The 72,089-nt window shown below is 49.7% G+C and overlaps 1 protein-coding gene across 3 annotated transcripts; it reads right to left on the bottom strand.

Moving 5' to 3' along the window:
* Positions 1-16,807: 16,807 nt before the first annotated feature.
* Positions 16,808-70,512, bottom strand: LOC142297115 (uncharacterized). 3 transcript variants are annotated; one of them, XM_075341381.1, is made up of 7 exons: positions 70,436-70,512; positions 49,342-49,479; positions 39,808-39,984; positions 39,540-39,731; positions 39,266-39,427; positions 35,233-35,356; positions 16,808-19,020 (listed from the first exon to the last, which is right to left on the bottom strand). In XM_075341381.1, the coding sequence occupies exons 2-7, from the start codon at positions 49,417-49,419 to the stop codon at positions 17,126-17,128; spliced, it is 2,628 nt and encodes an 875-aa protein (XP_075197496.1). In that variant the 5' UTR covers positions 49,420-49,479; positions 70,436-70,512; the 3' UTR covers positions 16,808-17,125. The 3 variants fall into 3 exon arrangements, with proteins under 3 accessions (XP_075197496.1, XP_075197498.1, XP_075197497.1); XM_075341383.1 differs by having other exon boundaries at positions 16,808-19,017; XM_075341382.1 differs by having other exon boundaries at positions 70,431-70,496.
* Positions 70,513-72,089: the final 1,577 nt, after the last annotated feature.

Below are 72,089 nucleotides of genomic sequence, written 5' to 3'. Positions count from 1 at the left end.
GCAGTCTTGGCCTCCTAAGTCCAAATCTTCATATTTGCGCCCTTGGCGATCATTTCTGAAATCAATCCAGTCAGAGATGAAAAATGAAGTTTTGCAAATCCTAAGAACCATTGTATTGTTTCTATGCCAGAAGGCTGAGGCCCTTTCAGAATTCCAGGATCCAATATTATATAGCCTAAGAAGGGGAGAGAGGACTACTCGAATACAAACCTCTCAAACTTGACATATAGTTTATTCTCCTACAGTCTTTGCAGGACTTGGTGAACATTCCTCCTGTGGGAAGTCAGGTCCGGTGTGAAAACCAGGACAACATGTAGGTACATCACCACACAAGTGTAGAGGAGATCTCTGAAGATATCTTTACGAACACTTGAACTTGGGTATTACTGAGCCCTAAGGACATAACATGGTATTCATAGTGACCATTCCTGGTGTTGAAAGCGGTCTTCCACTAGTCTTCCTTATAAATACAGATTAAGTTGTAAGCCACTAGAAAGGCCCATTTACACACAACGATATCACTAACGAGATATCATCGTGGGTCACGGTGTTGGTGACGCACATCCGACCTCGTTAGCGATGTCATTGTGTGTGACACCTTTTTGCGATCAGTAACGATCACAAAAAGGTGTCAAATCGTTCGTGGTGTACACGTCGTTCATTTTTAAAAAATCCTTCCTCGTTTGGAACGAAGGTTGTTTGTCGTTCCTGCAGCAGCACACATCGCTATGTGTGACACCGCAGGAACGAGGAACAACATCGTACCTGCGGCCGCCGGCAATGAGGAATGAAGGAGGTGGGTGGGATGTTCCGACCGCTCATCTCCGCCCCTCCGCTTCTATTGGGCGGCCGCTTAGTGATGTCGGTGTGACGCCAAACGAACCTCCCCCTTAAAGGAGAGATTGTTTGGCGGCCACAGCGACGTCGGTGAACAAGTAATTGTGTGTGACGCTGTCGTAGCGATATTGTTCGCTACGGCAGTGATCACCCTGTGACACGACACCGACGTGGGCGGGTGCTATTGCAGCGTGTAAAGCCCGCTTAAGGTCAAGCTTGGTGTAGATATTCGCTGCTCTTACACTGTGATGAACCAGCCAGGGGAATACTGCAGACATCCCACCGCTGCCACAAATATGTGATGAAACAGCCGGGGGTGTCACGCAGACGTCCCTCCGCTGTTCATTAATGTGTGACAGAACCACACCTCGCAGCCCCAACCTGACTTGTGTAATACGTCTGAGCCACGCAATACGGCCTCATCACCCCAAGGGGTACATAAGGTCAGCTTGGCGCAGGGATACACTGACCCCTCCCATCCACATGGGCACAGGGAGGGAGACAGATTAGGTCACATGACCTCTGGCACGACACCTCACTCATTCAACCCTGGCAGGTCGACAGATCCTTTTCACTAGCCCCAGTGAACACAAGGCCAGACAGCCGGGTAGACTGCCACCAGTTCCTCCTTAGATTTATTCCTGGCCCATTAGGATTATATCGGGCCGGAAACCAGCCAAGGTAGCATGTTATACTAAACCGAGTGCACGGACATGGGATTCATAGATTGAGATAAAAGAGTAACCCAGCATTAAATTATACATTTAATCGCTTTATGGGCACACTAGATAATAAACTATACACCAGATGAGATTTACAGATACACATAAGACAAAGTTGCAAGCAGATATACTGATAAATCAGTTACCTGTTTCCTTGTTGTTAGGCCTTGGTGGAGGCATTGTGGACCCACTGGTGTCTTTGGGACCCCCCACACATTTACTGAACGTAACCTTTCTGAGAATAAACACCTTCAAAATGTATTCCCTGGTTTTTATGAACTCATGTACTTCTCACATACCTCCCACCTGGTGACCTATGACAGGGCTGGACATGGGAGGGCCTTAGGGTTCCAGAAAATTCTGAATTGTCAGTTTTCCCCATATTTCCGCCTCTGAGTGTCCAACGCAGAAAATATTACCATCATGTTTCCTGTTATGATTTTATCTATCCATAGCTAGGAAACATGAAGGATCTATTGTCTTCCTTCAGCTAGTTAATTATAGGCTGATACACACGTCCCACTATTAAGGAAAAAATGTGTGACATACTTTCCACTATCCTAAATATGCCTGCCCTATTTGTGTGAGCTACACACATCCCAATATTGAGTTTTTATATGCAGCTACCAAAGAATGTGTGCACGGTTGTATGCATTTAACAAAAAGCAGAAAACGCCCCCTGAGGAAGTGCCAGCAATTACATGAAACATGTAGGGGTGGTCCTGCTATCCCTGGTGGACGGATATGTTTTGGAGCATTATTATGGGTAAGGTCTGGTGATTTTCCACAGTGCATGTATACTTTGAGCATATCCTTCACCTATTTAACTATCGCAGTGTTTCTTGCAATTGTACTTTCATGCATGATTATGCTTAGAGGTGTTTTTTTGCTCTTGATGCACTGTGGTTTATTCCATTTCCACTCCCTTATACCCCTATCCTAGCTATTTACTTGTCCACCATTGAGTGCAGGTCCATTCCTTCCACTACCTCTTTTATCCTATTGACCTTTTCTACTATGTAACTATGTGTGCCGTTTTGTAAGGCAACCTGTTTGAAACCTTTTTCTGACTATAATAAAAATGACTATTTTGTATTATACAATAGGTCTTTTTCGGTCTTTTTCTGATTTTTGTTAAATGCATACAACCGTGCACACATTCTTTGGTAGCTGCACATAAAAACTCACTTCCTCTTGATTACAAACTATTTTTGAGTGGCAGCATGTTTTAACATGGGTTTCATGTTTTTTCTTAAAATTGTATGGTTACACATCCCAATATTGTAGCTTTTTACACAGGAGCCAGGCCGTCTCCTGGTAGCCTTTGAAGCTTCCATTAAACCAGCAATTGCCAGTCCACTTCCGTAGTTAAAATACTTCATCTGGCTCTGCTCAGGAACTTCATCCTCCTAATAATTAACTTTGTCAAATACCATTTTTTCCAGGATCTTGGTAATCGATTGCTATACTGAGTCTGGTGAACTCTTAGATGCAGGTCAGCATGTGTGTAAGTATGGATGATTGGCATGTGACTGGCATGTATGGATATGCCATATTCCGCACACCTCCCCCTTTTAGAGGGCACTAGGGAGCAGCACATTCCTGTGTTTCCCCATGCTCTCGTCCATGACCACCCCTTGCTGGAACAACCTGGCTTCACAAGGCTACTATAGTGTGGAATGAACCTCCTATAGTGCCTGGCAGTCCCCAAGAAGGACATCTAATGTTTCTTGGTCCTCAGGGTGGGCCAGGATGTGATGGGATCTACTTTCCCAGGCTTTGGCTTCAGAGCCCCACCCGCCTACCCAGTGACCCAGGTAGAAGACCTCACTCATGCTTAGCTGGCACTTTTTTGGCTTAATGGTCAAGCCTGCCTGGCTGATCCACCCCAGCACCTGCGCTAGATGCTTCAGGTGATCCTTCCAGGTGGGACTGAAGATAGAAATGTCATCCAGGGTGTTGACCACCCACTGAAAAGTAGCAGGGGCATTCTTCATTCCGAATGGCATCACAGTAGACTCATACAGCGGTGATAAAGGCAGAGTGTTCTCGTGCCTCACGGGTCAGAGACGTCTGCCAATATCCCCGACTCAGATCCATGATGGTCAGGTACTTGGTCTCAGCCAACTGATCGAGCAGATCTTTGATGCATGGCATTGGGTTCACATCAGTGACTGTGAGTGTTGAGCCCCCTGTAGTCCACGTAGAGCCAAGTTGTTTGGTCTTTCTTTGGGATGAGAACTACAGGTGAGGCCCAAGAGCTGTTAAAATCATGCATCACCCCCAACTTCAGCAACTCATTAATTACTTGATGCAAGGGCTGCTGCAACTCCAGGGAGACCGATATGCTGAACACCGGATTGAGGGGTGATCCCTGGTGTCCACAGGAAGGATGGCGGACTCTGTCCTTTCAGACTGGTTGCTGCACAACTCCTGTAAGAGGTGGATGGTGGCCCACAGCTGGGACTGTTGGTCCCCCAAGATCTGGTTGACAACCTCCACATCCTCCATGGACCCACCCACCCTAACCTGGGTGAGCATATCCAGGAGGGTCTCCACCTCTTCCTCTTCGGACAGGTTGCACACGGGGTGGAAACAGGCCTTCCCAAGCTGCCAGAAGCTTGTCCTACGGTATGGGTACCAGTACCCATACCTTTTGACCCACCTGGTAGGTTCTCTTACAGGCATTCTGGTCGTACAAACACTTCTGGTCCATATGGGCTTGTGTCATATAGTCGTGCACCAGCTGCGTTAAAGCCTACATCTTGTCCCGGAAACACATGACCTACTCAATGACTGACACTCCAAGGGTGGTTAAATCCCCTTCCCAAGCCTCTTTCACCAAAGCCCATACAGGAGCTCAAAGGGTGAGAACCCTGTTGTGGCCTGTGGGACCTCACAATAGGCAAATAACATGTGTGGGAGATACCGCTCCCAGTCACACCCATGGGAGTTGACCAATATCTTAGGCATCTGCTTCAGGGTGCCATTGAGCAGTTCCCACAGCCCATTAGTCTGCGGATGGTACAGACTGGTCACCAGATGTTGCACCTGTATTTTCTTACAGAGGGACTCCATCAGCTGCGACATGAATCAGGTCTCCCAGTCAGTGAGCATTTTGAGGAAAAAACCCACATGGGAAAAAATCTCCAGCAAGGCAGTGGCCACCCTGTCGGCCCGATAGGATGACAAGGCAATCACTTCTGGGTACCAGGTGGCATAATCTACTACCGTCAGTATGAAGCGTTTCTCGAAGCTGCTGGGAATGGACAGTGGTCTGACAGATCCACAGCCACCCTCCTAAAAGGTTCTTCAATGATGGCAGAGTTACCAGTGGGACTTTGGGGCGAGGCCTGCCTTCCCACTCTGACAGGTGTCACATGAATGGCATGTAAAAAAATAGTGCATATATAAGACATTTTTTTTTTTTTTTTACTGCACTATTCTATGTCCTGTTGTGTATAAATATGTGACCCTTCAGATTTTGTGTTATACCGGCCTGATGAAGAGACCTGAGGAGTCTGGAGCTGCTATTATTACCATCTTTTCAGTTACCATTAAAAGGTATCAACCGCTGAGGACTTCAGGTCTTTTAAACAATTTTTTTATCAAATATATACAAACATATACAGCTGATAAGAAGACTAAACAAAAGCAGATCAATGTGTAAACATCACGAATATGACATTTAGGTCATTTGTCAATTGTGAGAGAACAATATCAAGCACATTAAAGAATAAGTAATATATGTAAACAGTATACTATAAGCCTAGTACCGAAAAAAAACCCAAAAAACATATTGCAATAAAAACAAAAGGGGCACAATGGAAAATGAATGTCCATATAAGACAAGCAAGATATGTTAATTGCAATTATTAACAACAAAGAATAGAAAAGACAGGTAAGTAAAAAAAATATGGTGCAATTGGCAGTCTTCTTGGCCTCAGGTGCCTGATTGTGTACTCAATCCGCCATGGCTGTCGTAGCAGAGGCCACCTTTGGTTTCTGGTCACAGATGAACTGTTGGAGGTCCTAAGGGCAGTTCCACGGGAATTGTTTTGAGACGAAAAACCTACGAATCTCCAAGCCATTGGGTCTGTGCTCAGCAGCTATTGCAGATGCCTGCATGTGATTGGTTCAGGTGTCGTTTGGTCCCCACTGTAGGCTCCAGAGCTTCTGGCGGTAAGACTCTGAGGTGAGGTTGAACTGCTAGATCAGGGCTCGTTTGATGACCTCATAGCCCTGATTCTCCCCGGCAGGTCCCCAAGGATATCGAGGGCCTTACCCCTCAAATAGGGGTTTAGGCACTTTGCCCACTGATCCTCGTCCAGATGGTGCTGCAGGCAGGTCTGCTCAAAGGCCAGCAAAAATAAGTCCAAGTCTCCATTTTTCTCCAGCACCCGGAATTCTTCATTACATACCTTTGGAGGCTGGTGCTCTCAACTGTCCAGGGTAGACGGCAGGGTCTTGAGCTGAGCTAGCTGCAGTTGGTGTTCATGCTCTGCCTGATGTTCTGCAGCCGCACACCCGGTCTGGTGCTCTGCAGCCTCATGTTCCACAAAATGCTCTGCCAGTCGCTCTGTGGTCATATGCTCCGCCAGACTCTCTGCCAGACGCTCCCTCTCTGCTATGAGGATCTGGTTGGCATCCCGGTGTCCAGCATTGAGACAGGCTAAAGCAGCTTGAAGAAGGGCATGTAAGCCTGTCAGGCTGGGGGGACGGGCAGGTGGGGAGCTGCCCACTGCAGGTCTGACAGTTGGCAAGTAAAAAATAAGGCCCATTTAGCCTACCTAGGATTCAGTCTCTTGGCTGATTCAAGATAAATCAGATTTTTATGATCGGTGAGCACCAAAATTTGATGTCTCGCCCCCTCCAACCAATGTCTTCATTCTTCAAAAGACCACTTCATAGCCAATAATTCCCGATTACCCACATCATAGTTTCGTTCAGATGGAGAAAATTTCCGAGAAAAGAAGGCACAAGGTTTCATTTTAGAAGTTACAGGATCTCTTTGAGAGAAAACAGCTCCTGCCCCAATCTCTGAGGCATCAACCTCCACTTGAAAAGGAAGAGAAGTATCAGGTTGCCTCAGGACTGGAGCAAAAGTAAACCTCTCCTTAAGCTCTTCAAAGGCCATAATAACCTCCGGAGTCCAATTCTCAACATCCGCCCCCTTCTTAGTCAAATCAGTCAAAGGCGTAACAATACTAGAAAAAATTTCTATATAACTGTGATAAAAATTAATAAAGCCCAAAAATTTTGAAGGGACTTCAAAGATGTGGGCTGAACCCAGTCATAAATGGCCTGAACCTTGACCGGATCCATCCCAATAGAAGACGGGGACAAAATAAACCCCAAAAACGAGATATTTTGTACGCCAAAGAGACATTTAGACCTTTTAACAAACAATGCATTTTCCCTGAGTACCTGAAAGACAGTACGAACCTGTTTAACATGAGACTCCCAATCATCTGAGAAAATCAAAATATCATCCAAATATACAACCAGAAATTTACCAATAAACTCCAGCAAAATATCATTCAGAAATGACTGGAAGACGGAGGGGGCATTAGTGAGCCCAAAAGGCATCACAAGGAACTCAAAAGGCCCCTCAGGAGTGTTAAAAGCCGTCTTCCATTCATCACCCTCCTTGATTCGAATAAGATTATGCGCCTCCTAAGGCCAAGTTTGGTAAACCATTTAGCACCCTTTACTCTAGAGAACAAGTTTGACATCAAAGGCAATGGATACTGATATTTCACAGTGATTTTATTAAGCAGGCGATAATCAATACAGGGTCTCAAGATCCATCCTTGGCCACAAAAAAGAACCCTGCACCAAGGGGTGAAGATGACGGTCTAATATGACTTTTCTCCACTGACTCCTTAATATAATTCCTCATAGCATCATATTCAGGCACAGACAAATTGAAAATCCTTCCTTTAGGAAATTTGGATCCTGGCAATAGCACAATCACATTCCCTATGGGGAGGTAAAAAAATCTGATTTAGTCTCATTGAACACATCAGAGAAATCAGACAAAAATTCAGGTACTCCATCTACTTTAGAAGAAATAGAGAGGTCATTATGCACACATTGACAGCCCCAAATAACAACAAAGATCTCCAATCTAGGCCCGGACTATAGGTCTGCAACCAAGGGAATCCCAACACCAAATCATCGTGTAAGTTATCTAATACCAAAAACTCGCATTCCTCCTGATGACCTGAATCCTAAACTGGGGCTTATTCTTAGCAAGAGGAGTAGCATCAATCCCCCTTAAAGGAATAGGAGTTTGAAGAGGTGCCAAAGAAAAGCCACACCTTTTAGCAAATCCAAAATCCATCAAGTTCAAAGCGGTTCTTGAATCAAGAAAGGCCATTGCAGAAAGCGAGGGTAAAGAAAAAAGTAAAGAAACAGACAAGAATTTAGCTTGCATGATACCCACCTTACATGAACGAGCAGATCTCCTCTCTCTCTTCAGGCAAACAGCGATAGTAGGAGAAGCATCCCCACAATAGAAACAAAGCTTATTTCTTCTTCTAAAAACCTGTCGCTCTGTATTAGATAGAACCCTATCACACTGCATAGGTTCACAAAACGTTTCCTCAACCAATACATCAGGTTGTAAAGTTTTACGCTTGCGCAAACGTCTATCAATCTGGATAGCCAACGTCATAGACTCATTGAGACCAGTAGGAATAGGAAATCCCACCAATACATATTTCACTGTATCCGCCAGACCCTTCCGAAAGAGTGCCGCAAGAGCATCATCATTCCACAAAGTGAGGACAGCCCACTTTCTAAATTTCTGACAAAATAATTCAGTGGGATCCTGACCTTGGGACAAGGCCAACAAGGCCTTCTCAGCTTGATCAACAACATTGGGTTCATCATACAACAATCCCAAGGCCTGAAAAAAAGAATGCACATTAGCAAGAACAGGATCTCCAGGAAACAAAGAAAAGGCCCAGTCCTGAGGGTCACCGCACAACAAGGAGATGACAATATTGACCTGTTGCATGGAATTCCCCGAGGACTTAGGTCTTAAAGCACAAAATAATTTACAATAAATAATTTTTTTAGGGACCACATCACATTTGAAGTGACTTTGAGAGACCGAGGTGACAGAAAATACCCAAAAGTGACCCCATTCTAAAATCTGCACCCCTCACACTGCTCAAAACCACATCCAAGAAGTTTATTAACCCTTCAGGTGTTTCACAGCAACCAAAGCAATGTGGAAGGAAAAAGTGAAAATTTTACTTTTTAACACAAAAATGTTACTTTAGCCATAACATTTTCATTTTCACAAGGGAGAAAAGAGAAAGTGCACCCTACAATTTATTGTGCATTTTCTCCTGAGTACGCTAATACCCCATATGTGGTAAAAATCAATTGTTTGGGCGCACGGCAGAGCTCGGAAGGCAAGGAGCGCCATTTGAATTTTTGAACACAAAATTAATTGGACTCATTAGCGGACGCCATGTCGGGTTTGAAGACCCCCTGAGGTGCCTAAACAATGGAGCTCCCCCACAAGTGACCCCATTTTGGAAACTAGAGACCTCAAATAATTTTTCTAGATGTTTGGTGAGCACTTTGAACCCCTGGGGGCTTCACAGAAGTTTATAACGTTGAGCTGTGAAAAGAAAAAAATTTTTTTTACCACAAAACTGTTGCTTCAACTAGGTAGGTTTTTTTCACAAGGGTATCTGGAAAAAAAATGCATCATAAAATGTATTGTGCATTTTCTCCTGAGTACGCAGATACCTCATATGTGGTGGAAATCAAATGTTTGGGCATACGGCAGAGCTCGGAAGGCAAGGAGCGCCATTTGAATTTTTGAGTGCAAAATTAGCTGCACTCATTAGCGGACGCCATGTCGGGTTTGAAGACCCCCTGAGGTGCCTAAACAATGGAACTCCCCCACAAGTGACCCTATTTTGGAAACTAGAGCCCTCAAATAATTTTTCTAGATGTTTGGTGAGCACTTTGAACATTTGGGGGCTTCACAGAAGTTTCTAATGTTGAGCCGTAAAAAGAAAAAAAATGTTTTTTTACCACAAAACTGTTGCTTGAACCAGTTAGCTTTTTTTTTCACAAGCGTATCAGGAAAAAATGCACCATGAAATTTATAGTACATTTTTTCCTGAGTACGACAATACCTCATATGTGGTGGAAAGTAATTGTTTGGGTGCATGGCGGGGCTCAGAAGAGAAGGAGCACCATTTGACAGCAAAATTGGTTGTAATCATTAGCTGACATAATGTTGCATTTGGAGACCCCCTGAGGTGCCTAAACAATGGAGCTCCCCCACAAGTGACCCCATTTTGGAAACGAGACCCCTCAAGGAGTTTATTTAGATGTTTAGTGAGCCCCAAGGGGCTCCACAGAAGTTCATAATGTTGAGCCATGAATACAATTTTATTTTTTTCACCACAAAACTGTTACTTGAACCAGGTAGCTTTTTTTCTCACAAGGGTATCAGGAAAAAATGCAGTATGAAATTTATAGTGCATTTTCTCCTGAGTACGACGATACCTCATATGTGGTGGAAAGTAATTGTTTGGGCGCATGGCGGGGCTCAGAAGAGAAGGAGCACCATTTGACAGGAAAATTGGTTGAAATCATTAGCGGACGCCATGTCATGCTTGGAGACCCCCTATGGTGCCTAAACAGTGGAGCTCCCCCACAAATAACCCCATTTTGGAATTAGACCCCTCAAGGAATTTATCTAGATGTTTGGTGAGCCCCTTCTACCACCAGGGGCTCTGCAGAAGTTGATAACGTTGAACCGTGAAAATTATTAAGTTTTTTTTACCACAAAATTTTTGCATCAATCAGGTAGCTTTTTTTTTTTACAACGGTATCAGGAAAAACTGCACCATAAAACGTATTGTCCAATTTTTCCTGAGTACGTAGATACCTCATATGTGGTGGAAAGTAATTGTTTGGGCGCATGGCGGGGCTCAGAAGTCAAGGAACGCCATTTGACTTTTCAAACGCACAGACGTGGTGCACTGATCGGCCGCTGCAGGACGCACGGTCGGATGCAATACAAAAAGCGTCGGGGATAAGGAAAAAAAGTCCCGCCGAAAACTGACCATGGATGCCGATCCGTTATGTGCATCCCTGATCAGCGCTTGGCGGGACGCACGGACGGATGCGATACAAAAAGCGTCGGGGATACGTAAAAAAAAAAGTCACCAAAAATTGAGCAGGGATGCAGATACGTTATGTGCATCCCTGATCAGCGCTCGGCGGGACGCACGGACGGATGCGATACAAAAAGTGTCGGGGATACGAGAAAAAAAAATCCCGCCGAAAACGGATCACGGATGCAGATACGTTATCTGCATCCTTGATCAGTGCTCGGCGGGACGCACGGATGGATGAGGTGTAAAAATGGACAGGGGATACAGAAAGAAAAAAAAAAAAAGTTATACTCACAGTACCCAAAGGATTATCAGGAGGATCACTGACCAGAAGAACTGCAGGAGGAACAGAAGGCAAGCGAGATGGACGGCTTTACAGGAGCAGTAGGCAGGACGTTGGACAGCTCTGCAGAATACCCAGGAAGGACCCAGCGATGGAGGCAGATGTGATTGGGCCAGTGAAGACCTCGGACGACCCGGTGAAGACAGGTAAAAGGACGTCGGGGGAGAGCAGAGGGGGAGGGGGGGTGAGAGGCGGGGGGAGAGCGGGGGGGAGCAGAGGGGGGAGAGCAGAGGGAGAGGGGGATACCGGAGAAGGAGCTGCAGAATAGAGATAATGGGGGAGGCAGTCAGATCACGGGGAGAGCAGATCGGGATGTCGGGGGGGGCAGATCAGGGCATGGGGGGGCAGATCGCAGGGGGGCACGGGCAGGGGCCATCACGGGAGCGCGCAGGGGCACCACGGGAGTGCGCAGGGGCATCGCGGGAGCGCGCACGGGCTGCAAGGTGAGCACAGTACTCACGTGCAGCAGGAGCGGTGAACTCAGCGACGGCAGCAGCAGCGATGGCGTGGTACCACAAGTACCAGCCAGTGCACGCTGCAGACATGTTGGGGGAGGGCTCACAGACCAGCACAGGCCTGGGGAGGCCGGCCACCTGCAGATCAGACCGCCCCACTGCACACTGATTGGAGCGATTGCGCGTCATAGCACGATCACTCCAATCAGTGCTGCAGGGGCTGGGGGCGACATGTTGGAGCTCCGGCTATGATGTGGTGAAGCTGATTCAGCCCCTCATAGCCGGATCTCACACTATCGCACTAATTCAGGCATTATTTTTGCCGAATTTAGTGCGAACGATGTGGTTGGCGGTTCAGATTTGAACAGCCAATAACATCGATCGTCGATGGGGGGTGGCAATGCCACCCCCCCTGGGGTCAAGCAAAGGTCCTCTGCTGTAAGAAACAGCAGGGGACATCATTTGAAAGCCGTTGCTATGGCCATGGCAATCAAATGAACTTTAGGCCGTAAAATTACGTCCCTAAGTCACGTTAAAATAGGACGTAATTTTACTGCCCGCGGTCGTGAAGGGGTTAAAACCTATGGTTGAAACACTCTCCTCTTATGTAAAAGAAACAACAGACGTCCTTTATAGGGTTGATGGCATCTTTGTGGAAGATGACGTTCTTTGTGTAAATCAGATTTTATTCGAATAAAGAACATGTTTACAAGTTATAGGATAGGCAAGATATGATATAGAGTAGAATAACTCAAATATTGGATGTAATAAGCAATACAACACTTTCTACTTGCATAATAATTCCTTTGATTACACACTTCAGGTCAGACCATCATCACCCATGTAATAGCTTTGCTTTGGAGATGATGCCCACTGGGTGACCAACAATCCGACCCCCATACAAAAATTTATGCAGCCTCGTTTATAAACAGGAGGCAACGTAGATGCACAAAGTCCCTGAGATGACAATCCTTTCTAACAATGTAAACATAACATAAAATGTACAAAGAGGAAAGAAAGATGAGAAAAGAGGAAATGTAGGGGGAGAGGGAAAGAAAAGAAGGACGAAGAAGATGTCTCGTCTGGGTCGTGTGCAGCCCCCGGTACTTTATGTGGAATGGACAATCACAGAGGTCTCACGCCCCCAACTGAAGCTTGAAGCCATAGTACCAGGTCTGGTGTCTCTCTATACATAATCCACGGCGCCCACAGCCTGAACACTCGCTCCCCCGAGTCAGACGCCTGGCCGACCAGCAACTCCATCCTATAGATCTGGTTCATCTCTGCCACCAGTTCAGCCCGCGAGGGCACTTTGGTCTGCCTCCAGTACCTTGGGATTAATCTCCTTGCCCCCGTCAAAAACTTCTCTTGAAGTTGGCGATCGAGATATTGCTTAAGGATAGAAGAGCCAGTACCGGCGTCGGCTCAAACCTAGTGGATGACACTTTATTCAGAAGGGCAAACATGTCTAGCCAAAAATATTGTATGAGCCTCTATCGTTTGAGCATCTCCAGCATTCTTCAGAGACAGATGGGAACATGGAATGAATTCTGGAGGGGCAGTGATACCACCTAGAAACTATTTTGTAGCCCCGTTCCTGTGATGCTACATCCAGCGACGACTTGTGGGTAAAGAGTAATATTTTTGAGCATTCCTCACGCGTGAGGGGTCTCCCCAAATCCACCTCCCATTTCAAGAAGAAAGGGGCATCATCCTCCCGTCCAGATTTTCTGTCTCTCGTCGCTGTGCACAGGATCAGGATTTTCTGCCTCTCCTCGCTGTGCACAGGGTCAGGATTTTCTGCCTCTCCTCGCTGTGCACAGGGTCAGGATTTTCTGCATCTCCTCGCTGTGCACAGGATCAGGATTTTCTGCCTCTCCTCGCTGTGCACAGGATCAGGATTTTCTGCCTCTCCTCGCTGTGCACAGGGTCAGGATTTTCTGCCTCTCCTCGCTGTGCACAGGATCAGGGTTTTCTGCCTCTCCTCGCTGTGCACAGGATCAGGATTTTCTGCCTCTCCTCGCTGTGCACAGGATCAGGGTTTTCTGCATCTCCTCGCTGTGCACAGGTTCAGGATTTTCTGCCTCTCCTCGCTGTGCACAGGGTCAGGATTTTCTGCCTCTCCTCGCTGTGCACAGGATCAGGATTTTCTGCATCTCCTCGCTGTGCACAGGGTCAGGATTTTCTGCCTCTCCTCGCTGTGCACAGGGTCAGGATTTTCTGCCTCTCCTCGCTGTGCACAGGATCAGGATTTTCTGCCTCTCCTCGCTGTGCACAGGTTCAGGATTTTCTGCCTCTCCTCGCTGTGCACAGGGTCAGGATTTTCTGCCTCTCCTCGCTGTGCACAGGGTCAGGATTTTCTGCCTCTCCTCGCTGTGCACAGGAACAGGATTTTCTGCACCTCCTCGCTGTGCACAGGATCAGGATTTTCTGCACCTCTTCGCTGTGCACAGGATCAGGATTTTCTGCCTCTCCTCGCTGTACACAGGATCAGGATTTTCTGCCTCTCCTCGCTGTGCACAGGATCAGGATTTTCTGCCTCTCCTCGCTGTGCACAGGATCAGGATTTTCTGCCTCTCCTCGCTGTGCACAGGATCAGGATTTTCTGCATCTCCTCGCTGTGCACAGGGTCAGGATTTTCTGCATCTCCTCGCTGTGCACAGGGTCAGGATTTTCTGCCTCTCCTCGCTGTGCACAGGGTCACGATTTTCTGCATCTCCTCACTGTGCACAGGGTCAGGATTTTCTGCATCTCCTCGCTGTGCACAGGGTCAGGATTTTCTGCATCTCCTCGCTGTGCACAGGATCAGGATGTTCTGCATCTCCTCGCTGTGCACAGGGTCAGGATTTTCTGCCTCTCCTCGCTGTGCACAGGATCAGGATTTTGTTTTCAGGATCAGCATCTTTTACCCACTTCAGGTTTCTAAAACCACAAAGTGATTAAAAGAAGTGACTGCTCCATTCTTCTGGTGTTTTCCACTCGGAAATCGCTCTGTATTTTAGAATGCAGATCAATGGGAAGGCTCGAAAGATGCCGGAATCTACAACTCCCAGCTTGTCCTTAACAATGGTAAGGAGATGCTGGGAGTTATCAGACTGCGGACCACACAGGAACCACAATACTGATAAGACGCAGGCAATATCACAAATAATTATTTACATCCAGGTACGTTTATAGGTGACATCTTCTGAGTCGTTCCCATCCCTTTTGTCTCCATGCAATACAGAGGCCATGATGAGGTTTCGTGCCCACCGCTCGTCTCTGCAGACCTCCCTCTTTATTCTTCACCAGCAGCTCCCCACACAGCACCTTTACAAATAAAAGTATCATTATACTGCCCCATAAATATAAATATCTCCCATACTGTGCCCCTTATTAAATAACTGCTGTGCTTCCTTCAAAAATATCCCCCCACACTGCCCTTATCCAAAATACCTCCCACACTGCCTTTCTCCCTAATATACCCCCACGCTGCCTCTTTCTATAATGTCCCCATATACAGCTTCTCTGCACTGCTCTTTATAATATACCCCCACACTGCCTCTCTCCATAATAGCCCCCCATATTGCCCCTTTATTTATTCCCCAAACTGCTCTTTTGTAATCCCCCCCACACACACCTAGACACAATACAATGCACCCTTCAGTACCCCTCCCCCCACACACACTACAATGCATCTCCATTACCCCTATACACACACAATGCACCTCCATTACCCCTCCCCCACACACAATACAATGCACCCCATTACCCCTACACACACACAAATACAATGCACCCTCCATTACCCCTCCCCCACAAACACAATACAATGCACCCTCCATTACCCCCTCCCCCACAAACACAATACAATGCACCCACCACCACCCCCTACACACACAAATTACACTACCCAATCACTACACACTCCTGCCCCACCCCCTCGGAATACAATACTTCCCCTGTGCCTGTGCTCCTTCACAAATGTTCCCCGCTATGTGTCATCAGTCCATCCGCACTCATCGCCATTAATTAAACCTGTCTCTTTGGCTCCTCCATGGAGCGCTTACCGCTGCCTGATGTATCCTGCGTGGCACCCACAGCACTGTGATGACATCAGCAAGGTGCTGATCTCATCACATTGCTGCACGTCAGGGGCGGGGCCCAGTCCCGGCGCACTGTTCAAATGTATTTACGTCTGAAAAACATTACATTTGAATAGGAAGGTGGAAGCTGCGTAACCAGCATCACCACCGCCGCGCTCCTCAGCAGTGTGTGCAGGCTGGGTACACAGCGGGCCGTCGCAGCAGAGCGCGCTGCCTCCTGGTCCTGCTGCAGCTAATGTGCCCGGCATGCACACACTGCTGAGGAGCGCGGCGGTGACTGCAGATACAGCAGCCCACTACAAGCACCGGCCCACTACAGGGATCCGGCCCATCTGGCATTTGCCAGAATTGCCCTATGGTCAGTTCAGGCCTGGTCAAGCCTCTCTTCTCACCAAATCAGACCACCTGCTTTGCACTAAAGAGGCAAATGCCCTGAAACACATGTCTGAAAATGAAGTTTATTTTTTGCCATCTTATCCTAAGTCATATGGCAAGGCTTGAGAAAGGGTTGATATTGACTTTCAAGATTGCTAAATCCAATAAGTGTTGCTAAAGTACAAGTCCTCTTTTTTTCTGAAGAGGGTTATTTGCAAATGTTGATATGTGGCATCACCAAATCTAGATCCGGGATGCTCTGAGGAATTCAGAATAGGGAATTTTGGATACCAAGGAGTATAAGTGGAAGTGGAGTGGAAAAGGAAGATGGCCAAAAAAATTACACCAATCATTGAACGAGACAGAAAACTATAAATAAGTGGAAATTTCAGACAAAATATATATGCACTAGTCTGGACCGACCAATATAATGTATGCTACAAATATTTTAACTTAGACCATTAGTCGATATGGAAAATCTGCCTTGTGTACTGTACCGGCACACTGGCTGCAGTGGTTACATGTGCTCTTCGTGGGGCATAGGAACAGGACAAATACATATAATGCGCTCATCTGAATGAGCCCTTAGGAATCTAATCATAGACCCCTTCAGCAGGATTGACACTCAGATTACTCTAACCCTGCACTATGACAATGACCCTAAACATACCAGTAAACCCACTAATCAATGGCTGGGGAAAGATGAAATGAAAGACCTTTGCTAGACTAGATCAAAGTTTTATTCTCAATCCCATAAAGCTGTATTGGCTCGATGTAAGATTTCCTGTGCATGATATCGATGGGAAAGAAAGAAACAAAATCCCCCATAGATCAGCAGAGAGGACAAATCTGCACTTATTTATTCACATATTTTTATTTTAATACATTTTAAATTAGTATTGGGAAACCAACAGTAGAAAAAACATAAGTGATGTATAATAAAACATTTGCACGTCCTTCATGTTTTGGACAATTATTTTCCCCAGAAGATCCCTGTCACAGATGACACCAGGTAAATGTAATTTAGGTGTTTGGCAGCTTCAGTGTATGCAATAAAAAAGTTTACTCTCTACAAATAACATTACCGACTTGTAAAAAATGTAATTTTTTTTAAGCTTTAGTTTCTTTGTAAAACATTTTTTCATATTAAATATCAAAACAGCTTCCCCTGTGTGTGACTTCTCTGATGAGTATGAAGTTTTTCTTTGCTAATAAAGCATTTTCCACATTCGGAGCATGAATACGGCTTCTCTACTGTGTAACTTCTTGGATGTTTAACCTCAAATGATTTGTTTAAAGAAACATTTTCCACACTCTGATCATGAACTTTCTTATGTCTGAGTAGACTTGATTCATATATAAAACAAATCCCACATTCACTACATGTAAATGGCTTCTCTCCAGTGTGATCTCTTTGATGATCACTTAGCAGGGCTTCAGTATTAAACTGTTTCCCACATTCTGAACATGAATACGCCTTCTCTACTGTGTAACTTCTCGGATGTTTAACCTCAAATGATTGGTGTAAAGAAACATTTTCCACACTCTGATCATGAACTTTCTTATGTCTGAGTAGACTTGATTCATATATAAAACAAATCCCACATTCACTACATGTAAATGGCTTCTCTCCAGTGTGATCTCTTTGATGATCACTTAGCAGGGCTTCCGTATTAAACTGTTTCCCACATTCTGAACATGAATATGGCCTTTCCCCTATGTGCTTTTTTGCATGAGAAAGAAGATTTGCTTTTCTCATAAAAAAATGTCCACATTCGGAACAGGAATATGGCTTCACTCCTGTATGAACTCGCTCATGTCGCACAAGATGACATTTTTCAATAAAGCATTTTCCACATTTTGAACATGAATATGGCCTCACTCCTGTGTGAATTCTTTTATGCTGAATAAGATTTGATTTTTCTTTAAAACATTTTCCACATTCTGAACATAAATACGGCTTCTCTCTTGTGTGACATTTTTTATGCTGAATAAGATATGATTTATCTTTAAAACATTTCCCACATTCTGAACATGAATACGGCTTTTCACCTGTGTGACGTCTTTTATGCGTAATAAGATTTGATTTATCTTTAAAACATTTTTTACATTCTGAACATGAATACGGCTTCTCTCCTGTGTGAATTCTTTGATGCTGAATAAGATATGATTTATCTTTAAAACATTTCCCACATTCTGAACATGAATACGGCTTCTCTCCTGTGTGAATTCTTTGATGCTTAATAAGATTTGATTTATCTTTAAAACATTTCTCACATTCAGAACATGAATACGGCTTTTCTACTGTGTGGACGTTCTCATGTCTCATAAGGCCTGATTTACCTGTAAAACTTTTCTGACATATTGAACACGAATACGGCTTCTCTCCTGTGTGAATTCTCTTATGTGTAACAAGAGAAGATTTTAAAATAAAACATTTCCCACATTCTGAACATGGATACGGCTTCTCTCCTGTATGGATTCTCACATGTCTAATAAGATCTGATTTTCTTAGAAAACATTTCCCACATTCTGAACATGGAAACAGCTTCTTTCCTGTGTGAATTCTCCGATGTTTAACAAGGTTAAATTTTTTTGAAAAACATTTACCATATTCTGAACATGAAGACAGCTTCTCTCCTGTGTGAATTATTTGATGTCTAACAAGATGATATTTGTTTGAAAAATGTTTCCCACATTCTGAACATAAAAAAGACCTCTCTCCTGTGTGAATTTTTTGATGTCTAATTAAATGTTTTTTGATTGAAAAACATTTGCCACATTCTGAACATAAATACGGCTTCTTCCCTGTGTGAATTCTTTGATGTCTAACAAGATGTGATTTTACTTTAAAACATTTTCCACATTCTGAACATGAGTACAGCTTCTCTCTTGTGTGATTTCTCTTGCATTGAAAAGGATCATTTTGATGTACATTAATAGTAGTGAGGGTTTCTCCTGAGGACTGACACAGGTTATCTTCATCTTTGACATTACATTCTAGCGATAAGATCACATTTCCACCAGAACGATCACGTGCATTTTCTGCTGGAGATAAAAATATATTTTATTACTTTTTTTAAATCACAGTTTAGACAAATTTACAAACATTTCTATTAATACATCAAGATACCTACAGTATGAAAGAGTAACGGTATTTAAACTTAAAAGTAAAAGTGACACAGAGAAGAATACGAGTAAGTTAAAACATTTTTTTAATGGAATATTTTATTATTTCAAATCTCATGGTTGATTCAATAGAATATCACTACATACAATATTTTTTGGATTATAAGACGCACTTTTGCTCTCAAAAATTTGGGAGGAAAATGAGGGGTGCGTCTTAAAATCCAAATATAGCTTACTGGGAGGCTGTCTGTGTGGCTCTGTCTACGGGTGGCCGGGTGCCTGTTGGTGCTGGCGGCCAGCTGCCTCTCTGTGCTGGCAGCTGGCTACCTCTCTGTGCGGGTGGCCTGCTGGCTGCCACTCTGTGCGGGCAGGTGGGTGGCTGTGTGGCAGGTGACTCAGTCTGTCCGCGTTCCCAGCTTCAAATGATGGCACTGGGAGTTTGCGCGTGTGCAGATGGAGCTCTTGGATGAGAACTCCATCTGCACATGCGCCGCTCCGAGCGCTATTTCTTTGAAGCCCAGATCACGGACAGACTGGCACACTCGTCGCACCGGCCTGATCCACCACACAACCACCGCAGCTTCCGCTACCACCAGTGACCCGCAGCTGCCAGCACAGCCTCTGCCTCCTGTGACCCCGCTCCACCCCTACTGCCGCTCTCCTCCGGTAAGACAACACCGGAGTACAAGATGGACCCCATTTTTTTTCTTTATTTCATCTCTAAATTTGGGGTGCGTCTTATAATCAAGTACGTGTTATAAAATGAAAAATAAGGTTATATATATATATATATATATATATATATATATTTATTTATTTATTAACCATACAAAAATATCAAAGAATCACAACAAGATAAAAAAAAAAACTTGCTGACATAAAAAGCAGAGAAAATAAACCATATATTACTGCCCGTGATCAACAAGCACAAGCCAGGTCTGCAAAATCCCTTGACTCCTCTTCTCCTTCCTGGTTAATCCTTTTATTTTTAAGGATAGGAAACACTTTTGGATTTTCAAACCTCAAAACATTCCTGTTAGTCTGGAAAGGCACAAGCAATTTTTGATGCAGTTACATGAGTAAAAGCTCTTGAGAAAATTCATCAGACGCCTCCCACCATGTAACTTATATGTATGTCATATCACAATAAGGGGTCAATAAATATTTACATTGTGTTATCACTTTTAGGGGCTCATTCTCAATTTGTCACCAATTCTGCCCACACGATCGCTGCTGGGAGCTCGGTATAAATGATATCCATAGCCTGCACCACCCCTGGCTGTTTAACCCTCTTAATGCCATGAATAATAGGGATAACAGCAATTAGACTGGGAAAAGGAGGAGACTCCCTCCCCAACTCGATTGGGACCACAGCGACGGGATTACGGGAGGCAAATCGTTGACATGGTAACCTTTGGTCAATTGAGAACCTCCATGTCTGCCAGGTACGGTGGCCTGTTACACCATGCCAAGAGCAGGGTCTAAAAGGCATTCTATTACTTTAACACTGATAGGTGTAATGCATTGCAATGACTGTACACTGCAATGTATTACACCAGTGATCAGAGGAATGAACGTTAATGCCCCATATTGGGATTAAGTAAAAAAGGTATGTAAAAATATTACTAATATGAAAATGAAAAACAAAAATGAAAAACATTATACCAATAAATATTGTAAGGAGTCCCTCACTATAGCAGCGCTTGAGGTAGAGACAGACACGAAGCAGTTTGGTGCAAAACAGGAAGGTTTATTATACTGTATAAACATTCAGGAAACCGGAAAAAAAAACCCAGCCTTCTCTCCAAAACCGTCCATAAAGCATATACGGCTTCACAGAGCAGGCTCATCCATGCAGAGAAATGTCCAGCAGATAAGTGTCCGCGGATGAATGTCCGGCTCTCCCGTCAGGAGCACCAGTGTCAGGGCTTCTCACAACTTTTAGTTCAGGCTCCACACCGAGGCCCAGTATGCTCCATATCTGTTGGCTTATTCCCCGCTCCAAGACCACTCAGGCTCAGGACCAACTGTCCAACATTACACAGGCTTTTCTGTGGTCAGCAGCGACTGATTCAGCTCTCAAGCCAACTATTCAGTCTCCACTCAGACAGACTGTCTCATCTTCCACATGCAGCCATAACATGGAGCTTAGCTCAGCACTCAAAGAGTGTCAGGGCGGCATCTGGCCGTGTTCACACAGCAGAGTCTGACACTCCAGGTCTTCTTAGGCTTCTGAGTTTCTGCTAGCCTGGTGATTGTCTCTGCAGTCACATGTTGTGGGAGACCTATCACAGCTACTCCTGCCCTTTTTAAGATGGTGGATTTGATCATCCCTCGCTGATTACAGAAAGCCATCCTTGTGCTGTGGTGATCCAGTTGCTGGATGTCTTCTGTGCGTTATTTGGTATGGTGGAAATATTCTCGTTGTCTATTTCCTCCCGGTTTTATCTTTCCTTTGAGCACATATTGTCTTTACCTCTGTGTGTGCTTCAAATGGGTTTGAGTTTTGGTTTCTCCGTGTGTCTTTCTATGGGATTAATCCCTCCTGTCACGATCTTCACTGGGGGTGGGGTGACAGGGTATTAGAACACCGTTGGCCAGGAGCAGAGCTAGGCTGACAGTCCAGACATCTTCACCATCAGAAGTACCTCTGGGATAACGGACAGCTAGGGCCCCCTAGCCTGAGGGCAAGTCTAGGAGCCCCTCGTCCCCGGTTATCCCCTTGTTGTGCAGAACATTTTAATCAGCCATATTTAAAATTTCTCCATGGACCCTGTAGCTTCTCTTCTGAGGCAGTTGCAGGCGCTGTCTCTCCAGGTGCCGTAACTAAAGGGGGTCGTACAGCCTTTTACCTCTGCAAAAGCCGTGTTTGTCGCCGGATCGCTAGAACCTAACCTGCCACTTCCGGAGCATTTTGATGGGGAGAGCAGCCGATTTGTCTCCTTCCGGGAGGCATGTAAATTATATTTTCGTCTTCATCCTCATTCCTCCAGGAGTGATGCACAGCAAGTGGGTATTGTGGTCTCACTTCTTAGATGTGACCCACAAGCTTGGGCTTTTTCTTTACCTCCTGAGTCCTCTGTGTTTGGATCAGTGGATGGATTTTTTTTTTTACTGCGGTCAGTGTCATCTACAACGATCCAGATAAGGGGTCGTTGGCCAATTTGAAGATCCGCTCACCGAAACAGGGGAATCAGCTGACTGATTACTGCACTGAATTCTGGCGCTGGTCAGTGGACACAAAGTGCAACAACCCGACTCTCAAGAACCATTTTTTTCTGGGCGTATCCAAGAGAGTAAAGGAGGCAATGGTTATGTATGAGACATCATCTTTCTTGAGTGCGCCATGGCTCTGGTAATCCGAATAAAGCGCCGGTTCAGTCAGAGGTCTAATAACATCAAGTCTATTTGGGACGGTGCAGAGGTACCTGCTTCACCTCTGGAGGCCTTCTCCGAGTCCATACAGCTCAATAGGACGTCCCAGGTGTGGAGAAAGTGAAGGACATTTTATTACCGCTTGTCTCTTGCTGTTCAAGGAGAGATCGGCCCTCAGAAAACTATTAGGGCCCAGGGGGAATGGGGGATTCTAATCTCCTCCACCATAGTAACCCAGTGTCTATTACCTGGTGCTGCTGGGGGTGGCTCCTCTTCAATTCTGACCACGCACACTCCCGCGGCCTTGAAGAGGGTAAAGGAGGTGAGGGCGCATGCGCCACAATTGAACAGCATTGGTTAAGTAGGAAACCGGAGGAGACATCTTCAATATAACGACGCCTGAGATTGCGCAGACGCACTGACATCATCCCCTGCATACTGCCTAACGATTTATATCTAGTGTGTGATCACCAGGCCTACAAATGGCTTCTCCAGGTGCAGAAGGGCCTGGAAACGTTGCACACCTTACATTGGATACCTTTAGATTTCCTCACGGTGACATATATATAACTGCTTTCCATAAACATTCCCTATATAAATGCGCTGTAAACAACCGCTCCCACCAATTGGTTTATGGATATAGGTGGGTGGCTGATGGGAATTCTGCAAGACATCCTACAGATGGGAATGTTTGTGGTACTACTGTATGTAGCTGCTATAACTGGTGTATTTGTTATGACAACACTACGTAAAGAGACACGTAAGGCCAGGCATCACAGGCTGACCGTTACCACATCTGCAAAATATTGAGCTCTTATAATAAAAGTATATGATGAGATTTAAACACAAGAGGTCTATCAACAAACGGGATTTGTCCCCTCCAGGATATCATAACATGAGGTATTAGGATAAATTGTCTATAAATATCAGGTTTCTATGAAAAAAAAGAAGGCTGACCCCGAAAATAGGTTGTCACCAAAAGGTCGTGTATGCGTGTAGATAGACAGATGCAAACAAACATGTGTTACACACAGGGTTTGGAGACTTATGTTGATGTTTCTGAATACAACATGATTCTATTTGAATTAGTTAAAGAATAAAGGTGAATTGTTATTCATGGGGAAAAAACAAAATCCCCTGAAAATAAACCCATCTTTCGGAGTAAAAAGTAATATAAAGATCCTCTTTTTGGAGAAGGTAAATAAAAACAACACACACATTATATATATATATATATACATATATACATATATATATATATATATATATATATATATATATATATATATATATATATATATATATATATATATATATATATATATATATATATATATATATATATATATATATATATATATATATATATATATATATATATATATATATATATATACATACATACATACATACATACATACACACACACACAAACCTACCTATCTCAATATGATATAGATTTGCACTTAATTTGACCCTTAAAGTTGATTATAATGAAGATAATATTCATGTGTATAGTGATTTATCATTTGATAATAATTGTATTCATTTTAGTGAACAAGTAGCTGTTTCTAATTTAAGACAACTGGAGGGAGAGACGGAGCTGGAGCACAGGGTTCATTTAAATGACAGGTTTCAGACCCGTAATCCTATGTTCTACCCAGTAAAATCGAGACCTCCCTTTCTTGATTTTTTCAGGAAACAATTGAAAGTGAGCTTGTGTCTCTTTATAATCTAGTAGAACATCAAGAGGTTCAATTTAATCTGAGCACTTCTGAGCACAGGGCAATTGATGAATTGAGAGCTAATAGCAATGTCCTTGTTGTCCAGGCGGACAAGGGGGGCGCAATTGCGGCTCTCAATGCTGGTTTATATAAAAAAAATGAACCTGCTGGATCTGAAAAACAATAGCACCTATATTGAATTGCCATCTAATCCAACAAATTGATTAAATTCTGAATTACTACATCTACTACAGGTGGGCATTAATACGGGTGCTATTTCAGACAGAATTAAGAAGTTTATATACTGTGATTCGCCGATTGTCCCAATATACCACTCACTCCCTAAAAGTTCATAAAGAGGTCTTTCCTCCCCCTCTCAGACCTACTGTGTCTGGGATCGGGTCACTCAGGGAGAAACTAGGGGAGTGGGTGGATTTCTATCTCCAACCCTTAGTGCCATTAACACCTAGGCATCTCAAAGATTCCAAAAGTATGATACAGATCATGGAAAAATTTTGTTGGCAATCCGACTGTGCGTGGCTATCTTGAGATGTGGGGGGTTATACCCCTCTATCCCCCATCACATCGCAATACGATGCATCACATATTATTTGTCCAGATACAGCAACTATGATGATTCCATTCAGAGGTTTGTTTCTTCAATTCAATTTCTTTTAAGCCACAACTATTTTTCGTTTGACGAGAGATACCATATTTTTCGGACTATAAGACGTACCTGACCATAAGACGCACCCTGGTTTTAGAGGAGGAAAATAGGAAAATAAAATTTTAACCAAAAAATGTGGTCATGACACACTGTTATGGGGCGAGGATCTGCTGCTGACACTGTTATGGGGGTAATGTCGCCAAATTCTCTACTAAGGTACCCCATCCTGGTAACGATCCTCCTGCCTTGTATATGATCCTGCTCATATACCCCCATCCATCCTGCTCATATACCCCCATCCATCCTGCTCATATACCCCCATCCATCCTGCTCATATACCCCATCCATCCTGCTCATATACCAGCATCCTGCTCATATACCCCCATCCATCCTGCTCATATACCCCCATCCATCCTGCTCATATGCCCCCATCCATCCTGCTCATATGCCCCCATCCATCCTGCTCATATGCCCCATCCATCCTGCTCATATACCCCCATCCATCCTGCTCATATACCCCATCCATCCTGCTCATATACCAGCATCCTGCTCATATACCCCCATCCATCCTGCTCATATACCCCCATCCATCCTGCTCATATGCCCCCATCCATCCTGCTCATATGCCCCCATCCATCCTGCTCATATGCCCCCATCCATCCTGCTCATATGCCCCATCCATCCTGCTCATATGCCCCCATCCATCCTGCTCAAACCCCCACCCATCCTGCTCATATACCCCCACCCATCCTGCTCATAATACCCCCATCCTGGTATATGGCCTGTATCCTGTGGCACAGAAAAAAAAAATAAACGTTTATACTCACCTTTCCTCATTCCCTGCAGCACCGATCATCTTCCTCTCTGTCTCAGCTGCAGCGCCGCTGAGTGGAGCCATCACCGTTGTCTGCAGCATCGCGATATCTTCCGGTCTGTGCCGGTCAGCTGATCTGTGTGGACACTAGCGGCGCACAGCGATGACGTCATCGCTGTGCTCACCGCTCACTACACAGATCAGCTGACCGCCGGCACAGACAGGAAGACGCGATGCTGCAGGGGGACAGCTCCACACACAGATGGGTGAGTACACTGATTCCCTGCACCCCGCGCTGATGTTCATGCGCGGGGGCAGTGAATACAGCCGCACATGATCACTCCAGGCTGTAGTTGCCAGGGGTGATCATGCGGGCCGGCTGTTAATTATGCGCGCACCCCCCGCCCACCTGTCAGCGCTGGATTCAGCGTGAGAGATGATAGGCAGGAAGATGGGCGTGCATATGAAATGAGCAGGCCCACGGTCACGGCAGGCTGCTACAGCCTGCTCGTACCCCTGATGACCCGCTCCACCGCAGCACCCTCATTCCCCGCAGCCACATCCAAACCATAAGACGCACCCACCACTTTCCCCCAACATTTGGGGGGGGAAAAAAAAGTGCGTCTTTTGGTCCGAAAAATACGGTACTTCCTCCAGACACAGGGCGTAAGCATGGGCGCCAAGTTTTCACCTTCCCTAGCTAATCTGGTTATGTCTGTGTGGGAAGAAAACTATATTTTCAATATTGATAACCCATATAAAGATAATATTGTTTGGCTGGGGAGATTTATTGACGATTTGGTATTTGTCTGGAGGGGTAGTCTCTCGTCTGCGAAATAATTTTTCTCTTATTTGGATTTGAATGATTTCAATCTAAAATTTACTAGTAGTGGTGATGATGTAGCAATAGGCTTCCTGGATTTAAAATTGAACGCAGATTTGGACAATAATAAGGTGTTGATATCTCCCTATAAAAAATCCATTGCATGCAATAGTATTTTAATGGCTTCCTCTAATCACCCCAAACATGTCATTCAGAATATTCCTGTGGGGAGCTCAGACTAAAAAGGAATACTACATCTACTGCCAAATTGGAGGAAGAAATTGAAATGTTCCACAAAGAGAGGAGCCTAGCCAGCTGGTTTGGCGAGTGACACACGTGGGTGTTCCCTGCCCGGGTGATCAGGATTTTGACAGGGAAGCCCCATCTGTAGGCGATAGCTTCATCTCTTAAGATCCTGGTGTAAGGAGCAAATGCTCTCCGTTTTGCCAGAGTTCCAGCCGACAGATCAGGAAAAATGGATATAAGGCGGAATTTCTCAGGCAGGGATGGCTTCTTCCTCAGAGCTTGTAGCAGGGCTTCCTTGGTTTTGTAGAAATGCAGGTGAGCTAAGGTATCCCGAGGGGCCTCAGCATTAAGAAATTTTGGTTTTGGGACTCTGTGGATCCTGTCTATTATGAAATCATTTGGGCCCAGATCTGGCAAGGCCTCCTGCAGCAAGGCTATCAAGAAGCTCTGCAATCCTCCGTCTGGTATAACCTCCGGAATCCCTCTTATTCTTATATTGTTCCGGCGAGATCGGTCCTCCAGATCCAGGATTTTAGTTTGCAGCCCCTGTACTTGCTCTTCCAGGTCTGCATTGGCATCTATGAGGCTCTTATGGGATCTTGTGAGCTCCTCCATCTTTGTTTCAATGTGAGAGGTGCGGGCTCCTATGGCTGCAATATCTCCACGCAGCTCAGCTACCATGCCTTTCCAGTCCTCTTGCAGTGAGGCACGGAGGGCACTGAGAAGCTTCTGCATCGTGCGCTTGGTAAGTGGAATGTCAGCATTATCAGTGTCAAGGTCTGTAGCAGCCGTGGAGCCCTCCCTGGATGAGCGTGTTGAAGCAGTGGAGGAGGATGCGGCCATCTTATCTCTTCCAGCACTGATAAAGAAATCTGTCACTTTCCCTGGAGAAGGCCTCTTTTGGGACTTTCCCTTTGTCATATCTAGCTCCAGTGGGTTATCTCTGTGATGATTACCCTCCCTGCAGGGAGAATTTGGAGTCTCTGGTGAGCTGTTCTGAGCCACTGTGGCTGGAGCTCAGTTCCTAGGTGACCAGTGCCATCAGACTGCAGGCCACGCCCCCACATTTGACTTCTGAGGTAAAAGCACTGGTCCGGTGTAGCGATCTACTACCTATGCTGCAGTACAATGCCCCGGCCTGCCTCCCAACCCATGTTCAAAGTTGTGTGGGCTATTATTAGGACAGAGTTACACTTTGGGGCTCCAGGACAGAGAGTGAAGCGAACCATACTGTATAATCTGCCTCTCAAGGGTGAGAACGACATCCCGGATATCCAGACACTCTGATTGGTTTTCTTTGGTTGTGAATGGGTTCACTGGACTATGAATATCAACAGAAAATCTGCAGGCAGGTTTATTTTCTGCTTCTTCTCTGAAGGAGACTCTACTACCCTTACAACTGGATGACTCCATAGTTCTATGAAGATGTTCCTGAGGCAATATCACTTAAGAAGGACTCAAGCTCAATTTGTGGAAGCCAAAGATTATCCATAAACTCATCAAAACCAAGAACTTGGAGAAGTCCGTTCCAGGACTCAATGTGACACACTTAAAACTGTGTGGACTAATATATTGTCAAAAAGGTTGACCAATGGGCACAAGGACTTGACGTAAATGTCGAAACAGGGTGGGCTGCAGGTCATTCATGCACACCCAGAACCTGTACAAATCCTGGTACAGCCTAAGTTGGCTCTTCATGGAGGAAACATCTCTGCATGTCTTTTGGGGGTGCAACTTTACACAGCATCATCTGGTTGCCCATACGACCAGGGGATCTCTGTCCTCAGGAGTCTTTGGTACCATTCTGTACTTTATAAACTCTTACCTGGGTGAACACCATTGGAGCCATCCAGGAGGCCTGGCACCATCCAGAAAGAATGATGCCATATACGGAGCCTGAAGCCATCCAGGAGGCCTGGCGACTTTTTAACTGTTTTAAGGAGGCCATGTGGTAGAGAAGCATGTCGATCCAGGACTGTATCACACTGTATATAAGGAGCTGTAATGGCCATCATACTGCATATATCGAGCTGTGGGCCATTATACTGTAGATACAGAGCTTTGGGGCATCATACATAGAATCTTAGAATGTTAGAGTTGGAAGAGACCTCCTGGATCATCTGGTCCAACCCCCGGCTCACAGCAAGATTCACTAAATACCACACAGTTTTCTGTCCAGTCTCCTTTTTGAAGGCTTCGTATACTATTATTATTTATTTATAGAGCACCATTAATTTCATGGTGCTGTACATGAGAAGGGGGTTACATACAAAATACATATACAACTTGCAGTAGACAGACTAGTACAGAGGAAAAAGAGGGCCCTGCCGTTGCGGGCTTACATCCTATAGGATTATGGGGAGGAGCCAGTAGGTGGGGTGTAGATTGGGCGGCAGCTCCGCACGGTGGTCGGGCGGCAGCTCCGCACGGTGGTCGGGCGGCAGCTCCGCACGGTGGTCGGGCGGCAGCTCCGCACGGTGGTCGGGCGGCAGCTCCGCACGGTGGTCGGGCGGCAGCTCCGCACGGTGGTCGGGCGGCAGCTCCGCACGGTGGTCGGGCGGCAGCTCCGCACGGTGGTCGGGCGGCAGCTCCGCACGGTGGTCGGGCGGCAGCTCCGCACGGTGGTCGGGCGGCAGCTCCGCACGGTGGTCGGGCGGCAGTGAGTTCATTGTAGATTGTAGGCATTTATGAACAGGTGTATTTTCAGGTTCTGTTTGAAGTTTGCAAGGGTAGGGGATAGTCTGACGTGTTGAGGCAGCGAGTTCCAGGAGACTGGGGATGCTCGGGAGAAGTCTTGGAGTCGGTTGCGTGAGGAGCGAATGAGAGAGGAGGAGAGAAGGAGGTCTTGGGAGGACCGGAAGTGACGTGTTGGAGTGTAGTGGGAGATTAGTTCAGAGATATAGGGAGGAGATAGATTATGCACAGTTTTGTAGGTCAGTGTTAGTAGCTTTGAATTGGATACGGTGGAAGAGTGGGAGCCAGTGGAGGGACATGCAGAGAGGAGAAGCGGGGTGGTATTGAGGAGAGAGGTGGATCAGTCGGGCAGCAGAATTAAGGATGGACTGGAGAGGGGCGAGCGTGTTGGCAGGGAGGATGTTACAGTAGTCTAGGCGGGAGATTATGAGGGCATGCACTAGCATTTTTGTAGATTGCGAATTGAGGAAAGGGCGGATTCTGGAAATATTTTTGAGTTGAAGACGGCAGGAAGTGATGAGGGATTAGATGTGTGGTATGAAGGACAAGGCAGAGTCAGAGTCAAAGGTCACTTCGAGGCAGCGAACTTTGGGTACTGGCGAGAGCATGGTGTTATTTATTGTAATAGATTGATCAGGTGGAGAGTGTAGGTGAGACGGAGGAAAGATGATCAGTTCAGTTTTGGCCACATTGAGCTTTAGGAAGCGAGAGGAGAAGAAGGAGGATATAGCAGACATTTCGGGATTTTGGACAGCAGAGATGTGACATCTGGGCCAGAGAGGTAGATCTGGGTGTCGTCGGCATATAGGTGGTATTGGAAGCCATGGGACTTTATGACTTGTCCCAGGCCAAATGTGTAGATAGAAAAAAGTAAGGGTCCTAGGACAGAGCCTTGAGGAACGCCAACAGAGAGATGGCGGGATGAAGAGGTTGTGTGAGAGTGGGAGACACTGAAAGTGCGATTGGAAAGGTATGAAGAGATCCAAAAAAGGGCGAGGTCTCTGACACCAAGGGAAGAGAGAGTCTGTAGTAGGAGGGAGTGGTCAACGGTATCGAAGGTTGAGGACAGGTCTAGAAGTAGGAGTATGGAGAAGTGCTTGTTAGCTTTGGCAGTAAGTCATTCGTGATTTTGGTCAGGGCAGTTTCTGTAGAATGATGTGGACGGAAGACTGACTGTAGGTTGTCAAAGAGAGAGTTAGAGGAGAGGTGGGAGGAAATTTCAGCATGGACATGCTGTTCCAGGAGTTTTGAGGTGAACGGAAGAAGTGATATGGGGCGATAGCTGGTAGTAGAGGTTGGATCGAGGGAAGGTTTCTTTAGGATGGGTGTGACAGTTGCATGTTTAAAGGCAGAGGGGAAGGTACCAGTCATTAAAGATAGGTTGAAGAGATGGGTTAAGGCTGGAATACGGATAGTGGTGAGGTTGGGGAGGAGATGGGATAGGATCGGGTCAAGTGCGCAGGTGGTGAGCTGAACTTTTGAGAGAAGACGTGCAAGCTCTCCTTCGGTGATGGTGGGGAGGAAGTTTATGGGGGAGGGGCAGTGGTCTATTATATGAAGGGGTTGTGGTGGTTGAGCAGAGAAGACTTGCTTTATTTGGTCGATTTTTTTCTTTGAAATAAGTGGCAAAGTCTTCTGCAGAAATGAGGGAGGTTGGAGGGGGCAGGGGTGGGCGAAGTATTGAATAACTGTTTGGGGTTGTGTGTTAGAGAGGATATGAGGTTTCTGAAGTAATCGTGTTTAGCGGAGGTGAGGACTGAACGAAATGTGTGAATTGCATTTTTGAATGTGGTGAAGTCTTCCTGGGAGTGCGTTTTCTTCCACCGCCGCTCTGCAGCCCTAGACACTTGCCGAAGTTTTTTAGTGAGGCTGTTGTGCCAGGGTTGTCTATTGATTCGTCTCACTCTGCCGTGCACAAGAGGGGCGACTGAATCAATAGCTGATGTGAGAGTGGTGTTGTAGAAAGTGGCGGCACTGTTTGTGTCGTGCAGTGACAATATGGAGGACAGCGGAAGGATAGAGTCAGAGAGGGTGTGCATGTTGAGGAATGCAAGGTTTCTGCGGGGATGTGCTAGGTGCTGGGAAGGGGGGGCAGGTGAGGAGGACAGGGCTGAAAAGGTCAGTAGATGGTGGTCATATGGGGGGGGGGGGGGGGGGGAGTTGTGAGGTCAGAAAGGGAACAGAGGCGGGTAAAGATAAGGTCTAGTGTGTGTCCATCTTTATGGGTGGCAGAGGCGGACCACTGAGTTAGACCAAAGGACAATGCAAAGGAGAGGAGTTTGGAAGCAGCCGATTGGCGGGTGTCAGTGGGGATGTTGAAGTCACCCAAAATGATAGTGGGAATGTCAGCACAGAGAAAGTGTAGAAGCCAGGCAGAGAACTGGTCAATAAAGGCAGTGGTAGCGCCCGGGGGTCTGTATATGACGGCCACTTGGAGGTTGGAGGGAGAATAGATTCGGACAGAGTGCACTTCAAAGGAAGGCAGGACAATGGAGGGTAGAAATGGGATTGGGGTGAAGCTGCAGTTGTTAGAAAGAAGGAGGCCCACTCCTCCACCCTGTCTATTGCCAGGGCGATGAGTGTGGGTGAAGTGGAGGCCGCCGTAGCATAGTGCAGCAGGGGAGGCAGTGCTGGAGAGTGTCAGCCATGTTTCGGTGAGGCCCAGAAAGGATAGATTGCTGGAGGTAAAGAGATCATGGATGATGTGCAGTTTATTACACACTGAACGGGCATTTCAGAGCGCTCCAGAGAGAGGGGGCGGCGGAGTGGGTGAGAGGGGAATGGGTTTTATGTTGGATAGATTGCGGTAGTTACTAGTATGTGGATACTGTAAAGGGGAGCTGTGGAGACCATTACACTGGGGGCTGCAAGGTCCATTTTACTGTGTGTTGGGGTGGATTTGGGGTCTAAATCCTGTGCATGGGGGGAGGGGGGTCTTGTGGTCCACCATACTATGTATAAGGAGACTGTGGTGTCCATAATACTGTGTATAGGGGAGATGTGGGAGATATACTATATGTAGGAACCTGTGGGGTCAGCATTCTGTGGCTAGAGAGCTGTGGGGACATCATACTGTATATAGACGAGCTGTCAGGGCATTATACTGCAGGGATGCACAACATTTTTTTGGGTCCAAAGGCCACATTGCAATAGTGAACCAATCCTAAGGGACGCAAACATTTTAAAGGTGTACTTACATGAAAACATCACCAGAACCATCATTAGTACATCACCAGTAGCAAGCTTTGAGTATTTCAGGAGGATTTGAAAAGTTTAGACTTTGAGTTTTGAAGCAGAAATTCCCCAAATCCTCCTCATAATCTAAAATCTCTAAAGTTTGAGGATGTATAAATTGTAACAAAGCTATGAAGCATGTTATGGATTGCTAAATGTATATAAGATGTCAGCACATGTATGCAGCACCACTACCATGGTCAGTACATGAAAGCAGTGCCAGAACCACTGACAGTACAAAAATATCTCCTCTGCTGCACCTCACTGTGCTTCCTGCACAAAATATCACCCCCACACTGCCCCTCTCCACAATGTAGGATATGCAGGCCTATCACTGTAAGAATCTGTGGGGACACAGTAAACAGGTGACATCATACTGTGTATGGGTCTAAGAGTTCATCACACAGTAAAATACTGCCCTTCCCTTACACTGAGCGCCAGGAGATGGAAGCTGAAAAGTGTAAGCAATCTCTACTGTACTCCAGTCACTTAGTCTCTGCAGTGAGACCAGTGAGGAGAACAGACTGTCAGTCAATACATGTCTGACACTGAGAAATCTAGTCTAGGGTATTTTGACAGCGGTTTTTTTTCTCCTTTGTGATCGTGCCTGCTTATGATTGGTCAATGTTATACAAGTGAAGAAGTGCACGTCCCCAGAGAAAGATCTCAGGTAATGCCCCATCGGCTTAATATAAATTATAACTGTCATGAAACAGCACTCCACTGCCTCCAATTGTCATGGAGATTGTGATACTATCCCACCACCGTGGCCAGCAATTGGTCAGGACAATTACACAATTGACTGAAGATTAATGGATGAAGCGATGGCGGCTTTCACTTCTAGGCCGGTTATTGGATGCTTTCTGAGTTAATGTATAGTATATACACACTTGATTCCAATACACAGGTATACAGTATATACTTCAGTACGCTCCCTGTTGAGCTCTGCAATAACCCAAGAAAAACTGGCTGCCACCACCAATCAATTATACAGGCCGATTGGATGCCCGTTACTGGTAACATCTGGGTTGACAAGGCTTCAGGGATGCGGATTATAGAGTAAGAAGAACGAAGCTATTAATTGTTAAATATTTAATCCAACAATTAGGCAGTGATTCTAAAAATATACAAAAAAAGTTACATAGGGGACAAGAAATAGAAATAAAAAGGAAAAACTAAAGAGTTACTAGAGACGTGTGGTCATAGGAATGGCAGAGCTCTTGTGAGGAGGGGCACTGCATTTGGAAAATGGTACAGTACTTACAGCACGGTGAATCTCCCAGAACTGAACCCTGGCTCCGGGCCATGATCCACTATTACCAGGTACCAGCTGCTCCCACCTCCCTCCCCAGGAAAGCTCCGCTGGAGGCAGGTAAATGAGATGCGGCTCAGGTACCAAAAATGATGACATTCCTGATATTAAAGGGAACCTGTCATCAGAAATTTTGCTTTAAACCTATAGGTTTCCCCCTCTGCAGCTCCTGGGCTGATTCTGGCAGGTTCCTGTACGTTTTGTGGCCCCTTTTAAACCAAATTAAATACTTTATAAACTTGTACCTTTTGCTATGTAAATTTCCTAAATCGTCCATGGGGGCGGGCTCTCTGGTGACCATTGCTGTTCCTCCAGCAGATTTATGCCGCCCCCCCCCCCCCCCCAACGCTGAATTTCATATCTCAGGACGCCGCCCCTGGGCGCTCGTGGTCCCGCGCATGCGCTGTGCGACTGTAGCGGGACTGTGTACTGTGTGCACGTGTGACCGCTGGTGATGTTTTGCGCAGGCACGAGGTTATGGGCGGCGCTGTGAGTGTCATCAGCAAGTGCCACCCATAACCTCGTGACCGCACTTTCCCCTCTGCCTCCAGCGTTCTACGCAAGCGCTGGCCAGATGACCCGACGTCACCTCTTTCCCATCTTGTCCTGCTGCAGGGTAAGATGGGAAGGAGGTGACGTCAGGTCATTTGGCCGGCGAGCGCTTGCGCAGAACGCTGGAGGCAGTGGGGGAAAGCGCGTCCACAAGATTATGGGCGAGCACTTGCGATGCAATCACAGCGACGCCCATAATCTCGTGCTTGTGACACACGTCGCCAGCGATCCTGGAGTGGGCGGCACCTCGGGCGCAGTGGGCGGCGTCCTGATGGATGAAATGGAACGTGGGGGGACGGCGTCAATGTGCTGGAGGAACAGAAACGGTCAGCAGAGAGCCCGCCCCCATGGACGATTTACAAAATTTACACAGCAAAAGGTACAAGTTTATAAAGTATTTAATTTGGTTTAAAAGGGGCCACAAAAAGTACAGGAACCTGCTAGAATCAGCCCAGGAGCTGCAGAGGGGGAGACTTTTAGGTTTAAAGCAAAATTTCTGATGACAGGTTCCCTTTAAGGATATCTGCCCCATGGAGGTCCCAGAAGGAAGATATTACCCCATATTTCCCAACAGGAACACAGGTGATTGTAGACATGTGTGTGACATGTAGTGGTACAGCTCGATGACATCTGCTAATGCCGACCACAAAAAACAACGGCCAAGAAGAAAGAACGGAGGTTTCCACTAACCTGGTGATATAGACAGATGGCGCTCCTCCACCACAACATCCGAGTACAGACCCCGGTGTCCTTCTATATACTCCCACTGCTCCAGGGAGAAATACACAGCGACGTCCTGACACCGGAGAGGAACCTGACAACCAACGAGACCAACATCACCCAGAATCCTCCAGTGTACACTGTATAATCTCCCAGCAGTCTCCTCTCATCCCCCAGAATCCTCCAGTGTACACTGTATAATCCCCCAGCAGTCACCTCTCATCCCCCAGAATCCTCCAGTGTACACTGTATAATCTACCAGCAGTCTCCTCTCATCCCCCAGAATCCACCAGTGTACACTGTATAATCTCCCAGCAGTCTCCTCTCCTCATCCCCCAGAATCCTCCAGTGTACACTGTATAATCTCCCTGCAGTCTCCTCTCATCCCCCAGAATCCTCCAGTGTACACTGTATAATCTCCCAGCAGTCTCCTCTCCTCATCCCCCAGAATCCTCCAGTGTACACTGTATAATCTCCCAGCAGTCTCCTCTCATCCCCCAGAATCCTCCAGTGTACACTGTATAATCTCCCAGCAGTCTCCTCTCATCCCCCAGAATCCTCCAGTGTACACTGTATAATCCCCCAGCAGTCACCTCTCACCACCCAGAATCCTCCAGTGTACACTGTATAATCTCCCTGCAGTCTCCTCTCATCCCCCAGAATCCTCCAGAGTACACTGTATAATCTCCCAGCAGTCTCCTCTCATACCCCAGAATCCTCCAGTGTACACTGTATAATCTCCCAGCAGTCACCTCTCATCCCCCAGAATCCTCCAGTGTACACTGTATAATCTCCCAGCAGTCTCCTCTCATCCCCCAGAATCCTCCAGTGTACGCTGTATAATCTCCCAGCAGTCTCCTCATCCCCCAGAATCCTCCAGTGTACACTGTATAATCTCCCAGCAGTCTCCTCTCATCCCCCAGAATCCTACAGTGTACAATGTATAATCTCCCAGCAGTCTCCTCTCATCCCCCAGAATCCTCCAGGGTACACTGTATAATCTCCCAGCAGTCTCCTCTCCTCATCCCCCAGAATCCTCCAGTGTACACTGTATAATCTCCCAGCAGTCTCCTCTCCTCATCCCCCAGAATCCTCCAGTGTACACTGTATAATCTCCCAGCAGTCTCCTCTCCTCATCCCCCAGAATCCTCCAGTGTACACTGTATAATCTCCCAGCAGTCTCCTCTCATCCCCCAGAATCCTCCAGTGTACACTGTATAATCTCCCAGCAGTCTCCTCTCATCCCCCAGAATCCTACAGTGTACACTGTATAATCTCCCAGCAGTCTCCTCTCATCCCCCAGAATCCTCCAGTGTACAATGTATAATCTCCCAGCAGTCTCCTCTCATCCCCCAGAATCCTCCTGTGTACAATGTATAATCTCCCAGCAGTCTCCTCTCACCACCCAGAATCCTCCAGTGTACACTGTATAATCTCCCTGCAGTCTCCTCTCATCCCCCAGAATCCTCCAGTGTACACTGTATAATCTCCCAGCAGTCTCCTCTCATCCCCCAGAATCCTACAGTGTACACTGTATAATCTCCCAGCAGTCTCCTCTCATCCCCCAGAATCCTCCAGTGTACAATGTATAATCTCCCAGCAGTCTCCTCTCATCCCCCAGAATCCTCCAGTGTACAATGTATAATCTCCCAGCAGTCTCCTCTCATCCCCCAGAATCCTCCAGTGTACACTGTATAATCTCCCAGCAGTCTCCTCTCCTCATCCCCCAGAATCCTCCAGTGTACACTGTATAATCTCCCAGCAGTCTCCTCTCCTCATCCCCCAGAATCCTCCAGTGTACACTGTATAATCTCCCAGCAGTCTCCTCTCCTCATCCCCCAGAATCCTCCAGTGTACACTGTATAATCTCCCAGCAGTCTCCTCTCATCCCCCAGAATCCTCCAGTGTACACTGTATAATCTCCCAGCAGTCTCCTCTCATCCCCCAGAATCCTCCAGTGTACACTGTATAATCTCCCAGCAGTCTCCTCTCATCCCCCAGAATCCTCCAGTGTACCCTGTATAATCTCCCAGCAGTCTCCTCTCATCCCCCAGAATCCTCCAGTGTACACTGTATAATCTCCCAGCAGTCTCCTCATCACCCAGAATCCTCCAGTGTACACTGTAAAATCTCCCAGCAGTCTCCTCATCCCCCAGAATCCTCCAGTGTACACTGTATAATCTCCCAGCAGTCTCCTCTCATCCCCCAGAATCCTCCAGTGTACACTGTATAATCTCCCAGCAGTCTCCTCTCATCCCCCAGAATCCTCTGGTGTACACTGTATAATCTACCAGCAGTCTCCTCTCATCCCCCAGAATCCTCCAGTGTACACTGTATAATCTCCCAGCAGTCTCCTCTCATCCCCCAGAATCCTCCAGTGTACACTGTATAATCTCCCAGCAGTCTCCTCTCATCCCCCAGAATCCTCCGGTGTACACTGTATAATCTCCCAGCAGTCTCCTCTCATCCCCCAGAATCCTCCAGTGTACACTGTATAATCTCCCAGCAGTCTCCTCTCATCCCCCAGAATCCTCCAGTGTACACTGTATAATCTCCCAGCAGTCTCCTCTCATCCCCCAGAATCCTCTGGTGTACACTGTATAATCTCCCAGCAGTCTCCTCTCATCCCCCAGAATCCTCTGGTGTACACTGTATAATCTCCCAGCAGTCTCCTCTCATCCCCCAGAATCCTCCAGTGTACACTGTATAATCTCCCAGCAGTCTCCTCTCATCCCCCAGAATCCTCCAGTGTACACTGTATAATCTCCCAGCAGTCTCCGCTCATCCCCCAGAATCCTCCAGTGTACACTGTATAATCTCCCAGCAGTCTCCTCTCATCCCCCAGAATCCTCCGGTGTACACTGTATAATCCCCCAGCAGTCTCCTCTCATCCCCCAGAATCCTCTGGTGTACACTGTATAATCTCCCAGCAGTCTCCTCTCATCCCCCAGAATCCTCCGGTGTACACTGTATAATCTCCCAGCAGTCTCCTCTCATCCCCCAGAATCCTCCAGTGTACACTGTATAATCTCCCAGCAGTCTCCTCTCATCCCCCAGAAGCCTCTGGTGTACACTGTATAATCTCCCAGCAGTCTCCGCTCATCCCCCAGAATCCTCCAGTGTACACTGTATAATCTCCCAGCAGTCTCCTCTCATCCCCCAGAATCCTCCAGTGTACACTGTATAATCTCCCAGCAGTCTCCTCTCATCCCCCAGAATCCGCCAGTGTACACTGTATAATCTCCCAGCAGTCTCCTCTCATCCCCCAGAATCCTCCGGTGTACACTGTATAATCTCCCAGCAGTCTCCTCTCATCCCCCAGAAGCCTCTGGTGTACACTGTATAATCTCCCAGCAGTCTCCTCTCCTCATCCCCCAGAATCCTCCAGTGTACACTGTATAATCTCCCAGCAGTCTCCTCTCATCCCCCAGAATCCTCCGGTGTACACTGTATAATCTCCCAGCAGTCTCCTCTCATCCCCCAGAATCCTCTGGTGTACACTGTATAATCTCCCAGCAGTCTCCTCTCCTCATCCCCCAGAATCCTCCAGTGTACACTGTATAATCTCCCAGCAGTCTCCTCTCATCCCCCAGAATCCTCCGGTGTACACTGTATAATCTCCCAGCAGTCTCCTCTCATCCCCCAGAATCCTCTGGTGTACACTGTATAATCTCCCAGCAGTCTCCTCTCATCCCCCAGAATCCTCCAGTGTACACTGTATAATCTCCCAGCAGTCTCCTCTCATCCCCCAGAATCCTCCAGTGTACACTGTATAATCTCCCAGCAGTCTCCTCTCATCCCCCAGAATCCTCCAGTGTACACTGTATAATCTCCCAGCAGTCTCCTCTCCTCCCCCAGAATCCTCCGGTGTACACTGTATAATCTCCCAGCAGTCTCCTCTCCTCCCCCAGAATCCTCCAGTGTACACTGTATAATCTCCCAGCAGTCTCCTCTCATCCCCCAGAATCCTCCAGTGTACACTGTATAATCTCCCAGCAGTCACCTCTCCGGTCAGCAGCTCGGTGATCTTGTTGGTGAGGTGGAGGATCTTCTCAGGTGTCGGGGAGTGCGGGGCTTTTGTGTTTCGGCTCTGGATCTCGCTCCGTCCTCCACACAGATGGGGGGTCACACACTCCCCAGACGTCGTCTTCACCACCATTTGCTCCTGTATACAGTGAGAGACGGTGATCACCACATAGATTCTAATAATCCTCCATCTTTTCAGTCATTCCTGTTATAGTAATAGAGATAAGTGTGATCTCTCGGGAGATTCTCACCTTTCCCTTTAACAAGTCGATCATCTCTAGGGTGAGGAGCCATATCCGTGCAGCCATGTTGCTTCTGTCCTCGTCTACCCTTGTGGGGTCATTTTTCCTCCTGACGTCCTGGTCCTGATCCTTCTGCCCCTCCATGTACTCCCACTCTTCCATGGAGAAATAGACAGCGACATCCTGACACCTGATAGGAACCTGACAGACATATACCCACATTACCCAGAATCCTCCAGTGTATACTGTAGAATTTCCCAGCATTCCCTGCACTCACCTCTCCGGTCAGCAGCTCCGTCATCTCTCTGGTGAGGTCTAGGATCTTATTCTCAGGCATCGGGGGGTGCGGGGCGTCTGTGATGGGGCGCTCATTACTGCTCCGTCCTCCGGATACGTGGAGATGAATGATGGGGGCCGCACAGTCACCTGTCGTCTTCTCCACTATTGTGTAATCCTGTGTAAGGAGAGATGCTGGTGAGTATTAGGCCTCATTCACACCTGCCTGTCTCCAGTGTGTGGAGGCCATCGTCACACCTGCCTGTCTCCAGTGTGTGGAGGCCATTGTCACACCTGCCTGTCTCCAGTGTGTGGAGGCCATTGTCACACCTGCCTGTCTCCAGTGTGTGGAGGCCATTGTCACACCTGCCTGTCTCCAGTGTGTGGAGGCCATCGTCACACCTGCCTGTCTCCAGTGTGTGGAGGCCATCGTCACACCTGCCTGTCTCCAGCGTGTGGAGGCCATTGTCACACCTGCCTGTCTCCAGCGTGTGGAGGCCATTGTCACACCTGCCTGTCTCCAGCGTGTGGAGGCCATTGTCACACCTGCCTGTCTCCAGCGTGTGGAGGCCATCGTCACACCTGCCTGTCTCCAGCGTGTGGAGGCCATCGTCACACCTGCCTGTCTCCAGCGTGTGGAGGCCATTGTCACACCTGCCTGTCTCCAGCGTGTGGAGGCCATCGTCACACCTGCCTGTCTCCAGCGTGTGGAGGCCATCGTCACACCTGCCTGTCTCCAGTGTGTGGAGGCCATTGTCACATCTGCCTGTCTCCAGTGTGTGGAGGCCATTGTCACATCTGCCTATCTCCAGTGTGTGGAGGCCATTGTCACATCTGCCTGTCTCCAGTGTGTGGAGGCCATTGTCACATCTGCCTGTCTCCAGTGTGTGGAGGCCATTGTCACATCTGCCTGTCTCCAGTGTGTGGAGGCCATTGTCACATCTGCCTGTCTCCAGTGTGTGGAGGCCATTGTCACATCTGCCTGTCTCCAGTGTGTGGAAGCCATTGTCACACCTACCAGTGACACGGTCACACGTATACTAAGTTAAGTCAATAGAGATCTTCACACCTCCATGTTTACACAATGTCATGTATAGGGAGAGAGGCCATATCGGCCCTATAGGACAACACACAGGAAAGAATGCCTTATTGCTGGGGAATGGGGGAAGTGAGGACCTCTGACAACAATCTGCTGTTCACCCTCACTGCCCTCACCGACCCTATACAGGTTCCGCACCTGTCGCCGAGCTGGATACCTGGGGCACTGTCTTTTCCTGGCAAAAAGGCCCTAAGTAATAATGATGGGTATGAGCCACCACCAATACTAAAGGAACACAAAAGGAAACAATACAGGGGAAACACGAATGCTATCACCTGAGCCCAGGTAGACGACAAAATTCAACACTTATCTGAGGAGTAACAACTGCAGAAGTCTCTGTAGCCACAGGAGACGACCACTGCAGACCACAACATGGAGCAAATGATAAACCACACCCAAACCACCCCAGGGTGAGGTTAATAAAGTAAGTCAAAGGATAGCAACTCAGAAGCAGGACAACAGTTTCCCAGGGTCCTAGAGTCCACTGGCTGCAGAAACAGGTTACTGACAGATAAAAACATGTGCTGCCATTTGCTGAGATTTTCTAATACTCGCTGCCACTGGATTGTCAGCCGGCCGTGATACCTCCGTGACACACATGAACCATGTGTCCTGTGAAACACCTGCGTGTCCATGTGATTCTCACTGAGAGAAGTTCATTTTTTCCCACAGTAATCAGTTTCTCCAAGTCTCTCTGGGGTGTTTGCTTTTTCATCAGTGTCCCATAAAGGATGTGACACGCTCAACGGGGCCATGGGGCACTCATTACCGGGCCGCTTCTGCTCTCAGGATGTCACGGCGTCAAGGCCCGGCTCTGTGACCCCAGCGGTGTGGTAATTGACAGGGTGAATTATTTACAGGGGAGATAGGTTTGTGATGCCACCCATGGTGTGCGGCCATATATGAGCTGCCGCTGCTATTCCGTTTCCCTGGGGTCGGTGGTGGTGATGCAGCAGAGGTGGTCAAGCCCTCTACAGGTAGAGCTTAGCCCCAGGGCAGAGATATAGGGTTTTGGTTTGTTCGAGTCTATGGTGTTGAGCTGTAACGGTCGGATGCAGGACCGGAGATGCGGTAAATAACTGGACGACACAGGGGGATGCAGTCACAAGCTCTTTACTCACAGTTGTCTGCTTCAGGTTTACATAACCAGTCAAATGCTGCCCTAAGTTCCGCTGTGATGGGTTCCAGCCAATCCCCGGATAGTTCGGAGGCACAACCCGGTACACCTTTCTATGTTCCTTCCCTGGTCGACTTCCTGCGCTGGCCTCTCCCGCCTATGTACACAGTGCCCTGAGCCGGTGTCCGTGGACCCTGTCGGGTGGCTTGTTTGCTCTGTCAATTGGCCCCATGTGGTCACCTTTTCAACAGAATATGTACAGTGGTGGCTTCGGTATTTTAAGTATCCTCGGCCTTCGGTTGTTTTCCACTAGTCTAGGGATCGAATCCCCGTTGCGGCCAAGTGCCTCAACACCGGTCTGTCGGCTGTGAATGCAAGCCCACGGGTGTATGGCGCACTTCCCTTGGCTCTAAGACTCCTCCTTTTCTGATCCTGGGCCGAGCTGTTCCAGCTCTGGACCCCAGGACCTCTCTCCTCCGTGTCCACCTCCTGACTCACTAACGTTCTACAGTCTGCTCCCACTAACTAAACCCCACCTACAAGCTGGCTGTGAGAGAAACCATGGCCTGATGGAGTGTCGCTAAATAAAAGAGTGTGTGTGGGTCGCCCCCACACCAGCCGTCGGGCTGCTCGGATCCGGATCTACGGTATGGCTCGAGGGGTTCTTCCGGACCCGCGGGTCGCGCGGACACGACGTATGTATACAGGATTTGCTGTAATTAGTCTGACACGCCACCCACGGTGTGTGGTGAGGTGTAGCACCACCACTGCTGTTGTGGGACTCCCGGGTACGTTGCACCGGCAGCTGGCTGTTAACCCCTCCGTGGGTAGGGATGGATGCCCCAGGGCCCAATGTCATTATGCTGGGGACGGTGACAGCAGGGGCCGGCGCGCCCGGTCAGATCGGGGGTGTTACGGTTGCATAAATCACACAAGTCCTGTGGTAAACCAAGGTGATGGTGGCCGGCCGCCACAGACGGGTGTATCTGATCACACACCCGGGCTGGTGGTCAATGTCACTTTCCTCGGCACTCTGTGTTTGCTGTGTTGGACTTCCCGGTGTGTAACACGGGAGTCTGCTCCCGGTCTTTCGGTTGGGAGCCGTGCCCGTCTGACGCTGACCCTTGGGATCTACGGGCCCTGGTGGATGCCCTATCCCTCTCGGGTGGTGGGTGGTTTTCTACTTTTCGGGACTTGGGTTGGAACAGGACCTAAAATCCTGCCCTCAATTGGTTAATTAGCTAGGCAGTTTGTACCGGTCCTGGCTTCAGAGTCCAAGTACCCCCTTGTGTGCACGGTTTCCGGGTCGGTTCTCCGGTGTCGGTACCGGCGGGCTACAACCCTGCCGCGGTCCACCTCGGATCTCCGGCAGCCGTCTTCCTGTCTCTTGCAGACACAGGCCACAGTCTGTTACCTAGCCAGCGCGCCAGGGCCCTAACCCTGACGCCCGTCTACTTGAACTTCAGACCTTGACTGCTTAACTTCACTGAACTTCACTGACTGTTTTTCCCACCCCGGGTTCTCTAGACCCCTAGGTGGGCGTTCCCCATACGCCTGGTCCCACCCACTGGTGTGTCTGTCCTACCCTGAGCGCGGTGACTAGGGTTTTAGGTCGGCTGTTTTAACCCTGTGTGGGAAAGGTGTTATGCGGGGGCCTGTGTGACTACTTGGTTTTCAAGGGCGTTACATGTGTGTGTGTAACGACTTGTGGCTTCCTCCTTACCCGGGAATGGGATACCACACCTCTGGCTGACGTGCAGTACCTCTATGGCAACTGGACCCTCAGGGGCGCCACAGATGAATCTTACTGTCTCCTTGTCCTGCTCAGGCTCAATCCCTTATATTCAGGGGTAGGCAGACAGGTTAGTTGGTTTTCAAGCCACCACCCACCAAAGACTGAGGGAAGGAGGCACTACAGGGGGTGATTTTCAGTATTTGGAGAGCAGGGGAGTCATGAATGGACAGCCCAGAAATGTCATAGGGAATCATCAAGAGGCAGAGACACATTCAGGCTGCAGATGGCAACTGAGCTAATGTGACACACTTCCACTATTTTGTATCAGTCACAATTTGTCGTTTTGAGAAACAACGGAATCCGCTAATTGAGTCCGGTTTCCTATAGACTTGTGTGAACGACGGATTGCGAATGATGGCCTTGCGTTGCAACCGCCGCGCTACGGATCAGTGGTGGAATGACTGACCGCCGGCCGGAACGCACAATGTAACTTTTTTTGGAGCATCAAAAAAACGCACTGCGCAGGAATCCGTCAAGAGGAATATTGGTGTCTATGGTGCTGGATACCGCCGTAATCCGTCACACGATCGAATCCAGTGCTGGATTCAGTCATTTCTACTGAGCATGCCCAGCATGTCTGGCATTCCCATTGGGCGGTCCCAAAAACAAATGGATCACTTAGGATCCGTCGTAAAACGGACGCACAACGGATGTAACAGACGCGACGGATCAGTTTTTTCTCAGGATTCCAGTGAAAGGAATTCTGTGAAATAACTTATCCGTTGTCATCTAAAAAACGACGGATCCATCGTCGCGTCGTAACGACGGACCTGGCGGCTTTGAAAGGATGGAAGTGTGAACTTAGGCTAAGACTCTACATAGGATAATACAAAAGGAACAAGCCAAATAAAGACAAAATCATACCCAACCCCCCATATCACACAACACAATTTACGCCTCCACTCAGCAGATAATCTACATACATCATTGCAAGTTGTATCCGTCTCCCTATTCCGACATGCACCGCAGCACTGTCAGTGACGTCACCGCTCTTCCCACACGTACAATAGCAGCCACATACTGTAGTAGATCACACACTTACAAAATCGCATGCTTCTCGGCGGTGTAAGGACCTGCGACGCTGTACACTGTGTTGAGCTTCCAGGTCCTGCGGGATGATCACGTGGCCGGAAGCACGTGTTATCACTGGATGTGGTGAGTGTGTGCGCGCAATTATACTGGTATGTGCGATTTCGTGAGTTCACGGTCTGATGTGTAAGTGTGCGGTCTGATATGTTAGTGTAAGGTCCAATGTGTGAGTGTGTGGTCTGATGTGCAAGTCCGCCAAATGCAGGAGAGGACGGCTTGCAGCACAATCACACACACATTAAACTGCACAAAACAATGTACTACCTCCATTTATAGTCACAACAGCTTACAATAGACCATATAGTGTAAACACACACACTGCACACAGAGGAGACACCACATAGTGACCACAGCTCAAGAAACACAACACCAGATACCAATATACAGCACACAACAAGGAAGAGACAGTGCACAGGGGAGACACCACATAGTGACCACAACTCAAGAAACACAACACCAGATACCAATATACAGCACACAACAAGGAAGAGACAGTGCACAGGAGAGAAAGAGGCCAAATGACAACATCTACAATACACAAATACACAGGGAAGACATACAATAGATACAGTGCCTACAAGTAGTATTCAACCCCCTGCAGATTTAGCAGGTTTACACATTCGGAAGTAACTTGGCATTGTGACATTTGGACTGTAGATCAGCCTGGAAGTGTGAAATGCAGCAAAAAAGAATGTTATTTCTTATTTATTTTTTTTTTTAAATTGTGAAAAGTTTATTCAGTGTCATTTATTATTCAACCCCTCAAACCACCAGAATTCTGTTTGGTTCCCCTAAAGTATTAAGAAGTATTTCAGGCACAAAGAACAATGAGCTTCACATGTTTGGATTAATTATCTCTTTTTCCAGCCTTTTCTGACTAATTAAGACCCTCCCCTAACTTGTGAACAGCACTCATACATGGTCAACATGGGAAAGACAAAGGAGCATTCCAAGGCCATCAGAGACTAGATCGTGGAGGATGACAAGGCTGGCAAGGGGTACAAAACCCTTTCCAAGGAGTTGGGCCTACCTGTCTCCACTGTTGGGAGCATCATCCGGAAGTGGAAGGCTTATGGAACTACTGTTAGCCTTCCACGGCCTGGACAGCCTTTGAAAGTTTCCTCCCGTGCCGAGGCCACGCTTGTCTGAAGAGTCAAGGCTAACCCAAGGACAACAAGGAAGGAGCTCCGGGAAGATCTCATGGCAGTGGGGACATTGGTTTCAGTCAATACCATAAGTAACGTACTCCACCGCAATGGTCTCCGTTCCAGACGAGCCCATAAGGTACCTTTACTTTCAAAGCGTCATGTCAAGGCTCGTCTACAGTTTGCTCATGATCACTTAGAGGACTGAGACAGACTGGTTCAAGGTTCTCTGGTCTGATGAGACCAAGATCGAGATCTTTGGTGCCAACCACACACGTGACGTTTGGAGACTGGATGGCACTGCATACAACCCCAAGAATACCATCCCCACAGTCAAGCAAGGTGGTGGCAGCATCATGCTGTGGGGCTGTTTCTCAGCCAAGGGGCCTGGCCATCTGGTCCGCATCCATGGGAAGATGGATAGCACGGCCTACCTGGAGATTTTGGCCAAGAACCTCCGCTCCTCCATCAAGGATCTTAAGATGGGTCGTCATTTCATCTTCCAACAAGACAACGACCCAAAGCACACAGCCAAGAAAACCAAGGCCTGGTTCAAGAGGGAAAAAAAATCAAGGTGTTGCAGTGGCCTAGTCAGTCTCCTGACCTTAACCCAATTGAAAACTTGTGGAAGGAGCTCAAGATTAAAGTCCACATGAGACACCCAAAGAACCTAGATAACTTGGAGAAGATCTGCATGGAGGAGTGGACCAAGATAACTCCAGAGACCTGTGCCGGCCTGATCAGGTCTTATAAAAGACGATTATTAGCTGTAATTGCAAACAAGGGTTATTCCACAAAATATTAAACCTACGGGTTGAATAATAATTGACCCACACTTTTATGTTGAAAATTTATTAAGATTTAACTGAGCAACATAACTTGTTGTTTGTAAGATTTATGCATCTGTTAATAAATCCTGCTCTTGTTTGAAGTTTGCAGGCTCTAACTTATTTGCATCTTATCAAACCTGCTAAATCTGCAGAGGGTTGAATACTACTTGTAGGCACTGTACAATCTGCAGGGGGTTGAAGACTACGTGTATGCACTGTATATACACATGTCCACTGCTCCTGTCAGCACCACTAAAGCATGGACAGAATGTTCATTTCACCACACTCCCGATGCCATTGCGTCCCGCCTATTTCTAGTATAGAAAAATAGAGGAGTTTACCCTCCACTCAGCAGATAATATAGAATATACAGGAGTTTACCCCTCCACTCAGCAGATAATATAGAATATACAGGAGTTTACCTCTCCTCTCAGCAGATAATATAGAATATACAGGAGTTTACCCCTCCACTCAGCAGATAATATAGAATATACAGGAGTTTACCCTCCACTCAGCAGATAATATGGAATATACAGGAGTTTACCTCTCCTCTCAGCAGATAATATAGAATATACAGGAGTTTACCTCTCCACTCAGCAGATAATATAGAATATACAGGAGTTTACCTCTCCTCTCAGCAGATAATATAGAATATACAGGAGTTTACCCCTCCACTCAGCAGATAATATAGAATATACAGGAGTTTACCTCTCCACTCAGCAGATAATATAGAATATACAGGAGTTTACCTCTCCTCTCAGCAGATAATATAGAATATACAGGAGTTTACCCCTCCACTCAGCAGATAATATAGAATATACAGGAGTTTACCACTCCACTCAGCAGATAATATAGAATATACAGGAGTTTACCTCTCCACTCAGCAGATAATATAGAATATACAGGAGTTTACCTCTCCTCTCAGCAGATAATATAGAATATACAGGAGTTTACCTCTCCTCTCAGCAGATAATACAGAATATACAGGAGTTTACCTCTCCTCTCAGCAGATAAGATAGAATATACAGGAGTTTACCCCTCCACTCAGCAGATAATATAGAATATACAGGAGTTTACCTCTCCTCTCAGCAGATAATATAGAATATACAGGAGTTTACCCCTCCACTCAGCAGATAATATAGAATATACAGGAGTTTACCCTCCACTCAGCAGATAATATGGAATATACAGGAGTTTACCCCTCCACTCAGCAGATAATATAGAATATACAGGAGTTTACCCTCCACTCAGCAGATAATATAGAATATACAGGAGTTTACCTCTCCACTCAGCAGATAATATAGAATATACAGGAGTTTACCCCTCCACTCAGCAGATAATATAGAATATACAGTAGTTTACCTCTCCACTCAGCAGATAATACAGAATATACAGGAGTTTACCTCTCCTCTCAGCAGATAATATAGAATATACAGGAGTTTACCTCTCCGCTCAGCAGATAATATAGAATATACAGTAGTTTACCTCTCCGCTCAGCAGATAATATAGAATATACAAGAGTTTACCCCTCCACTCAGCAGATAATATAGAATATACAGGAGTTTACCTCTCCACTCAGCAGATAATATAGAATATACAGGAGTTTACCTCTCCACTCAGCAGATAATATAGAATATACAGGAGTTTACCTCTCCGCTCAGCAGATAATATAGAATATACAGGAGTTTACCCTCCACTCAGCAGATAATATAGAATATATAGGAGTTTACCCCTCCACTCAGCAGATAATATAGAATATACAGGAGTTTACCCTCCACTCAGCAGATAATATAGAATATACAGGAGTTTACCCTCCACTCAGCAGATAATATAGAATATACAGGAGTTTACCCCTCCACTCAGCAGATAATATAGAATATACAGGAGTTTACCTCTCCACTCAGCAGATAATATAGAATATACAGGAGTTTACCCTCCACTCAGCAGATAATATAGAATATACAGGAGTTTACCTCTCCACTCAGCAGATAATATAGAATATACAGGAGTTTACCCTCCACTCAGCAGATAATATAGAATATACAGGAGTTTACCTCTCCACTCAGCAGATAATATAGAATATACAGGAGTTTACCCTCCACTCAGCAGATAATATAGAATATACAGGAGTTTACCTCTCCACTCAGCAGATAATATAGAATATACAGGAGATTATCTTCCACTCAGCAGATAATATAGAATATACAGGAGTTTACCCTCCACTCAGCAGATAATATAGAATATACAGGAGTTTACCCCTCCACTCAGCAGATAATATAGAATATACAGGAGTTTACCTCTCCACTCAGCAGATAATATAGAATATACAGGAGTTTACCTCTCCGCTCAGCAGATAATATAGAATATACAGGAGTTTACCCCTCCACTCAGCAGATAATATAGAATATACAGGAGTTTACCCTCCACTCAGCAGATAATATAGAATATACAGGAGTTTACCTCTCCGCTCAGCAGGGAGATGATGTGTAGGGCGAGGTCGGTTATTCTTCTTGTCGTCTCCTTCTTGTCCTCGTCCATGCTTGTTGGTCGCTCTCTGGATGGTCTCGGCTGCGGATGTGCCGGGTCTTTATGATGGAGCTGGAGATGACAGGGGGAAATCATCATTCGTACAGGTGACATTGGGGGATTCGGCTTCTCAGATCCTTTATGATGGTCACTTATTAGTGTGGAGGGAGGACATAAGATCAGATTTCTGCAGCTTCACTCTGATCAGGACGACTCTTAGGCTATGTGCCCACGGGAGATTGCACCTGTGGATATATCCGCATGAATGCCTTACAGGTTTTCACCAAAGGGATGTAACATTTTCCCTCTTTCAATGTGGACTGTAGTGAGTGAGTGTTACCATATATACACAAAGGTAATTACACTCTCTCTCACACTTTTGTTTCTTCATACATAGGCATACACCCTTCTTTGACATTCTGTGGTGATTTTATATCCTCCATTTCAATGACTCATGTTTTCTAGCTTTATATTTTATATATTTTTTCTTACATATAAGGCCGGACACTTATGGGGCCATAGAGGTGGTAGCTGCTCCTTGTAGTTCTACCCATACTCCACACGTGCTGCTGCACACAACACTAACACAGGTATTTTCTGTATCCGTTTTTTTCCCCCTACCTTAGTCCATTTTTTATTTTTACAGGTTCCTCTTTCCCATAGCTTAAAGCAGTTTGTCTACGGTAACTCGGACATAGACCCGTGAGAGATAAGATTTGTTTCCTATAATAGAGTCAGTAAAAATAGGTAACGTTGCCCCTTATGTTGTTTCATCTATGTTATTTTACAGTAAAGGTCTGCTTGACACTTTTTCTTGTTCCACTTCCTAGTCATTATCATCGCTGACCACCTGTCCCCCTTCTTTAACATCGTTATACATGTCATGAAACCTATATTTAAAGGTACACCTATATATTATGTAAGCAAGTCTGGGTCCTGTTACCCCCTCCCTTAGTTCTGTCCACTTGTCAGTCTCCTTGTTTTGACCATTTATATCATTCTTTTCTCATTTCCACAGTTTCAGGCCGTCTTCTATGGATCATACACATTGGTATTAGCTTTAATTGCTTTCCTTGTGCCCTTCATTAGTTTCTACTGGTGAGTTTTAGTCACTATATGACATTGTCAGAGCTGCGAAACCCATGGATGCCTTCCCTATTCACTTATGTCACATTTAATATATAAAAACAAACGACAATTTGATCCTCAATGTGTCCTATACTCGAGTCTAGAGTTGATGACTATCCTCTTCTTACTATTCCTTTGATTTGTTCATGTCATTAATATGTCCGTTTTATTCTCAAATGAATATGATGCTTTTGTATTAGCACAATTGGTTGAGTACATCTTTATGGTATATATGTACAATTTTGTATGTCTAAGTTTTTTCTGTTTCTTTATTATTTAGACAGTTCTTTGAGAAAGGCATAGCTTGCCGAAAACGTTCTGTGACACGGTCTGTATAATACCAATTTTCACTACGGACTATACTACAATAAAAAGATATTTGTTTGAACATAATTCTTTGGAGTGTGCCGGAGTTATTTTCTATTTTTTTTTTTTTTATATCCGCATGAATGTCCGCAGCTCCCCGAAATCCGCAGCAACACTTACTTGCGGGATTCCAGCGAAATAGCTGCGGTTAACCTGCGGACATTCCTGCGGATTACCTGCGGAAGTCTCGGCCTCTATCTCTATAGTGGAGGGCCGGGATTTCCGCAGGTAAATCCGCAGGAATAACTGACATGCAGTTATGTGCGCCTGCAGGACATACGCAGCATATTCCGCAGCCGCACATACTGCAGCATTGACAGACACTCCCCATGTCCCATAGGATAACATGGAGAGTGTCTGTACTTGCTGAAACCTATGGATTTATCTAGCAAATCCAGATAAACCCGCAGGTGCGAGCTCCCGTGGGCACAGGGCCTTATCGTCAGTAACACAGGACATAAACCTCTCTGTCCCTATCGATATCATTATCTCACACATAAGCGTCTTATACTAAGAATGTGAACAGCGGATACTGGAGGCCTGTGCTGCATTTCTTCTGCGGCGTCGCTATCAGTGTATCAGGAGTGGGAGAAGAGGGTCGCATTCACAATCCAACACAATGGGGAGTGTGCTGTTCCTACCTGTTTTCTTTAAAACCTGTAATGACATATCTACTGTTATTTTATTAATGTTATTCAATGTATATACGTTCATGCGTGTCCTTTGCTGCCTTCTACTGGTCAGACCATTCTGTTCCCCTGGTTCTTTTTAGTCCAGTCTGTGGGAGTGTCTTCAGCCCTACATGTGACCTCACATCCTGCCTCCATCTTACTTTCACTTTCAGTCAGTGCATCGTGAGGAGCACATCTATCTTTGTCCTTTGGGCCTCAGAAAGGATACGTTTTTGACCATAGTAGCAGCTCTAGGACAACCATCACAAGACTACCGCAGTTACAGCCACTTGATCATGGTACTGCTGCACGGTTTTGTTCATGGAGGAAAAAAAAATAAACCACCGTTGCTTCCCCTCATCCAACCTGGAGCGCTCTGGTCATGTCTGCCTCGCATAGTGGAAACGAAGGCAAGACTCCTCACACTTCTACCCAACTACCTGCCTTCAATCGCCTCTGAGTGGGGACAGAACAGTCAAAAACTCCTTTACAGCCCAAAGTCAAAACTTCCTTAGAGCCCAAAGCAGTCAGAAGACTCATTGTCAGCCCAATACTCCGGCTACAGATCCCTAAGGACCTTGTATCCTTCTCTGTAATCTGCCTAGCAACAAGCCTTGAGCACTAGTCTGCCTGCACAGTGCCTGCCTGGACAAGCCTGAGGGGAAGCTCTCCCATCTGCCACGTCCCGAGTCTCCTCTGCCTGCACAGTGCCTGCCTGGACAAGCCTGAGGGGAAGCTCTCCCATCTGCCACGTCCCGAGTCTCCTCTGCCTGCACAGTGCCTGCCTGGACAAGCCTGAGGGGAAGCTCTCCCATCTGCCACGTCCTGAGTCTCCTCTGCCTGCACAGTGCCTGCCTGGACAAGCCTGAGGGGAAGCTCTCCCATCTGCCACGTCCCGAGTCTCCTCTGCTTGCACAGTGCCTGCCTGGACAAGCCTGAGGGGAAGCTCTCCCATCTGCCACGTCCTGAGTCTCCTCTGCCTGCACAGTGCCTGCCTGGACAAGCCTGAGGGGAAGCTCTCCCATCTGCCACGTCCTGAGTCTCCTCTGCCTGCACAGTGCCTGCCTGGACAAGCCTGAGGGGAAGCTCTCCCATCTGCCACGTCCCGAGTCTCCTCTGCTTGCACAGTGCCTGCCTGGACAAGCCTGAGGGGAAGCTCTCCCATCTGCCACGTCCTGAGTCTCCTCTGCCTGCACAGTGCCTGCCTGGACAAGCCTGAGGGGAAGCTCTCCCATCTGCCACGTCCCGAGTCTCCTCTGCTTGCACAGTGCCTGCCTGGACAAGCCTGAGGGGAAGCTCTCCCATCTGCCATGTCCTGAGTCTCCTGTGCCTGCACAGTGCCTGCCTGGACAAGCCTGAGGGGAAGCCCTCCCATCTGCCACGTCCCGAGTCTCCTCTGCCTGCACAGTGCCTGCCTGGACAAGCCTGAGGGGAAGCTCTCCCATCTGCCACGTCCTGAGTCTCCTCTGCCTGCACAGTGCATGCCTGGACAAGCCTGAGGGGAAGCCCTCCCATCTGCCACGTCCTGAGTCTCCTCTGCCTGCACAGTGCCTGCCTGGACAAGCCTGAGGGGAAGTTCTCCCATCTGCCACGTCCTGAGTCTCCGCTGCCTGCACAGTGCCTGCCTGGACAAGCCTGAGGGGAAGCTCTCCCATCTGCCACGTCCTGAGTCTCCTCTGCCTGCACAGTGCATGCCTGGACAAGCCTGAGGGGAAGTTCTCCCATCTGCCACGTCCTGAGTCTCCTCTGCCTGCACAGTGCCTGCCTGGACAAGCCTGAGGGGAAGTTCTCCCATCTGCCACGTCCTGTGTCTCCTCTGCCTGCACAGTGCCTGCCTGGACAAGCCTGAGGGGAAGCTCTCCCATCTGCCACGTCCTGAGTCTCCTCTGCCTGCACAGTGCCTGCCTGGACAAGCCTGAGGGGAAGTTCTCCCATCTGCCACGTCCTGAGTCTCCTCTGCCTGCACAGTCCCTGCCTGGACAAGCCTGAGGGGAAGTTCTCCCATCTGCCACGTCCCGAGTCTCCTCTGCCTGCACAGTGCATACCTGGACAAGCCTGAGGGGAAGTTCTCCCATCTGCCACGTCCTGTGTCTCCTCTGCCTGCACAGTGCCTGCCTGGACAAGCCTGAGGGGAAGCTCTCCCATCTGCCACGTCCTGAGTCTCCTCTGCCTGCACAGTGCCTGCCTGGACAAGCCTGAGGGGAAGTTCTCCCATCTGCCACGTCCTGAGTCTCCGCTGCCTGCACAGTGCCTGCCTGGACAAGCCTGAGGGGAAGTTCTCCCATCTGCCACGTCCCGAGTCTCCTCTGCCTGCATAGTAACGGAACAGTTTAATACAACCTGATACTGTCCATTATGAAGCCCAGGAGGCAGATCCCGCGCTTTCAGCAGACCAAGTCGTCCGACCAAGACGCTCTTCCAAACCAACGATAAAGGCCATTGAAAACGATCACACTATGAAAGATGAGCTATGTGAGCACCTGGAAGAACAGTGGGAACGAGTCTATTACATGTCAAGACTTGAATCCTCATCAGGTGATGCCGCATGCTTACAAGCCGCTCTGGAACGGCTGAACACAGCTCATGAAAGATACAAGAGACTGTCAACAAGGTACATTACCTTTCTAAAAGACTAAAATTGATGAAGCTCTTTCAGACCTGAGCAAGGCAGAAGAGGTAAACAAGGAAAGAGATGCCAAGGTGCAAGATGCCATAGACAAGGCCGAACACCGTATCTCTCACCAGCAAGAAACTAGATCACACCGATCAACCTCATCTAGACGTTCCTCTCGGTCATCCGGGTCATCATCCTCAAGAAGCTCAGGCCTGAGCGACAGGATACTAGAGGCCCGCATAAGAGCAGAGGAATCCAAGGTGAGACGTTCCTTCACAGAAAGAGAAGTAGAGGAAGAAGCCAAAAGGGTAGAAGCAGAAGCCAAAAGGGCAGAAGCAGAAGCCAAAAGGGAAGAAGCAGAAGCCAAAAGGGCAGAAGCAGAAGCAGCAAAAGCAGAAGCCAAGAGGGCAGAGGCTCGGATAAAGATTCTTCGGTCACAGATGGAAGAGGAAGTTGCACTAGCTAAAGTGAGACTACTTGAGCAAGTATTGAGCCAAGGTCCTGATCCAGCTCACTCGCCACCAATGGAAACAGACAATCCAGTTGATCGCACCATAGACTATGTAATGAATCAGTTAACTGCAGCAAGCCTGGTTTGCAGTACCGTCCAAGCCGACAACACCGAAACCTCCAACTCAGCTCTACTAGCGCCAGTGCCGTCCACAGCACCCGAGCAAGTCAATAACAGTCACCAGGAGGTGCCTCCTCACACACAGTCACTACACCAAGATGGCAACCTAGTGGTTCCAGACCCTCCTCCACAGCTGAAGCAGCGGTCATCAGAATCTACAGAGGCTAAACCACAGCTCAACCTTGCAGCAACATCATTCTACCCAGGACCATCTTACCCTTTTAATACCAGGCAGCCCATACGCCCCAGGGGCATCACGAGTCGTCATGGCAACAAGCAATGAGAAATCAGATGTGTCAGATTTTGCCTGGTTCATGGTGAGCAGAGAGCTAATCAACACTAGTCTCACAAAATTTGCTGATCGTGCAGAGAGCTACAGAGCTTAGGGTATGTACACACATCAGGTTTTTGCTGGGCGGCACAATCCGGCACTTTTCTGAAAAACCAGATGCGGCGACAGCTGTCACCGCATCCGTTTTTTTCCCCATAGACTTTCATTAGCGCCGGATTGTGCTGCATGGCCGTGCGTCCTCTCTGGTTTATGCCAGATCCGGCATAATTGTCTGATCCGGCAGCCAGGAAAAACACAGACCTAGACGTTTGTCTCAAAAAATTAAATCGCATTTCGCCGGATCCAGCGGCGTAATGTATAATCGCTGTCTATGGACGCCGTATCCAGCGGGATGCGGCAAAAACCGGAATACATGGACGGATCCGATTTTTTTTTAAACTGAGCATGCTCAGGATGGATGGATAGATATAGAGATATTATAATATATATTATATATATGTCCCACCCTCTACATATTCGAAGATGGCACCCCTGAGTGACTTTCATGTGGCACTAAAGGGTGCTTAGCCTTGTATTTAGTCAAAAAATAAATAAAATTAAAAAAAAAAAAAAAAAAAAATAGACCTGGGGTCCCCCCATTTTTGATAGTTAGCTAGGGTAAAGCAGACGGCTGTAGCCTGCAAACCACAGCTGGCAGCTTTACCTTGGTTGGTGATCCAATTTGGAGGTCACCCCAAGCTCTTTTTTGTAATGATTTATAAATAATAATAATTACAGAAAAAAAAAAAAAAAATGGTTCCCCCCCCCAAGCCAAGGTAAAGCGGACAGCTGTGGTCTGGTATTCTCAGAATGGGAAGGTCCATAGTTAATGGCCCTATCCAGCCTAAAAATAGCAGGCCGCAGCCGCCCCAGAAGCAGCACATCCATTAGATGCGCCAATCCTGGCGCTTCGCCCAAACTCATCCTGTTGCCCTGATGCAGTGGCAAACGGCGTAATAAATGGGGTACATGCCAGATGTATAATGTCACCTGACAAAGTCCAGCAGTTTGCGATGTCACGGCATCTACCAGATACCCGACATCACGAACTGTCCGTACTACAATAAAAAATAAATAAAAAGAGACTACAAAAAAAAAAAAAATATTTGAAAAAAAAACACTCCCCAACACATTCCCTCTTTCACCAATTTATTATGAGGAAACAAAAAAAAAAATCTGGTCTGCAGTAATCCAAAGGGGGTTACACGACGACTGGACCTTCTAGAATATGGGGGGCACGCTCAGGGAACGTATCCCCCATTTTCTCGGAGTGCAGACCCTCCATGTGAGAAGTGTGGGTGCATAGAATCTGCACCCACTCTCCCCGGGTCACAGCAGCAGAGTCCGTGCAGCCAGCGCAGCTCCACAGCTCACATTGAACAGAGGAAGCTGAGCTAACGACATCTGCTCTGCGCATGTGACCAGCGCTACATAAGAAGAGCAGGGATCACGGGACTCGCTGAGGCATAAGGTACCGAGGAACACTGGGGGGGGGGGTATGTGACAGCGCCATTTAAGGCGTTAAACGGCACGAGCACATAACGATTCTGCTCATGCCTAGCAGGTACACTTCTCAGCTGTGAAAATCAGCTGAGATGTGCGCCGATCGCGGCATGCTGCTAGCGGCAGACCGCGGGCAGTAACATTATGACCGCTAGGACGTAATATTACTGCCCGCGGTCGTTAATGGTTACAGTGGGAAGGAGGCTATTTTCATTTAAATAAGTGTTTTCAGGTACAATAATGTGTATTTTTTATATTACAGACCTACGTTCACACAAAAATAAAATGTCTTTTTCTGGGAGCCCTCCCTCATGTTCTCAGCTAAATGAGGTATATAATTTATTTGGGGGGGGGGGGGGGGGGGATATCAGTTTTGCAAAGGTAAACCTAAAAAACAAATAATTTTTTCCAGGAACCTGAAGCAGTAGAGGAGCTTCCAGGAGAGGACGGCCGGGGTGGAGAAAGACCCGGAGCGGGCGCGCCAAGTGTATGTTTCTTTCCCATGCATTGCAGAAACATCACACTACACCCATCACATCAAAGCACATCATTTTTTTTTTTTTAATTTTATTTTAGGCATGTAAGTATTCACAGTTTAGTAATGCTACATGATGTAATGTGTTGTATACTAACAAATTTGTGCTTTATCTTTCCAGGTGACAAACTTCAGAAGCGGTGGCGGTCAATTAGGGATCGCTTCAAGAAGGAATTTAACAAGGAGATGCTGGCCCCGAGTGGATCCGGAGGACGCAGATCAAGGTATAAATACGCCAGGGCACAATCGTTCCTCCGGACAACTATGGTCTGCAGAAGGTAAATATTACCCACAACATATATTACAAAAGTTTACAAGTGTACATTTTTTTTTTTCAGCCAGGGTCAAGCAACTGCAATAATGACATTTTTTGTGTACTCACCGTAAAATGTCTTTCTTGGAGCCTTTCATTGGGGGACACAGACAGTGGGTTATAGGTTGTCTCCAGGGGAGGCGTGACACTAGATTGAAAAAGTGTTAGCTCCTCCCCGCACAGCATATAACCCCAGCTAGGCGGGAACTAGCTCAGTTTGGTGTAAAAGCAGTAGGAGAAGGATAACCAAAACCACAAGGGTGGGAGCTGTGTCCCCCAATGAAAGGCTCCAAGGAAGACATTTTACAGTGAGTACACAAAAATGTCCTTTCCTTTCTCGCCTTTTCATTGGGGGACACAGACATTGGGACGTCCCAAAGCAGTTCCTGGGTGGGAACTGAACTATTAACAGTGTATAACATAAGACTAAGAGCTGACTAACGACTGCAACTGCAGTGAACTCATATGAAAACACTGTCAGAACCGAGCAGTGGCCACTTATAAATGGGCCACTGCCGCCTGAAGGACTTGTCTTCCAAGAGCAGCATCCGCGGAGGCATGCGTATGCACTCTGTAGAATTCTGTAAACGTGTGCACACTGGACCAGGTAGCGGCCTTGCAAAGTTGGGCCGCCGAAGCCTGATGGCGGATAGCCCAGGAAGCACCCACTGCTCGTGTAGAGTGGGCCCGCACAGATTGAGGGGGAATGGCACCTCGTGCTTTGTATGCCTCACAGATGGCAGTCCTGATCCATCGAGAAATCGTAGATTTGGAAGCCCGGTCGCCCTTTTTGTGTCCTTCTGAGAGGACGAAAAGGGCATCGGACTTGCGCAACGGCGCTGTTCTGGAGATGTAGATCCGCAGAGCCCTGACAAGATCGAGAGTGTGAAGGGCTTTCTCAAAGGAGTGGACCGGGGCCGGGCAGAAAGACGGCAACACAATGTCCTCGTTCAGGTGGAAAGAGGATATGACCTTCAGAAGGAAGGCGGGGGAAGGCCGAAGAACCACCTTATGATGGAATATCAAGTAAGGTGAACGACAGGAAAGAGCTGCCAGTTCGGACACTCGCCTGATAGAGGTAATAGCGACTAAAAAGGCAACTTTCCAAGATAGTCTTTGAAGAGAGATTTCTCTCAGAGGTTCGAAGGGAGGAAGTTGAAGAACTCCCAGAACCAGATTCAGATCCCAGGGATCCAAGGGGTGGCGATAAGGAGGGACCAAATGCGCTACCCCTTGAAGGAAGGTACGGACCTGAGGGCGAGAAGCCAGCTGCTTCTGGAAAAAAAATCGACAAGGCAGAAACTTGTCCTTTAAGGGTACTGAGAGCAAGACACGAGTCCAGACCGTCTTGCAGAAAGCAAGAATGTTAGGGATTGAAAAGGTCAGGGGTGACCGACCATGACGGTCACACCAGGCAAGATAGGTCTTCCAGGTCCTGTGGTAAATGCTGGCGGAGGAAGGCTTCCGAGCATTAAGCATAGTATGAACTACCCTGGAAGAAAACCCCGATCTGGCTAGAATCAGGGATTCAAGCGCCACGCCGTCAAATGCAGCTGTGCCGTATTCTGGTGGAATATTGGCCCTTGCGACAGAAGATCCGGGCGGTCAGGAAGACGCCAGGGAGTGTCGCTGAGAAGTTGGAGGAGCTCTGGGTACCAGGCCCTCCTGGGCCAGTCCGGGGCCACGAGGATCACCGGAATTCCCTCCGCCTTGATTTTCTTGTTTACTCTTGGAATGAGAGGAAACGGAGGGAAGATTTAGGGTAGGCGGAACTGCGACCATGGAAAGACTAGAGCGTCGGAGCCTAACGCTAGCAGGTCTCTCGACCGCGATATGAAGGGACGTATTTTGGCATTCATTCGAGACGCCATGAGGTCCAATTCCGGGAGCCCCCAACGAAGAGTGATCTGATGGAACACTTCGTCGTGGAGGGACCATTCTCCCGCCGTTAGACCTTGCCTGCTGAGAAAGTCTGCGGCCCAGTTGTCTACCCCTGGGATATGGACAGCTGATGTGCAGAGAGCGCTCGGAAGGAGACCAGCGTCCCTTTACAGTGTGGTGGAGAAACACCGCCCCCCAGCCTATCAGGCTGGCATCCGTCGTGACAACCTGCCAGTGGACCGGGCGGATGGACTTCCCTTGAGATAGGAATGAGGCTTGAGTCCACCAGACAAGGGAGCTGAGCGCAGACCGAGACAGGCGGACTGACCGGTCCAGGGAAGCTGTATTCTTGTCCCAGGAGGATAGAAAATCCAGCTGTAGAGGGCGCAGATGGAATTGGGCAAAGGACACGGCTTCCATGACCGCCACCATTTTGCCTAACACTCTCATTCCGTTCCGAAGGGATGTGTGATGGCGAGAGAGGAGGGATTGCGCAGCCTGAATCAGGGAAGCCCTCTTGTCCTCAGGAAGGATGAGCCGTGTCTATCAGCATACCTAGGAAGGTGATGCGCTGATGGGGAAAGAGGGATGACTTGTTGAAATTGACAAGCCACCCTAGCCTTGACAGGGTGTCTAGGCAAATCTGCACGCTTTCTGAGCAAACGTGAGGAGAGCTCCCTTTGACCAGAAGGTCGTCCAAGTAGGGAACGACCAGGATGCCTCTGGGGTGTAAAATGGACATGACGGCCGCCATGACCTTTGTGAAGACCCGAGGCGCAGTAGCTAGTCCAAAGGGAAGGGCCCTGAATTAGAAATGACGGTGTCCTACGGCAAAGCGAAGGAACCGTTGATGAGAGACACATATGGGAATGTGTAAATAGGCATCTTGAACGTCTATAGAAGCTAGGAATTCTCCAGGTTCCATGGCGGCTAGCACTGCTCTCAGAGATTCCATTCGGCAAGTACGAATGCGTACGAATTTGTTTAGCTGTTTGAGGTCCAAGATAGGGCAGACAGACATCTTTTTTGGGAACGGCAAAAAGGTTTGAATAGAAACCTTTGCCGCGCTGTTCCAGGGGCACTGGAATGATAACGTTTGCCTTTTGTAAAGAAGCTATGGCCTGAAGTAAGGCCTGGTTTTGCGTCTTGGACTTTGGGAGATGAGAACGCAGAAACCTGGTGGCCGGCAGGAAATGGAAATCGATCTTGTAACCCGAGGTGACGATTTCTCGAACCCAGGCATCGTGAGTGTTTTCTAGCCAGATATCCCGGAAAAGCAGAAGCCGTCCTCCCACAGGAGTCGGATCTGCGAGATACCTGGCGTCATGCTGAGGGGGCCTGTACAGATCGAGGTCCCTTGGATTTGGACTGCTTGGAGTGGGAACGCCAAGAAGAGCCCATTGAGGGACCGGATCCTTGATCTGAGCGTTGGGACGGTCCTTGGGCCGATGGCTTTTGGGGGGCAGGCCGAAAGAACCGCCTGCGCCAGGAAGATTTTTTGAGATTTCTGGCTACAGGCCGCTTTTGTGGTAGAATGGTACTTTTACCACCCGTCGCCTCAGATATGAGCTTGTCCAGGGATTCACCAAATAGATGAAGACCCTGGAAGGGAAGTGTGGACAGGGACTTTTTGGAGGCACTATCCGCATTCCAGATTTTTAGCCACAGAACCCTGCGGGCGAAGACAGCATTGGCTGCTGTTAGGGCTGACCAGCTGGCTGCATCTAGAGAGCCGTGAAGAAGATAATTAGAGGCGAGAGAGAACAAATCAAGAATCTCAAGAGCCTCCGGAGGAATATTGCAAGGGCAGAGAAACTTGCGCAAGTTCCTACTCCACACGCTCATAGCTCTAGCCACCCATGTTATGGCAAACAGGGGGCGTAGAGAGGAGCCCGAAGCCTGAAAAATAGATTTGACCGCAGCATCAACTGCGCAGTCGGACGAGTCCTTAAGAGACGCGTTGTCTGAAACAGACATAACCGTGTGTTTAGCCAGTCTGGATACTGGCGGATCCACCACGGGGGGTACCGACCAGGGCTTAACCATTTCTGGGGGAAAGGGATAAGCGAATGAAGAGGAGGATTTTTTATTAAACCTCCTATCAGGGTGATCCCACCGTTTAGTGTTCTCTGGCAGCATGGAGGGGAGAGACGGCTCACTAGAGGGAGCGGCTTGTGGAGCAGTGGAGGGGGCGTTGCTAAACATGCAGTCCGACGCCGGGAGCTAAATTAATGCTGCTTCCCCGGGATCACGGCCTGCATCGCCCCACCGGCGCCTCCTCAGGCGGTGGTTTGGATGCAGGGGACGGGTACACGTCGTCTCCCTACCTGCCCTTGCTCTATCTGAAGACGCGTCGGTCCTGGGATGCGGGGATCTCAGGGATGCATCTTCGGCTCAAGGCTAGCAGGATCTCGGCTCTGCCTAGCCCTCTGGAGCTACCTCTGTGAGGTGCTTCCAGGGAGCCTGGAGGGGTACGCAGACCCGACCACTTGGGCGCGAGGGAAGACTGACTGCTTTTGCACGCCAGGTTTCCTCTGCCCGTACACGGGGAGAACGGGGGTGAGCACACCCTGGTATTGCCCCATAGTCAAAAATAGAATAAAATCACAAAGAAAAGAAATAAACAAAAAACATGAGCTGGCCTGGGGCTCAGCCAGACGTGTCAGCCTCCCTGCTGACACTAAAAAGAACTGAGCTGGTTCCCGCCTAGCCGGGGTTATATGCTGTGGGAGGAGGAGCTAACTTTTTTTTAAATTTAGTGTCAAGCCTCCCCTGGAGACAACATATAACCCACGGTCTGTGTCCCCACGGTCTGTGTCCCCCAATGAAAAGGCGGGAAAGGAACAATATTTAAAGGGAAAAAAGGCAACCCTGCTCGTGAGAGCTTACAATCTACAATGAGATGGGGGACAAGGTACAAGTGCTTCTCCAGCCATCTCAAGGAAATGGGGGATAGATAATGGCTTCCTGGACCAGTTGGCCAAAGCCTTGAGATGCATTTGGGTGCCATGGAGTTTGACGTGGGGTTATGTTCTGAGAAGTTGTAGATAACAGAGAGAGGTAGAAACCCGGTTCTTCGAAGCCGCGCCAATGATCACCAGCCAAAGGATCAGATCAATGAAGCTTTATTGTTGCATCGGTCTACGCGTTTCAGGAGCCCTGCTCCCTTCCTCAGGACCATCAGATACAAGCATACATCAAATCTATGTATGCTTGATTTGATTTGATGTATGCTTGTATCTGATGGTCCTGAGGAAGGGAGCAGGGCTCCTAAAACGCGTAGACCGATGCAACAATAAAGCTTCATTGATCTGATCCTTTGGCTGGTGGATCATTGGCGCGGCTTTGAAGAACCCGGTTTCTACCTCTCTCTGTTATCTGCCGCTTTGGGTTGCTGCTGCCGTGGTCAAATTTTACGTGCAATTACAGTGGTTGTGACTCACACAACCACATTTGGTGAGTAGTATTGCTCCCCCCCCCTAAATCCCTACATACAAGGGTAAGACCCTATTGCGCTTTATTTTTCCACAGCTTCTTCTATTACTGAGAAGTCGTAGAGGGATTATGTGAAATTAGTTTGGCTAGGGAGTGTGATAGGCCGCTCTAAAAAGATGCGTTTTTAGGATGCGTCTGAAGCTGAGTAAGTTGTGATTTGTCCTAACTTCTTGGGGTAGAGCGGATCCGGTTTTCACAAAATTTGCTGAATCCGTTGCGGGACACAAACGCCGGATTCTGCCTGACGGAGATAAAACTGATGTGTTAACTTCACCTTATTGCCAAAGCTTAGAACAGATCAGACTGGAGCGCGGACACGAGCGGAGCGCGGACACGAGCGGAGCGCGGACCAGGCCATAGAACGGCCAGGAGCGGAGCGCGGACCAGACCATAGAACGGCCAGGAGCGGAGCGCGGCCAGGAGCGGAGCGCGGACCAGACCATAGAACGGCCAGGAGCAGAGCGCGGCCACGAGCGGAGCGCGGCCACGAGCGGAGCGCGACCACGAGCGGAGCGCGACCACGAGCGGAGCGCGGCCACGACCATAGAACGGCCAGGAGCGGAGCGCGGACCAGGCCATAGAACGGACAGGAGCGGAGCACGGACCAGGCCATAGAACGGACAGGAGCGGAGCACGGACCAGGCCATAGAACGGACAGGAGCGGAGCGCGGACCAGGCCATAGAACGGACAGCAGCGGAGAGCGGACCAGGCCATAGAACGGACAGGAGCGGAGCGCGGACCAGGCCATAGAACGGACAGGAGCGGAGCGCGGACCAGACAATAGAACGGACAGGAGCAGAGCACGGACCAGACAATAGAACGGACAGCAGCGGAGCGCGGACAGGAGCGGAGCGCGGACCAGGCCATAGAACGAACAGGAGCGGAGCGCGGACCAGGCCATAGAACGAACAGGAGCGGAGCGCGGACCAGGCCATAGAACGAACAGGAGCAGAGCGCGGACACGAGCGGAGCGCGGACACGAGCGGAGCGCGGACACGAGCGGAGCGCGGACACGAGCGGAGCGCGGACACGAGCGGAGCGCGGACACGAGCGGAGCGCGGACACGAGCGGAGCGCGGACACGAGCGGAGCGCGGACCAGACCATAGAACGGCCAGGAGCAGAGCGCGGACACGAGCGGAGCGCGGACACGAGCGGAGCGCGGACACGAGCGGAGCGCGGACACGAGCGGAGCGCGGACACGAGCGGAGCGCGGACACGAGCGGAGCGCGGACACGAGCGGAGCGCGGACACGAGCGGAGCGCGGACACGAGCGGAGCGCGGACACGAGCGGAGCGCGGACACGAGCGGAGCGCGGACACGAGCGGAGCGCGGACACGAGCGGAGCGCGGACACGAGCGGAGCGCGGACACGAGCGGAGCGCGGACACGAGCGGAGCGCGGACACGAGCGGAGCGCGGACACGAGCGGAGCGCGGACACGAGCGGAGCGCGGACACGAGCGGAGCGCGGACACGAGCGGAGCGCGGACACGAGCGGAGCGCGGACACGAGCGGAGCGCGGACACGAGCGGAGCGCGGACACGAGCGGAGCGCGGACACGAGCGGAGCGCGGACACGACCATACAACGGCCAGGAGCGGAGCGCGGACCAGGCCATAGAACGGCCAGGAGCGGAGCGCGGACCAGGCCATAGAACGGCCAGGAGCGGAGCGCGGACCAGGCCATAGAACGGCCAGGAGCGGAGCGCGGACCAGGCCATAGAACGGACAGGAGCGGAGCGCGGACCAGGCCATAGAACGGACAGGAGCGGAGCGCGGACCAGGCCATAGAACGGTCAGGAGCGGAGCGCGGAACCGGCCATAGAACGGACAGGAGCGGAGCGCGGACCCGGCCATAGAACGGACAGGAGCGGAGCGCGGACCAGGGCATAGAACGGACAGGAGCGGAGCGCGGACAAGGCCATAGAACGGACAGGAGCGGAGCGCGGACCAGACCATAGAACGAACAGGAGCGGAGCGCGGACCAGGCCAGAGAACGGACAGGAGCGGAGCGCGGACCAGGCCATAGAACGGACAGGAGCGGAGCGCGGACAGGAGCAGAGCGCGGACAGGAGCAGAGCGCGGACAGGAGCAGAGCGCGGACAGGAGCAGAGCGCGGACAGGAGCAGAGCGCGGACAGGAGCAGAGCGCGGACAGGAGCAGAGCGCGGACAGGAGCAGAGCGCGGACAGGAGCAGAGCGCGGACAGGAGCAGAGCGCGGACAGGAGCAGAGCGCGGACAGGAGCAGAGCGCGGACAGGAGCAGAGCGCGGACAGGAGCAGAGCGCGGACAGGAGCAGAGCGCGGACAGGAGCAGAGCGCGGACAGGAGCAGAGCGCGGACAGGAGCAGAGCGCGGACAGGAGCAGAGCGCGGACAGGAGCAGAGCGCGGACAGGAGCAGAGCGCGGACAGGAGCAGAGCGCGGACAGGAGCAGAGCGCGGACCAGACCATAGAACGGCCAGGAGCGGAGCGCGGACCAGACCATAGAACGGCCAGGAGCGGAGCACGGACCAGACCATAGAACGGCCAGGAGCAGAGCGCGGACACGAGCGGAGCGCGGACACGAGCGGAGCGCGGACCAGACCATAGAACGACCACGAGCGGAGCGCGGACACGAGCGGAGCGCGGACACGAGCGGAGCGCGGACACGAGCGGAGCGCGGACACGAGCGGAGCGCGGACACGAGCGGAGCGCGGACACGAGCGGAGCGCGGACACGACCATACAACGGCCAGGAGCGGAGCGCGGACCAGGCCATAGAACGGACAGGAGCGGAGCGCGGACCAGGCCATAGAACGGCCAGGAGCGGAGCGCGGACCAGGCCATAGAACGGCCAGGAGCGGAGCGCGGACCAGGCCATAGAACGGACAGGAGCGGAGCGCGGACCAGGCCATAGAACGGACAGGAGCGGAGCGCGGACCAGGCCATAGAACGGACAGGAGCGGAGCGCGGACCAGGCCATAGAACGGTCAGGAGCGGAGCGCGGAACCGGCCATAGAACGGACAGGAGCGGAGCGCGGACAAGGCCATAGAACTAACAGGAGCGGAGCGCGGACCAGGCCATAGAACGGACAGGAGCGGAGCGCGGACCAGGCCATAGAATGGACAGGAGCAGAGCGCGGACACGAGCAGAGCGCGGACAGGAGCAGAGCGCGGACACGAGCGGAGCGCGGACAAGACCATACAATGGACAGGAGCGGAGCGCGGACCAGACCATAGAACGGCCAGGAGCGGAGCGCGGACCAGACCATAGAACGGCCAGGAGCGGAGCACGGACCAGACCATAGAACGGCCAGGAGCAGAGCGCGGACACGAGCGGAGCGCGGACCAGACCATAGAACGACCACGAGCGGAGCGCGGACACGAGCGGAGCGCGGACACGAGCGGAGCGCGGACACGAGCGGAGCGCGGACAAGACCATACAACGGCCAGCAGCGGAGCGCGGACCAGGCCATAGAACGGACAGGAGCGGAGCGCGGACCCGGCCATAGAACGGACAGGAGCGGAGCGCGGACCAGGGCATAGAACGGACAGGAGCGGAGCGCGGACCAGGGCATAGAACGGACAGGAGCGGAGCGCGGACAAGGCCATAGAACGGACAGGAGCGGAGCGCGGACCAGGGCATAGAACGGACAGGAGCAGAGCGCGGACAAGGCCATAGAACGGACAGGAGCGGAGCGCGGACCAGGCCATAGAACGGACAGGAGCGGAGCGCGGACCAGGCCATAGAACGGACAGGAGCGGAGCGCGGACCAGGCCATAGAACGGACAGGAGCGGAGCGCGGACCAGGCCATAGAACGGACAGGAGCGGAGCGCGGACCAGACCATAGAACGGACAGGAGCGGAGCGCGGACCAGGCCATAAAACGGACAGGAGCGGAGCGCGGACCAGGCCATAAAACGGACAGGAGCGGAGCGCGGACCAGGCCATAAAACGGACAGGAGCGGAGCGCGGACCAGGCCATAAAACGGACAGGAGCGGAGCGCGGACCAGGCCATAAAACGGACAGGAGCGGAGCGCGGACCAGGCCATAGAACGGACAGGAGCGGAGCGCGGACCAGGCCATAGAGCGGACACGAGCAGAGCGCGGACAAGACCATACAATGGACAGGAGCGGAGCGCGGACCAGACCATAGAACGGCCAGGAGCGGAGCGCGGACCAGACCATAGAACGGCCAGGAGCGGAGCGCGGACCAGACCATAGAACGGCCAGGAGCGGAGCACGGACCAGACCATAGAACGGCCAGGAGCAGAGCGCGGACACGAGCGGAGCGCGGACACGAGCGGAGCGCGGACCAGACCATAGAACGACCAGGAGCGGAGCGCGGACACGAGCGGAGCGCGGACACGAGCGGAGCGCGGACACGAGCGGAGCGCGGACACGAGCGGAGCGCGGACACGAGCGGAGCGCGGACACGAGCGGAGCGCGGACACGAGCGGAGCGCGGACACGAGCGGAGCGCGGACACGAGCGGAGCGCGGACACGACCATACAACGGCCAGCAGCGGAGCGCGGACCAGGCCATAGAACGGACAGGAGCGGAGCACGGACCAGGCCATAGAACGGACAGGAGCGGAGCGCGGAACCGGCCATAGAACGGACAGGAGCAGAGCGCGGACCCGGCCATAGAACGAACAGGAGCGGAGCGCGGACCAGGGCATAGAACGGACAGGAGCGGAGCGCGGACAAGGCCATAGAACGGACAGGAGCGGAGCGCGGACCAGGCCATAGAACGGACAGGAGCGGAGCGCGGACCAGACCATAGAACGGACAGGAGCGGAGCGCGGACCAGGCCATAAAACGGACAGGAGCGGAGCGCGGACCAGGCCATAAAACGGACAGGAGCGGAGCGCGCACCAGACCAAAGAACGGACAGGAGCGGAGCGCACACCAGGCCATAGAACGGACAGGAGCGGAGCGCGGACCAGGCCATAGAACGGACAGGAGCGGAGCGCGGACCAGGCCATAGAACGGACAGGAGCGGAGCGCGGACCAGGCCATAGAACGGACAGGAGCGGAGCGCAGACCAGGCCATAGAACGGACAGGAGCGGAGCGCGGACCAGGCCATAGAACGGACAGGAGCGGAGCGCGGACCAGGCCATAGAACGGACAGGAGCGGAGCGCGGACCAGGCCATAGAACGGACAGGAGCGGAGCGCGGACCAGACCATAGAACTGACAGGAGCGGAGCGCGGACCAGACCATAGAACAGACAGGAGCAGAGCACGGACAAGACCATACAATGGACAGGAGCGGAGCGCGGACCAGGCCATAGAACGGACAGGAGCGAAGCACGGACCAGGCCATAGAACGGACAGGAGCGGAGCGCGGACCAGACCATAGAACGGACAGGAGCGGAGCGCGGATCAGGCCATAGAACGGACAGGAGCGGAGCGCGGACCAGGCCATAGAACGGACAGGAGCGGAGCGCGGACCAGGCCATAGAACGGACAGGAGCGGACCACGGACCAGGTCATAAAACGGACAGGAGCGGACCATAGAATGGATGAGACCGGAGCATGGACCAGACCATAGAACGGATGAGACCGGAGCACGGAGCGGAGCATAGAACGGATGAGACCGGAGCACGGACCAGACCATAGAACGGATGAGACCGGAGCACGGACCAGGCCATAGAACGGATGAGACCGGAGCACGGACCAGGCCATAGAACGGATGAGACCGGAGCACAGACCAGGCCATAGAACGGATGAGACCGGAGCACGGACCAGGCCATAGAACGGATGAGACCGGAGCACGACCAGACCATAGAACGGATGAGACCGGAGCACGACCAGACCATAGAACGGATGAGACCGGAGCACGGACCAGGCCATAGAACGGATGAGACCGGAGCACGGACCAGGCCATAGAACGGATGAGACCGGAGCACGGACCAGGCCATAGAACGGATGAGACCGGAGCACGGACCAGGCCATAGAACGGATGAGACCGGAGCACGGACCAAACCATAGAACGGATGAGACCGGAGTACGGACCAGACCATAGAACGGATGAGACCGGAGTACGGACCAGACCATAGAACGGATGAGACCGGAGCACAGACCATAGAATGGATGAGACCGGAGCACGGACCGGACCATAGAACGGATGAGACCGGAGCACAGACCATAGAATGGATGAGACCGGAGCACGGACCGGACCATAGAACGGATGAGACCGGAGCACAGACCATAGAATGGATGAGACCGGAGCACGGACCAGACCATAGAACGGATGAGACCGGAGCACAGACCATAGAACGGATGAGACCGGAGCACGGACCAGACCATAGAACGGATGAGACCGGAGCACAGACCATAGAATGGATGAGACCGGAGCACGGACCAGACCATAGAACGGATGAGACCGGAGCACAGACCAGGCCATAGAACGGATGAGACCGGAGCACAGACCAGGCCATAGAACGGATGAGACCGGAGCACAGACCAGGCCATAGAACGGATGAGACCGGAGCACAGACCAGACCATAGAACGGATGAGACCGGAGCACGGATCGGACCATAGAACGGATGAGACCGGAGCACAGACCAGGCCATAGAATGGATGAGACCGGAGCACAGACCAGACCATAGAACGGATGAGACCGGAGCACAGACCAGACCATAGAACGGATGAGACCGGAGCACGGATCGGACCATAGAACGGATGAGACCGGAGCACAGACCAGGCCATAGAATGGATGAGACCGGAGCACAGACCAGACCATAGAACGGATGAGACCGGAGCACGGATCGGACCATAGAACGGATGAGACCGGAGCCCGGACCAGACCATAGAACGGATGAGACCGGAGCACAGACCGGACCATAGAACGGATGAGACCGGAGCACGGACAGGACCATAGAACGGATGAGACCGGAGCACGGACCAGACCATAGAACGGATGAGACCGGAGCACGGACCGGACCATAGAACGGATGAGACCGGAGCACGGACCAGACCATAGAACGGATGAGACCGGAGCACGAACCGGACCACAGAACGGATGAGACCGGAGCACGGACCAGGCCATAGAACGGATGAGACCGGAGCACGGAGCGGACCATAGAACGGATGAGACCGGAGCCCGGACCAGACCATGCAACGGATGAGACCGGAGCACGGACCGGACCATAGAACGGATGAGACCGGAGCACGGACCGGACCATAGAACGGATGAGACCGGAGCACGGACCGGACCATAGAACGGATGAGACCGGAGCACGGAGCAGACCATAGAACGGATGAGACCGGAGCACGGACCGGACCATAGAACGGATGAGACCGGAGCACGGACCAGACCATAGAACGGATGAGACCGGAGCACGGAGCGGACCATAGAACGGATGAGACCGGAGCACGGACCGGACCATAGAACGGATGAGACCGGAGCACGGAGCGGACCATAGAACGGATGAGACCGGAGCACGGACCATAGAACGGATGAGACCGGAGCACGGACCATAGAACGGATGAGACCGGAGCACGGAGCGGTGTGAAATACAGAACATTAGAGCCGCTTCCCACAAACGTCTTGTGCTGCCATCACCTCACCTCACCTCACACCAGAGCCGAGGCCTCTGTACAGCGGCTGACACCAGAGACTGAGCGGGAATGACGTTACCGGAAGGGGCGGGGCCTCTTCAGTGCGGAGCTGTGAACGGGAAGCAGCAGTGCTCGGGCTGTGCAGATACTAGAGTGTACGGGCTTCTGTGCAGATGCTAGAGTGTACGGGCTCCTGACGGGTATGACGTCACTTGTCATGTGACGGGGCGTGTGCAGACCGCAGCCAGACGGCTCCAGACGGAATAAACATTGTATTTCTACGTCCAGGTGAGAACAGAGGGGATTATAATAGCAGCGGGGGAGGGGCGGAGCCACAGGAGGGGGTGCGGGCGGGGGGTTTGAAATGCACTGGGTGACGCTGCATGTTGGGAGAAGGGCTTGCACTGGGTGATGCTGCATTTAGGGGGGCTTGCATTGGGTGACGCTGCATGTTGGGGGGCATGCATTGGGTGACGCTGCATGTTGGGGGGCATGCATTGGGTGACACTGCATGTTGGGGGAGGGGCTTGCACTGGGTGACGCTGCATGTTGGGGGGGGTCTTGCACTGGGTGACGCTGCATGGCGGGGGGGCTTGCACTGGGGAACGCTGCATGGCGGGGGGGGCTTGCACTGGGGGACGCTGCATGGCGGGGGGGCTTGCACTGGGGGACGCTGCATGGCGGGGGGGCTTGCACTGGGGGACGCTGCATGGCGGGGGGGCTTGCACTGGGGAACGCTGCATGTTGGGGGGGCATGTACTGGGGGACGCTGCATGGCGGGGGGGGCATGTACTGGGGGACGCTGCATGGCGGGGGGGGCATGTACTGGGGGATGCTGCATGGCGGGGGGGGCTTGCACTGGGGGACGCTGCATGGCGGGGGGGCTTGCACTGGGGGACGCTGCATGTTGGGGGGGCATGTACTGGGGGACGCTGCATGGCGGGGGGGGCATGTACTGGGGGACGCTGCATGGCGGGGGGGGGCTTGCACTGGGGGACGCTGCATGGCGGGGGGGCTTGCACTGGGGGACGCTGCATGTTGGGGGGGCATGTACTGGGGGACGCTGCATGGCGGGGGGGCATGTACTGGGGGACGCTGCATGGCGGAGGGGGGCTTGCACTGGGGGACGCTGCATGTTGGGGGGGCTGGATGGCGGAGGGGGGCTTGCACTGGGTGACGCTGCATGGCGGGGGGCATGCATTGGGGGCTTGCAGTCTCCCCTCCATCATTCCGCTCTATTGTACAGATATTAGAATATTCGCCTCCAAACACATGAATAATTCTCCAATCCTGACCTGAGCGACTGCTTGTGATGGGGAAAGCTGTTTTCTCATTAAGGCAGCGCCGGAGGGGATTATTGCCTGCGCCGGAGGGGATTATTGCCTGCGCCGGAGGGGATTATTGCCTGCGCCGGAGGGGATTATTGCCTGCACCGTAGAGGATTATTGCCTGCGCCGTAGAGGATTATTGCCTGCGCCGTAGAGGATTATTGCCTGCGCCGTAGAGGATTATTGCCTGCGCCGTAGAGGATTATTGCCTGCGCCGGAGGGGATTATTGCCTGCGCCGGAGGGGATTATTGCCTGCGCCGGAGGAGATTATTGCCTGCGCCGGAGGAGATTATTGCCTGCGCCGGAGGAGATTATTGCCTGCGCCGGAGGAGATTATTG

This window comes from Anomaloglossus baeobatrachus, chromosome 3, assembly GCF_048569485.1.
Source record: "Anomaloglossus baeobatrachus isolate aAnoBae1 chromosome 3, aAnoBae1.hap1, whole genome shotgun sequence".
NCBI lineage: Eukaryota > Metazoa > Chordata > Amphibia > Anura > Aromobatidae > Anomaloglossus > Anomaloglossus baeobatrachus.
The sequence above is the reverse complement of the archived record's forward strand: the minus strand, read 5'-3'. Positions and strand labels throughout refer to the sequence as shown.

Bases quoted from the DNA above. Each gene is read 5' to 3' on its own strand.
- LOC142297115 (XM_075341381.1), bottom strand. From the start codon at position 49,419: ATGGACGAGGACAAGAAGGAGACGACAAGAAGAATAACCGACCTCGCC. The intron at 39,428-39,539 runs GTGAGAATCTCC...CACTGTATACAG, and splicing joins TCGACTTGTTAAAGGGAAAG to GAGCAAATGGTGGTGAAGAC. The intron at 19,021-35,232 runs GTTAGTGGAAAC...TTTTATCTCCAG, and splicing joins CCATCTGTCTATATCACCAG to CAGAAAATGCACGTGATCGT.